The sequence below is a fragment of the Cyprinodon tularosa genome, unplaced genomic scaffold, assembly GCF_016077235.1.
Source record: "Cyprinodon tularosa strain WSP-4 unplaced genomic scaffold, ASM1607723v1 ctg1087, whole genome shotgun sequence".
NCBI classification, from domain to species: domain Eukaryota; kingdom Metazoa; phylum Chordata; class Actinopteri; order Cyprinodontiformes; family Cyprinodontidae; genus Cyprinodon; species Cyprinodon tularosa.
The window spans coordinates 6,961-79,049 of NW_024037879.1; the positions used below are offsets into that span (position 1 = coordinate 6,961).

Genomic DNA, 72,089 nt, shown 5'->3' on the forward strand with positions numbered 1-72,089 from the left:
TTTTGGCAAATGTCTTAAAGTTAAAACTGAAAACTGGATCAGAAGACTGGTGCTGCTTTGACATTAGTATTTGATAACAATGTTTCTCTGTATGTTCACACAATTCTTTTAATTTCCATCACATGTTGGGTATAAAAAACCCCTACCAAACAGAAAATAAAAAGTATATTTTATTGTATAAAGTGTTATTCCCTGAATAGATAACTCCTAAAATAGTTTTCCATCAAAATGAGGAATATTAACTAAAGAACTATTGTGTATTTTTCATGCACTTATCTTTGCCTAAACTTATAAAAAATTTACAACCAGTTAAGGTAGAACTGTAACAAATATGAAATACAAATAGCTTTTTTACTACTGGCTTGACGTTTATATGTTCCTCTCCTAGATAGCGCCACTGATAGAAGTACCGCTGCCATTAACTTTATGAACTCAGTACTGCTTATCCATGTGGGGGGGTTTCTGTTTGCTGAGAGGAGGTTTAAACACACCTCTCTGGCATTTCCTTTTGGTGAGATCATATGAAAAGGACTTATTTAAATTAAAAAAACTTATTGTAAAGATGACGAGTCCATAGGAAATCTATCGGAACTTTGTGAATTGCTTAATTTGCTGTCATCTTTCTTCCAATAAAAATACTTGACGATATGAAGATTAGCTAAGTATTAATTAAATATTTATGTAAAAAATTGGGTTTAAAGCATCTGAAAATCAAAAATAAATTCAGCTTTAAATATACTGAATTTAAACAAATCAATTACTGATTTAAATTTTCTGTGACATTGACAAATACCTCAAAATTCAACAAAAAACAAAACGTCTGCTTGTTTTGTCAGTTTCACTTTCTTGATTGGTCTCTTTCTGATATCTGGCCTCGTCTTCCCTCTCTTTTTGTGATTTCTGTGAGAAATAGCCACAAAAACAGTTTAGGAATATTTATGGTTAGTTGTTTTTAAACTGAATTAAATAATGTTTGTTTTATGCTCAGGGTTAAAGCAGGCCACAGCAGCCTGGGGTTTTACTCCGGGACCTGACCTTTAACGGTCTTTTCCTTCTCTGTTCCTCGGTAATTTTCCTAGTAAGGAACTAATAAGGTAATATTCTATTCTGTTCTTTGGCTGTTGTGGTGGAAACTTTAGGTTTAATAAGCTAAAGGTTCAAATTACATAATAAATTAGATAAAATTCCCAATATAGAGCAAGGGCTGTGGTGAATTTTCAATTGTCTTTGTGTTTAATACACTGCTGCTGCAGAGAAACAGGAAGTGGAAAGTGGCAAGAAAATAATTGTTTTTCTTGCACAATCATTAAACTTATTTGAAAGAGCAGAGAAAATATTCAGAAAATAAGTGTTTATCCTTCTTGTCGTTGCACACATGGAAAATTTGCCATGTCGTCTTCCAAAAAGAACGCATTTAGATTTCCTGCTAAGAAGATAATTTAGGAAACGTGGCTCTGTATTATATGAATACTGTTGAAATATATAGAAAACGAATTTTTAAGGGAATATGAATTAAGGTATATTTTAAAATTTGCTAAATTTTGAAAATAAAAAAAAGAAAGCAAAAGAAGTGTAGTATTTCTGATCATTTCTTGAGGATTTAAATTTTTCATGTGTCTGTCTGAGGTTTTCTCTGGTCTGTCGTGTAAAAAGAAGCATCCAAACCAATATGAAAAATAACTGAATTGTATAATATATGTAAAAAAAAAATAAAAAAAATAAAAAATATATATATATATTTCTCAATTTTGCTGTTATACACTATTAGTTATTGTGGCAATCAATGATTTTTCTGTCAAATCATACATCTGTTATGATTTTTTTCTTAGTATCATTTATATTTAAATAAATTATTATTTATTTAACACAAAATCAGTAGGACAGTATAAACAATAACATTATGAAACAATACATTATCAATATAATCCATTATTATAATCTGCTTATACATTACTAGGTTTGGAATTTTATGAAAAACATTGATGACTTTTTGAATATGTCGGTATTTTAGGACTCATTTTACAGATATCTATTTAATCTAGGGATTTGATTAAACGCTTACAATGTTCCTCTTGTAAATATTGTTATCTGTTGGGGTTTTTTGTATAGCTTTATGATACACCATGTGTTTTGTGTTGACCTAACTACTTTGGAATATGTGGTTAATAATTTATGGTTGAACTCAAACCAGAGACATAAATAATACGCTGATAGTATTACGTTAATATACATTCATACTGTTGAATTTACATTATGGAGTTTTTATTCATTTTTTCAAATTTGGGTATTATTTACTTAAAATAAAACAATTCTACGAGAACGATAAACAATCAATATTATAGATTAGATTAAGGCTGATTAGGGTATTTTCCTGATTTAATATAAAAAGATACATAAAAAATCTATAAAAAGACAAAGGCAACACCCTAGTATTATTCTCTCTATAGAAGTATTAATTTAAGAATATTTTTAAAACATTATGATCAAATACATATTACTTTTTATAAATTTTAAAATTTAGGTAATAATTGACTTACTACCCCATACTCACAAGTGTTTTGTTTTGTTTGCGATAAAGGCCTTTATTAAACGATACTCAAATAAGTTCATTTTTTTATATATATATATATTATTACTTTAAAGCAGAGTCATGAGAGAATATTTGAAACATCTGTTGAAGAAATGTTGACTTTTTTTGTCTTTAAATGTGTTACCATTCAAAGTAAACACCATCCTGTGAGTTTCCACCTTTGACACGTCTGAAGGCTGAAATTATTTAAAGATTACATTGAATGACTTAATCCTTTCAGTTAAACATATACTTATGAATTAATAGGACATCTGATTATTAAACTCCGCATTCTTACAATTTAATAGCATATTTATGAATTTTATAATGTATTAAACAATGTAAATACATTGGACGTTTTATTATTTAACGGTACATTTGTTAACTTCATGATATAGAGTAGTTATTCATTTTAGCTTTTTTCCTTTTTATCATCCATACTCTAAATATATGTTTATGATACATTTTGAGAATTTGTTTTCTGTTCATGTTTATTGCTGCCTTCCTAAATCTGATTTAGTTATTTTCTGCGGTTACAAAGATCTTTGGCTTCAGGGAAACCAAAGGGTGTTTTTACAAAGCGCCTGGAAGACCGCAAATGAAAGACTAGCTCATGTCATCACCTAGAGTTTTTAAATCAAACCTTTATTTTATTTATATATTTATGAGATATTTAGAGCTACTTAAGGGAGATTACTTTATGGCAGTTTTATGCAATTTCAAAAGACAACTTTAAATGAAGAGCTCAATAGTCTAAATTCTTCGTTTATTGTTAGTGCTAAAAAGACTGTTTTAATATCTAATAACAGTTAGACAATAGAAGAGAGATGTAAAAGATTATTGCTCTAATAAATTTCTCAAGAGTCGCAGAGTTATCTATGTGGATTGATACTGATTAAGACACCTATTGATATCAAGAGAAAAAAGTAATAAACAACGTGTTTCTTATCATATGAGATTGGATTGTACAATTCATCATCACAAATGTCACCTCAAACATAAAATGAAAGACAAAGTACATACATGTTGCATCATACAAAAGGCATAATAACACAAAATGCAGAGCAACAAACTGTAAGGGTTGCTGATTTTGCTGATGGGGTTGCTAGTTCTCTGCGTACTGCCTTAGATAGCTCCTTTGAAAATGAAAACCGTTAAAAATAGAAAGCTTGCTCCTTGGTTTAATGCAGAGCTGCGCACTTTGAAGCAAAATGCTAGGAAACTGGAGAGAAAATATCGCTCCACAGGCCTGCGGGAGTCCTTCCTAGTCTGGAAAAATAATTTACTGCTGTATAAGAGGACCCTTTGTAAAGCAAGTGGAGCATATTTCTCCTCATTAATAGAGGAGAATAAGAATAATCCTAGATTTCTTTTTGATACAGTTGCCAAACTCACCCAGAGCCATAGCTCTGTTGAACCGTCCATTCCACCTGCTCTTAGCAGTAATGATTTTATGGGATTCTTTATAAATAAGATTGATCTTATTAAAAATACGATTATTAGAACTCCTCTATCTGCGACTGGTTTGTCTCTTAAAGGTGGGGCAGCATCTGAGGTAGTCATGGAATCTGAACCGGGTTTAGACTGCTTTGATCCAATTGAACTTTCAAAGTTAGCAAAATTATTTTCTTCATCTGAGCCTTCAACTTGTATATTAGATCCTGTTCCAACCAGGTTATTAAAGGAGGTATTCCCTTTGATCTCCTTCTCATATGAGTCTTAGAGTTTGCTGAGGAATACCTTGAAGGAGTCCGGGTTTCTCTTTGAGAGAGGTAACTGTTGGATCCAGAGACTGTTTGTTCAGCAGAGTCCAATAACTGCTTCAGCGTCTTACTTCTGACTTTGAGGACAGACCTTGATTTGAGTTTCCAACTCTTAGCCAAGAGCTGCAGGGGAATCCAGAGAGCTCGGCAGGTTAAGCTCATCCAGAGCTTCAAGGAGAGACAGGATTCCTGTGAGGCAAAAACAAGGAAGAGTTAGAATCTTATCTCAACTAGAGATAGCAAAGATTCTCAGGTTTACTAGGCTCAGGTTGCTAACCAAACTAGATCAACACTGCGGCGTTGAGGCAAGGTCTGAAGGCAGGTTATATAGTGGAGGATCCTCTGATGATGAGATGCGCCACAGGTGTGTTGGAGGCTCAGCTCAGGAGGATCCACGGCGCGCTCTGCTGGAGAAAGGTGGTACAGCTCCAGATCCCAAGACTTTTAAGGCTAGGCTTAAAACTTTCCTTTTTGATAAAGCTTATAGTTAGAGTGGCTCAGGTTATCCTGAGCTATCTCTATAGTTATGCTGCTATAGGCTTAGACTGCTGGAGGACATAGGGATATGGAAGTAAATGTGTGTTGCTGGGATTTGAATTAAAAATGCCACTGAAATTTTAATGTTGTATGTTTGTACTTACTGTTTCAGTGTTAAAATATATTCAGAACACATTTTTGACATAAAACAAAATTAATTGTCATTATTTCTACACAGCTGAAATTTCATTTGTTATTTTCTCTTCAAGCTAAAAATTCACATTACTGTTTCAAAGTGATTACATTTTCAGTACTTATTTTTCAGTTACATTTTTCAGTGTTAAAAAAAATCTGCATATAAAAAAATTCAACCTTTTAAAATTCAAACTCAATATTTTCAGCCTCCTGAGATTCAACTGGCTCTATTTCACTGTCTTAAATTCGGCGTCTAAATTCAGTGTAAAAAGGGAAGGGTTACTTCAGGTCACAGACATTAGCAATGGATTGTGGTGTCCAACACCCAGCCAATCCCGTTACGTTTTCTTAGTCATGCTGGAGATCGGCCTGTTTTCCAGTGTAGTCCTGTTTCTCTGACAATGACTGGCTGGATGTGCTCTCTTCATCCTCTGACATGGAATCTGGCTCGGAGCTCATCTGCCTGGATGTGTGTTTCCTGGACCGGGCCGCCTTTAACAGTTGCTTTTTGTATCTCTGCTTCTGTCTCCTTAAACCCCAGTCGGCCTCGGCAGATGGCCGCTCACACTGAGCCTGGTTCTGCTGGAGGTTTCTTCCTGTTAAAAGGGAGTTTTTCCTCTCCACTGTCACTACAAGCATGCTTAGTGTGAGAAATTGTATTTGAGTCAATGAGTCGATGCAATCAACTGGTTTTCCTTAGATAGAAAACTTTTAATCAATGTGACTGTATGATCTGGTTGAACTGTAGAGTGCCCTGAGATGACGTGTTGTGAATTTGCGCTATATAAATAAACTGAATTGAATTGAAATTAAATTGAATTGAAAGGGTTAACAACATAGAAAGAAATTCGGAGCCTCATGGAAAAACATTTTAAACATAAAATATTTAGATGTTGCCTTAGTCGTTGTTTTTTTCTTTCTTTCTCTGATTCTTGGTGGGTCTTTGCCAAGTAGATCAACTAACAGTCAATCATTTTAAGTTGAAAAACATGATAGACTGGCTACAGATAGCATGAATGAAGTTAGTGGTGGTCAAAGTGTTTTTTTTTGTTTGGATATACTGTATATGAACCAGCAAGTCAAAGTTCCTCAGTAAGTGTGTCTGTTTCTGCTTGTCTCGCTTGTCATTAAACTTGTATTTTCGCCTGTGGCCATCTCATTGTTCATAGAGGTGGGCGGATCGATCCTAGGATCGATACTAAAGATACCAACACTGGTATTGATATTGAACAATATTTGTTTAACAAGATCGATACTTTTTATTCTCCTCCGCACGCACTAACTGCTGCAGATTCACCACGCTCCCCGTCTGTGTAATTACAGCGCTTTGCTGCTCCCCCCTCCCTTCTCGTCACCGGCTAAGCACACAGGCTCAGCCTGGCCCCGCCCACTCAGCTCTCTCTTCACTCCACACACAAACAACCGTGCTGCTCAGGCCCAGGAGATAGAGAAGAGACCATCGGAGCAGAAAATACCATAATTGAAAACAACTGCAGGCTGTATGGTTTGTAAAAACCTGTTTAACTGCAATTGGAAAACACTCGCTTATTGCCCTGACACACCCATGGTCAGACATGATTGAGAGAGGTGTTTCAGACCTACAAAAAATATCCAGGTAGATAAGAGTGATCACATTCAGAAGCAACTCATATTAAAGGGGTCATATAATGATTCTATAGGGTATTCCATGCTGGTGCTTAAGGTCTCTGAATAGGGTGTATAACATTGGTTGGGCTGAAAATGGGATATTTTCTGTTCTATGAGCCCTAATGCAAACCTGGTTAAAAGCCCTAGAATGAAATTACAGGTTTTCTTTAATTTATGATCATGAATATTTAGATGAGCTGTGCGCTGATTGGTTGGTTTACAACGAGTGAAGCTGCTGAGCAAAGACGCATCATAGCAACAAGCACTCACTCACTGAAACATCAAATTGTTGATATGGTAGGGTGACCAGACGTCCTCTTCAGAATTTCAAGATTGTCCGGGATTTTGGTCGCTCACAGTGCAGCAGAATCGAGCTGTGAACTCCGGAGCTGGTCGGGGCTGGGGACGGAGCGACCGAACCCGACCCGGTGACGGTAGCCTGAACACTGGTGGCCTTGTGCTGCCTTACCCAGGCAGGCCGGGGGAAGCATACTGTCACCGGGTCAGGTTTGTTTGCTCCATCCCCAGCCATCGGGCTTCCCGGACCAGCCCCGGAGCTCACAGCTCGGTTCTGAATGCCCGGTTCAGTCCAGTCAGCGGCCCAGCAGAAATTTCCTCTTTCTCTGTGCATTTTGGAACACTGCATTTACTGTGTGTTAATTTCAGGGTGTGATAAAAAGTACAGGCCAGAACCAAATAAGGCAACATCCCCGAGTTTACGCCAACTTTGAGCCTTTTGGATTTGCCGGTTTTAAGGTGGAAGTTTAGAATTGTGAGATTTGCAGAGAAAGGAGGGGTCAATGGAGTTTAAACTTCTCTGTACCTCCATTTCCCCCACTGAACTATTGTTATTCATCTATAACAATGTAAAAACTCGGTTTTGCATTCTATGACCCCTTTAAAGGTATAATAGAGGATTTTCATTAATTTTTTTAAAGAACCCACCCTCTCCACTTAAAAAGAAAACGCATGGGCCATGTATCTGCTCTTGAGAGGGAACGTCTATTAAACACATGCGAGAGCCCAATTGTCCTTCTGCACGCTCTGTTTAAAAGATTTTGTTTGCATTGCTCATACAAGCTTACTTTCCAAAAGAAGATTTACAATTTTTCCCCTGTCAGACTCACCACCAGTATTATTACCATTTATTTTGATGATCCACCCAGAAACAGAACATTCTCCACTATACCTCTAACTTTCAGATTAGATATTATATGTCATATGTTAATGTAGTCCTCTGAGAAAGTGTAATTAAGGCCTTGAAAGAACCCAGGACATTTATCTCATTAAAACTTGTTATCCAAGTGTCCTAGCATTGGCTAATCATTTATTTATCCCATGATGTGGAACTTTATAGAATTACAGCAACAGGCAAGTGCACACAATACAAACAAAATCACATAAGTATTGAAAGATATAATAAAAGTGGAGGATTACCAACTCTATTAAAGGGGGAACACCATTTTTTTTTTACATTGGCCCCTTGATTTTACGTTATTCCATCATGTTCTACTCACCTATATTAGTTTTGTGTCATTTGAAGCAGTTCTGAAGAACAGCTAGCCGGATGAATAGAAGGAGTAGAGCGTAGCCGCCTGTGGCCCGGGCTACCTGTCACAACTCCAGTCCGGCGCGCAGACGACGTCATACACACTCCGCTTTGTTTTAAAAAAATATGAATATAAAAAATATAACCATGGATTTCTGGGGGACAGTGATTGGCCTACATGTTATGAATGCTGGTATACCATAAAGAATAAATTATGAACAGTTTAGTTTGTGTCTTCAAGTCATTTGCCCATAGGAAGACGTTACTTGGATATAACCTAATGGAATATCTTCAGGACGGCTCCAAATGACCTAAAACTCATATGGGTGAGTAGAACATGATGTAATAATGTAAAATCAAGGGCCCAATGTAAAAAAAAACGGTGTTCCCCTTTAAGTATTTTCGCTTCAACACTCAGAAATTCAGAGAAATAATTCGTTAGAAGTCAGCAGATTCTCGGTTGGCTCTCTTTACAGACGTGATTTTTGCAACAATTGCAAATGCATGGAGAGGATTTGTATGTGTAGTATCTGGATTTTCTGCCCTGTGCGCAGGCTCGCAGGCTTATGGCGGCCATTTGTCATAAAATTTTCTGACCATCCTTAATTACTTCCAAGATATCAAATAAAATGTTTTAAAATGGAAAAACAAAATTTTAAATATTCTGAATAATACTTTAAGATATCTGAAATTATATAATGATAAATAAAAATAACAATTCAAGATGTCAATCAATCACATTTTGGAGATTCAAAATGCCTTTTTAAATATATCAAATGGTATCGCCTGATTTATCATTTAAAGTTTCACACATCTGGAATTATAATCAATATATCTCAAAGTTAATTTTGACTAGTCAAAACTATATATGTTGATATCTGAACTACGAAATATGTAATGGCGCTGGCCTTTCTTGAAAAAGAAATTGCAGAATTGCAGTTTTACAGGCAAGTTGAAATAATTGAATTCATGAGTTTCTGAAATCCATTAAAGAAGAGAAATTTTTACTTTTGATCAGAGGCAAAATGCCACAATATAGAAAGAACTCAGCATTGGATGCGCGGCAAACAAGTACTTTGTGAACACAAAGAAAGCTTCAAAAATATGCGGTGAACTGCTGCGGGGAAGAAAGTTTGAACCCAGATATTCAAGCATGTTTCTCACTCAGTCCGATTCAGGAGCTCAGATGTTGACCAGCTGCTCTCTGTTGTTCCCTCTTCTCATGGCTGCTGGTTCACTTAGGGACCGTCACCAAACTTCTGAACAATCTTGAGATTTTAAGATAAACTCCTTGTCTTGTGGCCAACTGAAACAAACCCAATGGTTAATCCTGCTACTAGATCCTATAAATGAGGCACATGTCTCCTCCACTGAGGGCTAATCCTAATCCCAGCATTGGTGGATGAGAGACTGAAACCGGAGGTTAGTGGATTTAACTCAATGTAATAAATTCATACTGGGACCAACTTCTGGTATCAATAGTAACAGGAGCAAACTGTTGTTGCAGTAAGATATTCAAAGAAAGATTTTCCTGAGGTTTAGAAGAATTTAAAACTTTCTCAAAGTTCCTAGAATTTGGAGCGATGCTGATAATATCAACCAGTACATCTTTGCTTCTTAGAAATGTATTTGCTTCAACGCCAGAGTCCAACAATCAGGTCACCAGCATTACTGGAAAACTGAACTGCAGAATGAGGAGCCACGGCCCTGGGTTTACACTGGTTTTTAGGCCAGTGGGAAAGGGGTATGAGTGAATATCCATGGTCACCTGTGGTCAAGCGCTGTGGTATGTATGAACATGAACATGTATACTGGGTTTATTAGGCTCCTTTGGGAGGAGAACAGGCTCAAAAGCAGGAAACAAGAACAGAACACATGCTGCACTGCAGCTGAAGGCCCTTCAGGTCAACTTTGTCTGATATCAACATTACTTTGAAAATCTGAAACATGAAAGAAAAAAAAAACAAGAAAGCTACGTGTCTGATTAGGTATGAAGAATGTGGTCATCTCAATGAAAAACACTGTAAGCATTATGTTAAAAGCTAGTAGCTCTGGTTTAACCAGGTGGAATATTAGCTGAAATCAGTGTTTACATAAAATAGCTGTAAATTCCCACCTGTTGCAGGCCCTTGAATGCATCAATACCCCGTTTCCTTACCTTCACTTCTATTTTACAACGTTGTCGGGCTCATTAGTGCATAAAGACACCGGGTGTACAAGGCAAGCTACAAGAGTCAGGTCCATCGTGGTGTGCAGTTGGATCTCTGTCGGATGAGCGCTGCTGCCGTGTTCGTCGCGCTGCTGCACCAGGATTTGGATCCTGGAACTGGTTTTTTTGACGTGATTTCTAATCGAGTGTCTGAATGTACCCAGTTGTGTGGCTGATTATGGTACCAGTTTTTTATTTGACCTTATATGACTTTATTGTTATTGGCAGACACTTATTGCCATTTTTGGGTATTACAGATGGCTGCTGATGCATATTATGCTCTCATCAAGGTGTATTATTTTTTAGATGCTCTTGGTTAATTGGCTAAGCACAAGCACTACAGAGCCAGAACAATGGTTTATATTTCATGAAGTAGCTGATTGGGCACAGCTCTATAGGACTGGTTAGGCGCAATGCCAGATTTGTTTTCTTTGGTTTAACTTTTTTTAATTGTAAAAGAATGTATAAATAAAATATATTTTGTATGCTATTTTTGTTTCATCAATTTAAGCCAAAACTACTAATGTAGTTTTAATTAGGAGACCCTAGGCCCCTTTATGTTATTTTAGAGGCCTACCAGTTGGCTTTAGGGCCATGTCCTCTGTCACAATCTGGGTTCCTCCCCCGCGTTACGCTGGCAAAGGACGACAAAGTTCGAAATCATGAACCAAAATAAAATAACTTGTTATTTGAATTAAAATGTCCAGATAAACAGAGCTTTCTGTGAAAAAAGATCCTCTGTCTGTTACCTGGAAAACCACAGGTTAGTTCAAGACTTTCTGGCCAATATTTGGAAAAAATTGGCAAGGCTAAATATTTTTAATTTTTTTCTTTATTTAATTACCTATAATTCAGACTTAGTGACATTTAAAATAGTGGTTCCACCTGAAAAATATTCCTCAATGCCTTTCTGTCATACAAATTCAAACAATTGTATTTCCAATTTTTAGTTTGGAAACTGTACATTCTTTAATTCACATATGTAATTTCAGGCTGAATTTGCTCCAAAGGGGTTAAGACTAAATTTTATACAAACTTATTAAACATTTAATATTTAGGATAAGTACATAGACACATGTTTATTTACTTATATTTCTTTTTTTTTCTTTCTACAGTAATTTAAAATGCACAAGAACATTATTTTTTTACATATTTTTTAAGAAACTTTGTTTACTTAGAAATTTTAATTTATTGAAAGTAGCAACCAACCTAAAATTTTTTCATTTTTGTATTAGAAAATAATCAAAGGAGCAGCCCTGTTACAGTTGCTGTTGTGATTATAGTGGTTATTTTTGTATTTGTTTATTTTTCTATTGTCAACAAAAATCCCATCACTGAATTCCAAACAGATGTATTCATTCCCACGAAAGAATAAAGACATACGAATAGAAACCATGTTTCTAGATGTTTAAAATACATTTAATCAACTTAAATTATGTAGCATAAAATCAACCAAAAATTCATCTTTACACACATCTGGGATTCAAACACACACAAAAACATTCTTATTTTCCAACAGATGACAAATGAGGTAAAGCTAAAGATTAGGCTTCCAGTAATAAACAAATAAAAACCTTAGAGCTCTGCACCTGGGCTTTCTGTACTACAAGCTGCATGCAGGTCAGTTTCAGCCATAGTAGCCACCAAGTCATTGCAGTACTTGGGCACCATGTGGAGGACTCGGTTGGATCTCTACTAGATCAGTGGTCAGGAAAACAGAAGCAACAGCCTGGTCTACATGTGGCACATGCTGCCACAGCCAGAGCTGCAAAACGTTCCCTGGAATTCAACATTAAACTGGATGCCTCTGTTACAAACCGGTATGACTGGGATTGAAATCCAACCACTGAGCTTTGCATGAAATAATAAATTCCGATTTAAGTTTTTATAGTTTTGGTTTAAAATAGATTTTTTGTTGATGATATTTTTCAATTTAATAAAAATAAAGGATTAAAATTCACCTCATGTTTACTTCTTATGGTCCAGCTGTACGTGGGCGGAACTTCAGTTGTTTATTTTGTTGCCAGGCAACAGGACCCTGATGACATCATCTTTGGAATTCTTTTCTCTTTGTGACATCATAGCTGAGGTCTTTGACTTTGGAGTTCTTATCTTCCACAGCCCTTGTCTTGAACACATCTTGTGAATCGCTTGTGCACGTGAAGAAAACCTTTCCGAAAAGAAAAGATGAATCCAATCAGTCATTTCTCAGAGGAACTTTATGTTCAACAACAACTAAAAACAATGTCTCGCCCAAAGGCTGAAGACAAAAGAAAACATCCAATTTTACAGCTTCTTCAAAGTAAGACAGCTGCTGAAGGACACACTGCTGATAAAACCAGCAGCACTATGATGGTGTCAGAGTTGGAGTTTAATGCCATCTTAGGCTCCAAAGATGAGAAGATCTCAGCACTTCAGCAGGAAAACGCCTCATTAAGAGAAGTAATGAAGCTGACTCAGAAAATAGAAATGCAGCAAACAGATCATGAAGATGAGGTCGCTGTTCTGTCTGATGAGCGGATTAAGACAAACAAAGACCGCCGAGATGCCATCAGAAAGGCCGACCAGCTGAAAGTATTTCTGATCGCTGAGAAGAACAAAGCGAAGGAGGCTGAGATCTGTTTGGCCAAGCAGATCGAAGAAACATCTAGGTTACAAGCTGCTCTGGCCAAGATGGAGACAGATTTAGAGGAACAAAGACAGCAGTGGGAGCAGGAAAAATGCTGTCTCCTGACCAGTAAGCCTGATCCCTCTGAGTTGGAACAGCTGAAATATCAACTGGAGTCACAGAAAGTTACCCATGAAGAACAGGTCGCTGCTCTGCACCATCAGCTGAGCAAGACAAACAAGGACCTGCAAGATGCCATCAAAAGGGCTGAACAGCTGGAAGAAGACCTGATTAAAGAGAAAAGCCAAGCAAAAGAGGCTGAGGATTGCTTTGCCCAGAAATATGAGGCAACAGCCAGACTACAAGCTGCTCTAATACAAATGGAGAGAGCTTTGGCGGAGCAGCGCCTGCAGTGGGAGAAGGAAAAATCTCAGGCTGCTTTGGTCAAATTTCAGCAAGACCTGGAGAACCAAAGACTGCTCTGGATCCAGGAAAAATCCAGGCTCCTGAGAGAGCAGCAGACAACTGTCGGAGACGCAGAAGCAGCTATGAAAGAAAAGAAACCCAAAAAGAAATCTTTCAGAAAAAGGATCCTAAATGTCTTTAGAGGCTCTAAAAAAGTAGCACCTCACTCAGAAAACTGACCACAGCTAAACCTGAAGAATCCCTCCTTCAACCAAACATCACACTGAAAAAATACTTCCTGAAGCCCAACCGTAACCTTTAACTCCTTCCATTAACCCCCCATCAGCATTATCAGCTTATAACCCTTCTCCAAAACCTTCATCTCTCCACCTTCAACCCTGAACTCCCCCAACCCAAATATGAACACGCTTCAACTATGAGAGCAAGAAGGTGATTTTCCTGCAATTCTTTCTCCAAGAACCTTCTAATGGACCCTGGCTTTCTTTTGAACATTTGGCTCTGCAGGTAAAGAGCCCGGTATGAACTATGTTTCTAAATGTTTACAGGCCTCCTAAGTCCACGTTAAACTTTTTTAATGATTTTAGTGACCTCCTGTCTGTGATATGCGTTGATTATGACTGTTTAATTATTGTGGGAGACTTTAATTTTCACGTTGACAACCCTGAAGACAGAAGTGCAAAAGAACTGTATGACACACTTAGAAACTTTGGTTTAACTCAACATGTTAAACAACCAACGCACAAACATGGACATATTTTAGACTTGATCATCACTAAAGGTCTGAAGATTTCTAAAGTCAGTGTTACTGATGTTGCCCTATCCGATCACTTTTCTGTTACCTTTGAGGGCATCATTTCCAGTGACTCATTTAGCCAAAGGGACATCATAAGAAAACGCACCTTTAAGGAAAATGCCACAGAAACTTTTATTCAAGCTTACTCTGCTACTTTAACCTTGGGGTGCAACTCAGTAGATGAGCTAGTAGATAACTTTCAGTCTAAAGTCTCAGACATCATTAGTTGCATTGCTCCAATTAAAATGAAAGTCTTTTCCGGAAAGAAAAAATCTCCTTGGAGAAGTGCTCCAGCAGTTAGAAGTGAAAAAAAGGAGTGTCGAAAAGTTGAACGCAGGTGGAGAAAGACGAAACTCCAGGTTCACTATGACATCTATAAAGAGAGACTTTACAGGTATAGCTTACAACTGAAAAATGCAAGAGAATCTTTCTTCTCTGAAATAATTAACAAGAACATTAATAATACTCGTGCTTTATTTGCCACAGTCGACAAGCTAACAAATCCTCCTGTGTCCGTGGCTCCTGAACTCCACTCCACCAGGGCCTGCAATGAATTTGCTAATTTCTTTACTGAGAAAATCCTAAAAATCAGAGGATCAGTTTATACATCCATATCAAGTTCAGTACCAAAGTTGTCTCCAACTGGAATTGATCTTGACCAAATTTCCCAATTCAGCCAAATAAACTATAAAAGCTTAGAGGAAATCATTCAGCAGCTAAGTTCCTCCTCCTGCTGCCTTGATGTTCTACCCACAGCTTTCTTTAAGAAAGTTTTGCCTGTCATAGCATCTGATTTGAGTCAGATAATAAACACGTCCCTTCTGTCAGGTGTTTTCCCGCAGTCCCTAAAAACAGCAAATATCAAACCACTGCTGAAAAAGAACAGTTTAGACAAACTACTACTCCAGAACTACAGGCCCATATCAAACCTCCCCTTTATCAGTAAGATCATTGAAAAAGCAGTGTTTCAACAGTTAAACACTTTCTTAGATATGACCAGCCGCTTTGACGTGTTCCAGTCAGGTTTCCGTGCTCACCACAGTACAGAGACCGCCCTTATCAAGGTGTTTAATGACATCCGTATAAATACAGACTGCGGAAGAACCACAGTGCTGGTACTATTGGACCTCGGTGCAGCATTCGATACAGTAGATCACCCCATTAAACTGGGTCGGCCTCTCTGGTACAGCTCTCAACTGGTTTAAATCATACCTAAAAGACAGGGACTTTTTTGTGTCAGTAGGCAACTTTACATCAGAGATGACAAAAATCACATGTGGGGTTCCCCAAGGGTCCATCCTGGATCCCCTCCTATTCAATATCTACATGCTCCATCTTGCTCAGTTAATAAAAAACAACAACATCAGCTACCATAACTATGCAGACGACACACAGCTTTACATCACCATGTCACCAGGTGACTATGAACCAATTCAAGCACTGAGGAAATGCTTAGAAGAAATCAATGCCTGGATGTGCCATAATTTTCTTCAACTGAATAAAAACAAAACTGACCAATAGAGGAGAGATCTAAAGTTAGCACACAGCTTCAGTCGCTTCAGCTAGTAACCACTGATCAGGCCCGAAGTCTAGGTGTAGTGCTGGATTCAGACTTGAACCTCCAAAAGCATTTAAAGACAATTACAAGGTCGGCTTTCTATCACCTGAAGAACATTTCCAAGATTAAAGGACTAATGTCTCAGCATGATCTGGAAAAACTAATCCATTCGTTTATTTTTAGTTGAATTGATTACTGTAACGGTGTTTTCACAGGTCTGCCTAAAAAGTGGATCAGACAGCTGCAGCTGATCCAGAACGCTGCTGCCCGTGTCCTCACTAAGACTAAGAAAGTAGAGCACATCCCCCCAGTTCTAAAGTCCTTACACTGGCTCCCTGTATCTCAGAGAATAGACTTTAAAATACTTCTGTTAGTTTATAAATCTCTGAATGGCTTAGCACCTAAATACATCACAGACTTGCTATCAGTTTATCAACCCTCCAGACCACTCAGGTCTTCTGGCTCCAGCCTGCTCTGCATACCTAGAACCAGAACTAAACATGGAGAAGCAGCATTTAGTTCCTATGCTCCACTTATCTGGAACAAACTTCCAGAAAACTGTAAAAGTGCAGAAAGCCTGAGTTCCTTTAAATCAAGACTAAAAACACATTTGTTTAGGATTGCCTTTGACTGTTCTAGTTAATCATTTCAACAAAAACATGTTTTCTTTAATCCAACTATTTTTAATATTCTTTTTTTTGTTTCTGCATTTTTTATTTTATTTATTTATTTATTTATTTTTCCTACTTGCTTTGATTCTGTTTTATCTTCCTGTATTTTAATCATGTAAATCACTTTGCATTGTCTTTGTACTGAATTGTGCTATACAAATAAATTTGTCTTGCCTTGCCTTGCCTTGGCTGTTCCCTGTGTTCGTTCCCAAGAGGTGAGATGGGACCTGACTGTTTGTTCACATCATTAAACTCACTTCAACGTCAGAGAAAGTTTAGGACATTCACAAGTGTTTGACTGAAAGGGAGAAGTCTCCAGAAACAGAAGGACTCACCTCCCTACAGCTACAGTAACATCTACTGATCCATAGGATGATTGTGTTTTTTATCTCTGCCTCAGAACACAAAGATAACTTTGAATGAAGAATGATCCCCCAGTTTCCAACTGAAGGCTGGATGCAGATGTCAACCATTCAATGAAGAATGTATAGAAATGTATAAATGTATCAATGTATATATAAATGTGTTTTATTCATTGTACCCTTCAAGTTAAGATGTATTAATAAAAAAATAAAAAAAACATAATAATCCTGCCTCCAGGGTCCACACCTCTGTGTGCTCCTGGTGCTGGTCCCAAGCCCAGATCAAAGGAGAGGGTTATGTCTAGAACAGAATGAGTATCCCTGGATCAAATGTGTTGATTATAAAAATAGAAAATCAAACTGATTAAAAATCTAAAATATTTATTGGGCCACTGCTGCTCTGGAGCAGACTGGTCAACATATTCTCATTATCAGTTTGTATGAAATCGTACGAAAAGTTATGCACAGTATTTCGTACGTTTTGGACGTTTTTCCTCGAAAAAACAGATCAGTGCGCATGGCAGAGAGACGAAAAAAGCAGATCCGTGGACGGACGTAAAACTGGGAAAAACAGTGCAATAATTACTTCTTCATGTCTCTAACTACGTTGCTTGCTCTTTTGTATCTTAGGGTTACGATTAGGGTTAATTGTATCTTAAATTCTATGTTATTCAATGGTACGTAAGATGCGCATGAGCAAGGATATCTTGTCTCGGGGCAAGGCGTAAAAATACGACGAAATACGACGAAAAATACGTCAAAAACGTACAAAATTATGGTGCATAACTTTTCGTACGATTTCATACGAACTCATAATTAGAATACACTGGACTGATAGAAACCAGCAGTGTTGTGTCTGAACGCGTTCATTGAACGAAAGTTCATGAACTCGTTCATATTTTGGGCGAACGTGAACTGAACGTACTGCATTACTGCCTGGTGAACGTTATTGTGAACTCGTTCATTCTGGTGTCTGTGAACGGCACGCTCTCTCAGTTCAACTCCGTTCAATAGGTTGCCAGGTTTCTATAGAGTCCTCCAGGCGAAACCCCAGCTATATCACACCATAAACAGGCCTTAATATGTAGCGGGAAAAACACCCAATCTGGCAACACCAGCTACCAGTGTTATAGCCTACAGCCGTGTGCATCATCAAAACAAAATGCAGCGTGGAAGCCATAGCAGCGTGGAGGCGACAAAGCAGCAGTATGATCACTTAAAACAGGTTTATGACCAGGTGGTCGGTGAGGATGATGGCAACAAGTTTGCCCGCCGGCTTTCAGTAAAAAAATCCGCACTTCAGTAACCTTAAATTCCTACCTCAGCCTGGTCCCTCAGTTTGTGTTAGTAAAATCTTCTTGAGCGGAGGTCTTCAACAGGGGATCCGCGATCCCTAGGGGGTCTACGGAGGTACTGCATGAGGGTCTGCATGGTTAGTTGATATTTTTATATTCCCCCCCTGCAATTTTTTCCCCCACTAATTGAAATGTCTTTAAATACTCATTAACATGAAATCAACACACTGTAGTAAACAGATAAATGGAGACAAAAGATGTCTTTCAGTCATCAATGCACACATTCAGCGACACACAGGAGCTCTTTCAAGCTGGGCACCGTTTCCTTCACAACAACCAGGAATCAGAATCAGAAAAACTTTAATAATCCCAGGGAGAAATTAATTTCTTTACATTACTCCATCTGTAATAGAGTGACTATAGGACACAATTTCATACAATATATATAGTTAGGGGGTCCCCGCTCCATCTCGCCATCAGTTTGGGGGTCCTTGGTCTGGAAAACATAGAAGACCCCTGTTCTTGAGGGTTTTACTATCCATGTAACTTGTTTGTTAAACCTGCCTGGTATAATTTTCCAGGATTCCAGTATTCCTTTTTAGTATGTATTGAAATGGAATTTCAAATGGAAAAAATTATTAAAATAAAAAAAAAAAACATTTGCACCTTAAAGACTACTTTCCTATTTTTCTTTTAATAATTACTCATAAAAAAGACCATTCAAGCAGCACGTTTTTCCTGATGTTTTTGAGAATATACTGTAGGGGTGAAAGCTGCAGCTGCTACTAGTGTGAAGTGAATGGACAGCAACAAAGCATTAAAGCAACAATGGGGAAATGCTGTCCCCTCAATGCTAATGTAAACCCTGGTTGGATAAGGATTCAAAACTGGATATGAAGATGAAATCTGACGCACAGTTTCAGAGTTACAACTGATAAAATAATTGCTGTCTGTGGTTCTACAGTAGGCTATGGTGTAATTGAGCAATATATGAGAAAAAAAAAGAAAAAAAGAACTATGAACTAGTTCGTTTTTTGGAATTATGAACTATGAACTGAACTAGTTCATTTTAAAATGTGTGAACTGAACTTTGAACTAGTTCACGTAGAAAGAGAACTTTCCCAACACGGGAAACCAGTGGGTGGCCAAGATCAGTGAACCAATGATAGAGCCAAATGGAGCAAGGGGCAGAGATGGTGGATCTGGAGTCAACAAGTCATCTCTATGTCATGTATTTGTTCTGCCCAGCCATTGAAGCAGGTGAGTCCAATCAGCAGCACTTAACCTAAGCTGGATGGACTTGCCTGCTTCAGTGGCTGGGCAGCACAAATACACTGCCTGGCCAAAAAAAAAAGTCGCCACCAAAAAAAACCATCAGCAACAGTGATGTGAGGAAGGCTTTGGTTAATTCTTCTCAAAAAATTTGTGCCCCATTATAAGCAAAACAAACTATATAAACTACATTTCCCTACCTACCGTCAGTCATTTGTGGATTTCCACAGACAGACTCCTACCGTCTCTCTGTCTTGGGGCGCTGATCAGACTGCCCCACATTTGCAGAGAATCTGCCAATCATGTACTATTGCTAGGTCAATTTAATAATTTAATGGCCAATCAGCGTCTCAGAATGCGCAGGTGCAGACAATTAGAGGGAGAATGGCGAATGTAACGAACGAGATGCAGCTTCCACCAAATTCGGTGAGATCCTTATTCCCGTTTGCCAGAAGAACATCCCTGTTGTAGGATATGAAAATTTCATGTCATGGTTATTGTGACTGTGACGAATCCACCTCGTCACTTAAAACAACCTCTCTAACTTTGCGTGCCACACACACATTCCTGTTATACTGTGCTTGTGAGGACCAATACGCTCGCACTGAGCCCTACAGTAGCGGTCCATTAACTTAAAACACACAAGCTGTTCCTGGTTCCTGCTGGCGTATTGAGGGTGCACACTTAATATTTCAGTGGGGTTAACTCTGTTTGTGTGTGTGTGTGTGTGTGTGTGGGTGGTGTGTGTACGTGCGTATGCTACGGGGACTTGTCATCTTCAGTCTGGCGGCGTCTTTGCTGGGTTCAAACCTGAGCCAACGCACCGTAAGCTCTTGTATGATCTGGTTGAACTGTTAAGTGCCTTGAGATGACATGTGTTGTAAATTTGGCGCTATATAAATAAACTGAATTGAATTGAATTAAGCGGTTAAAACGGCAGAGTTGTTGGAATGCGGAAGTGACATCACCAACACGTGACTCGCTAAATGTTTGTCAGATTTTTTTTTTTTTTTAATTTTATGTTTAAAAGCTTGGTGTAATTGAATAAGTCAATGAATCTGTGTAAAGTTGTAAAAATTATTTGTTTTTGTATATCAATTGTTTGTGGAGGTAATATATAGAAAAAACTGATTCATGAGAAGAAATCAGAAATAAGAGAGCTGGTAACCCGACTGAGCCTGGATTCTTGGAGGCCAAAGAACCCCGTCACAGTGACCAAAATCATCACTGTCACTGTTATTATATAGTAAATTAAATAATTACTGTTAAATTGTATTTATTGTCCAATTGTTTATTTGAATTCTTATTCTGGATTAGTTGCAGACATACACTAGGCTATATCAGCCCCACAAAAAATATTTTTCACCAGCCGCCACTGCTTTAAGTACTTGTTTGAGGAAGACTGGGATAATCTAGTTAATCCCAGATGATGCTACAGAAATAACAATACAAAAAGTTTGCAGACTCATAAAAAAAACATACATTTCATTACAATTTTATTGTAGTAACTGTTGTGTGGTTGTTCGTTTTAGTTTACAGATTAAGCCTGATTTAAGCCACAGTTCATTTTCTTTCAACAGGAACACTGCCTTCATCGCCCTCATGTTTGCGATGCATGGTGAGAACCTATGTGTCATCATTTTGAAGAAAATGTGTTCAAAAGTCTGAAAACCAGTGTTTGACATTATGAAAAAAAATGAAGGCTGTGCACTAGTTCAGAAAAGTATGCTGATTAGCCTCTTTAGCTAGGCTAAAGGTGATCTAAAATTGTAAACTCCTCCCTCAGGTGGTCGATACCCCTGTAAATTAACAATACCATGTTTTTGAGTGCAAACACTGAAGAGTCATTAAGGAATGTGAAGAAATGTTCGTTAAAATTGACTAAAAGTGTTTTGAATTACAAATGAAGTCCACACACACAGTCATTCCCACGTTCATGTTCTGTAGACTGCATCATTTTTAACCTGTGGAGCACATTAAATCACACGTTAATGACCTAGAAATTAAATTCAGCTGTCTTTACAGAACCAGATGAAATGAAGGCACTATTTCTCAGTGTTACATTGTTAAAAACAACAACCTTGGATTTGCAATATGTCAATCACTTTTAAAGATGTAATGTACCAAATCTAATAGTTGTTCTGCTTTACAAAGCTTTTCATGGTTTGCATTGTTGTTTAAAACCAAAAGTCTTTCTTAAACAATTTTTATTGTATATATATATATTTTTAGGTATAAAATAGAACATGTTATGGTTTCTCATTTGCAGTTATGTCCAGACTGAAACAATCCACTATCTTTACAGAGAGGTACAATCTGAAACCCAAGCACTCATGTAATTTTCAGCTATTTCATACGCTATGTGTGTCTGATATGCATGTGTTTATCATTTGACTTTATTTACATAGAAATAAAAGTCATTCAGACATAGCAAAAACAATAGCGTGGTCACTACTGAAACATCAGGTATTTGGTCAAAAATAAAGTAAATCAAATCAAAAAAGAATATACTGTAATGGAATTTGGTTTTATTTGTATAAAAACCAATGGATCTTTAAGATTGTGTCAACCCAAACAGCTTTATGTCAGGAATCCAGTTTTTGTGGGTTGTTTTTGTGTTTTCTTTTCTCCTTCACCAGGTGGTGAACTGAAGAGCTGAACAGAGTGTAGAGTCGCTGTAGCAGGCCAAAGAAGCTGATGGATGTCACAGATGACTTGGCAGCATCACCAACCACAAGGTTTAAAGTGTGACTTCCACAAGGAACACACAAAGCCTTGCTGTTCAGTTCCAACACTCTTTTTTGGACCCCCTGTTTTATACCCTGCATGTTACCGCCGTTGTCGTAAGACTGGCCATGACAGTTGGAGAGGTCTAAGCCTAGTGCTTGTAGGTGCCCTAAAAATGACTCACACAAGCCTCTTCCTGTTGTGTCAAGTGCCTGAAGAAAACCAACAAAGTGCTCATGAATGGAAATACCTTTTGAGGTTTCACAATTCACAATCCGTAGCACATGTATCCGTAGGATCCGTGCAGTCCATAATAGCGGCATAATATTTGGCTTTCTTTACTTTCTCCACAATTGAATCAATTGTCCACTTTCCCACGAGGGAGATGAGTTCATTTTGAATGCGTTTGCTTAAGTAATTGTCACTTAGCTCTTTGGCCTGACTTCTCCTCAGATGCTCTCTCATAATTGGGTCAAATTGAGCCATGAGTTCAACTTGCCCAAGGAAATTTCCATTTCCTGTCTCAAACAGTCTGTCAGAGTGACCACGAAATGCTAGATTGCGCTCTGCCAGATGGTTAACAATCGCAATTAGTCTGGTTAGAACTTCTTTCCAGCGATTTACTTCAAGAGAAAGAAGATTTTGCTTCACCTGATCAATAGCCGTGTGTGTCTAGAGTTTCTGTGATAGGGTGCGCCAAGCATCCATATTGGCAATGTGCTCAGCTGACTTTTCATGCTGTCTCAAAAGGGATAAAAGATTTTTCCAATCACTAAGCCCATTCTCACTTAACTGATTGCTCCTTCCTGGGTTTCCGAAAAGGCGACAGCAAAAGCAAAAAACACAGTCATTTCTTTCACTATAGACAAGCCAAGATCTGCTTATTTGTTCACCATTTTTCATTTGAATTAAATAATAGTTTGAAGTAAATCTCCGCCTGTCTCCATTTTTTGGAATGATCCTGTCCTTCACCTGGAGTGGTCCTCTACGAGCAGCATCCTCGATCAGACAGCTGCTTTGGCCAGAGTGCTGCGTCATCTTCGAGAAGTACAGTGCTTACTAGCTGAGTGGTTGATGCTGGACTCTCTGGTTGAACAACATAATCATGAAAGTCTGGCTGGATAATATTGGAATTCTCTCCATCACAGCCCATCCCCGTCTAATGCTGCAAACAAACACACACACACACATAAAACACAGCATAAGCCTTTTACCCAGTGGTTAAATATAAGTATATTTACTCAATTTCTAAAGTAGAAATTTGAGGATATCATGTATCTTCAAGTTTGTCTATGTCACTGTAACTCAGAGGAAAGAATCTCTCTCTCATATATCGTATTTTCACGACTATAAGGCACACTTAAACGTCTTTTTTTTCCCTCAAAATGTGAGGTGCGCCCTTTAGTGCGGTGCGCCTTATGTGTGTTGTAACTGCGACTTTTGAGACCACCTCATTGAGGAGATGATGAAAGAGTGGCTGAATGTAAGGAGACCAGGTGTTTTTTTTCCACTCATCATCATCGCTGTTAATATGTGACTCCATGCGTGCCCATCTCACAGCTGATGTGAAAAACATGGGGAAACAAATTAACCCTGTGCTCGCTGTTCAACCGCTCGACATCGGTGTGAACCAGACCCAGCAGGTGCAGCAGAAGCAGCGAGTTTACATGCAAAGTCAATGGTTGACGCGCGTATAGGTGCAGCAAAAGGTCCCGCAGCGCGTTTTGGTGCAGCACGTCGGGAGCGTTTAAGCATCTGAAGCGCCGCCAACGCGCTGCTGCTACTCGAGATGGAAAAATTGAAGTTTTGCTGCTGGACGCGCCACATCAACCAATCAGAGAAGCTGATCTGGGAGCTGACAGCGAGACAGACAGCGCTCTGATGATATATGAACGCAAATGAAAAAGGCTGGATGGATGAGGAGATGATGAAAGGCAGGTGTATGTGAGGAGACTAGGTGCTTTTTTCCACGCATCACCATCGCTGCGTGCCCATCTCACAGCCGATGTGAAAAAAAAAAAAGGTGAATCAAATGGATGCTGTGCTCACCGTTATCCCGGGGGTCTGACAAAGGAATTTCAACCGCTCGACATCGGTGTGAAGCGGCCGTTCAGAGTAAGGCTGCGAGCGGCGTGGGAGCGATGGATGACAGACCACAGTTTCAGGATAAGTGGAAGGCAGCGCCGGGCAAGTTACGCCACCGTTAGCGGATGGATTGTAGATGGACTAACGTGTCTGCTGGCTCTGTTGTTCAAGCTTTCGCAAAAGCCGGCATTATTTCTGAGGAGCTGCGCTGCACGGAAAGTGACTCTGACAGCGCAGAAGGGGAAATTGGCATGTCTGATTTAGCGCAGCTGTTTAATTCAGAAACAGAGGATGATGACTTTGATGGGTTTGATTAATACTTTGTAATAAATACATGAATAAAGCTCTCCCTGAAAACTTAATTCAACAGCAGCCTCTGGGCGGGTCTCCTCCTCTTCAGCGCGGTGGCTGGCAGGTGTTTTTTCATCTAAATAATCTAAATCTTGCAGCTATATTTGCTGTGATCAGTGGGAATAAAGTAGTTTTAATATGTTTTTAAGTGAGAAAGTCCACCTGAAAACTTAATTGCAGTCAGTTCATCCAGATTATCTATTTCTGTCGGAGGCGCTCAGACCCCCACATACCAGCGGTGCACCGACAGCAGAAATCCATTCAACAGCAGCCTCACCGCGGCGGCTGGCAGGTGTTTTTCATCTAAATAATTTAAACTGCAGGCACCAGGATACCGGCAATAAAAGCAAACATATTCCGTCGGCAGGTTTTAGGATTTTAAGTTAATTTAGGAGCGATCACAGTGCTGTGTCATCTGCGATGTGTCTGTCTCACTGCCAGCTCGCAGGTTTGATTAATACTTTGTAATAAATACATGAATAAAGCACAGTCATACTCAGTTTTGCCCCCGCTGTATTTTTAAACACGCAGTAGAGGTATTTAAAGGTAGTAGAGGACATGTACCTGTATATAAAAAATGCTCCCTATAGTCCGGTGCGCCTTATGTGTGTGTTAAATACAGAAATGGCACACATAACTGAGAGTGCGCCTTTTAGTACGGTGCACCTTATGGTCGTGAAAATACGGTATATATATATAATAAATAAATTATATATATATATATATATATATATATATATATATATATATATATATATATATATATATATATATATGTATATATATATATATATACATATATATATATATACATATATGTATATATATATATATATATGTGTGTGTGTGTGTGTGTGTATAAATAAATAAAATGTGCATGTCACAGGAAAGATAGTGTTGTTACAAATATGACAATTGCTTAAAGTACAGAACAGTAAATTATTGAATCTATAATTAACGTGACCCTTAACATCCCCAGCTGTACACAATAACACACATTAAAGCAATGTTAATACAAAGCTGTAAAGCAGAGTGAGATGTTGGTAATAACTTCCTTATGTTTTTTGAATGTTTAACTTAAATTATTAAGGACTAAAACACCTAAAACTTATGGGTGATTTTACATTTAAAAGCCTGAGATTTTCCTGAAATTCAACATAAAAAAACTGCTAAATAATTAAGTTTTCATCTTTTGTAGCAAATCCAAATGGAATTAGAAACTTACTTTAAAATGACCCATTTTCAATAAGGTAAATAAATACTTATCAATATAGGGGGAATGTCCCCTTCGACGGCTTAATACTCACTAGTTGTTCAACTCCACACGATGGATCCTCCTCAACAGGCGCCAGACCAGCCGCTGAGTTTTCAGCTGTTTGCGGCAGGTTACTGCTGTTGCTGCTCGCCGCTGCCGCAGTGATGAAGCCGAACTCAGTCATTTTTGTTAACTTTGAAAGCAGCTTCCTACCCTCATTCTTCTTTCTCCTCTTTTCAGCACCGCTACGGTAACTTCTTTTCATCTTTCTTTCCTTTCCTTTCTTTTCTCTTCTCCCCCGCTCTGCTCGTCTCGTCTCTTTGCGCCGTTTGTTTTCAAATAGTTTGCTGCCGTGTGTTTGGACCTTTCTGCCCATGCACAGCAAATGGACTGAACCAATGTAGTGGACACTGTAGGGGGGCCCCAAGACACACTTAATATTATAAGCATTCTAATGGCATTTTAGCGAAAGGATTTTTGTCAAAAACATAATTAATGTGCACAAATAAGTAATAGCTGAATTAACCACACATGTAAAAGGAGTTTTAGGGCCCCCCCCAGGAACTCTGGGCCCTAGGCAACTGCCTAGTTTTGCCTAATGGTAAATCCGCCCTGGTTCCAGGCTGCATGGAGAAAGGGGAACATTTTCACAGTCTTCCCAAGGATCCGAAGACTTGACAGGCATGGATTATGTTTGTCTATCAAAAGATCCCAACAGTCACTGGGTCAGGTTTGGTTGCTCCCTCCTCTGCTGGGTCCCCTCCCCCGTCTGACGGGTTCCTGGATCAGCCCCGGACTGACGGCTTGGTGCGAGTGCCTGGGGTGTTTCGACTACATGCTGTACTGTAGTCAACCAAAATCCTGGACGATTTTGAAATTGCCCCCAGAATTTTTTTTAGGTACGAAAAGTAGGACATGTCCGGGAAAAAGAGGACGTCTGGTCACCCTACCATATCAACAATTTGATTTTTCAGTGAGTGAGTGCCTGTTTCTATGATGCGTCTTTGCTCAGCAGCTTTGCTCGTTGTAAACCAACCAATCAGCGCACAGCTCATCTAAATATTAATGATCATACCATAAAAGGAAGGAAACTTGTCCTTTCAAAGCTTTTAACCAGGCTTGCATTAGGGCTCATAGAACAGCAAATATGCCATTTTCACCCCAACCAATGTTACACACCCTATTCAGATACCTTAAAGGAATAGTACACCCAAAACATGATTAGCCTTCATTTTCTACTCACCTCCATGCTGAACAACACTCTGGAGTACTTTTTTGATATCTCAAATGCATCTGGAGATCTGGGAGGCTTCTTGCTGTCTGCTGACATTCAAATAATGGAGGTCCATGGCGCCCGAGACAGAAAGGTCCATAAAAGTCCACAAAAACGTGTCAATATTCCTCCATACTGCTCGTCCAATGTAATCCAAGTGTCCTGAGTGGGTAGCATCCAGAATTTACTCGAAACGAAGTCATTTAGAATGTTTTTAGAGCATAAACAGTAGTGTATAGGATTTCCTAATAGCGCCCCCATGCGCGCTCACGATTCTACGGAAGCCGGCAGACCAAACCGGAAGAAAGTGCGCATTCAGCGTCTGGTCTGCCGATAATGCAAGCGTAGAAGAAGAAATGTGCTGTTTACCTGTGCAAAGAAAGAAACAACGAAAGAAAAATGTCTGAGGACTTCAGTGTTGAGGAAGAGCATGAGTTCTTTGCCGAGCTGAATGCGCTGGTTTGGTCTGCCGGCTTCCGTAGAATCGTGAGCGCGCATGGGGGCGCTATTAGGAAATCCTATACACTACTGTTTATGCTCTAAAAACATTCTAAATGACTTCGTTTCGAGTAAATTCTGGATGCTACCCACTCAGGACACTTGGATTACATTGGACGAGCAGTATGGAGGAATATTGACACGTTTTTGTGGACTTTTATGGACCTTTCTGTCTCGGGCGCCATGGACCTCCATTATTTGAATGTCAGCAGACAGCAAGAAGCCTCCCAGATTTCCAGATGCATTTGAGATATCAAAAAAGTACTCCAGAGTGTTGTTCAGCATGGAGGTGAGTAGAAAATGAAGGCTAATCATGTTTTGGGTGTACTATTCCTTTAAGGACCAGCATGGAATAGCCTATAGAATCACTCTATGACCCCTTTAACAAAATGAAACAGCAGATCTATGTCAAAGTAATGAATTTATCTTTGTTTTAAAAGTCTTAAGTTTCCCTGAATATGACAACATCATCTTTGTTCTATGCTGTAGCGCACATATTGTTTACATTGTGACCGGTCAAACTAGGGAGTACCAATATGGTGGCCGGCGGCTTCACTTCAACCTCTTACTACCAACGGGCAATCAGCGATCCAGTGAATAAATAGAGGTCAGTGGTTGTAGAGCTGAATTTTAAATGGTTGGAACTAATCTCTGTGCAAGGTTTTTACTTTCTAGACCGGGATTACCGACCTCTGGCTTCCTATAATGAAAGACTGCAATAATATACTAGTGGTCAGTGGCGGCCGGCCCATAGGGGGCGCTGGGGCACCGCCCTCCCTGATAAGAAGAGAGAAACGTAAAATATATTTTTAGAAATTAACTCATAAATGTCAGTTTTACTCTCTAGACTGTGTACCTATAAGCAAAACAAATTATATAAACTACATTTCCCTACCTACTGTCATTAATTTGTGGATTTCCACAGACAGACTCCTACCGTCTCTGTTCTGGGGGCGCTGATCAGACAGCCCCATATTTGCAGAGAATCTGTCAATCATGTACTATTGCTAGGTGAATTTAATGGCCAATCAGCGTCTCGGAACTTTATGGTCTTGGGGCGCTGAAAATACTGCACTTTAACAGGCTTCTGCACCCAAGCGCAGGTGCAGACAATTAGAGGGAAGATGGCGAATGTAATGAACGAGATGCAGCTTCCACCAAATTCGGTGAGATCCTTATTTATCTACCCATTTGCCAGAAGAACATCCCTGTTGTAGGATATGAACATTTCATGTCATGGTTATTGTGACTGTGACGAATCCACATCCTGTAACTTTGTGCGCCACACACACATTCCTGTTATACTGTGTTTGTGAGGACCAATACACTCGAGCTGAGCCCAGTAGCTCCATTAACTTAAAACACACAAGCTGTTCCTGGTTACCTGCTGGCATATTGAGGGTGCACACTTAATATTTCAGTGTGTGTGTGTGTGTGTGTGTGTGTGTGTGTGTGTGTGTGTGTGTGTGTGTGTGTGTGTGTGTGTGTGTGTGTGTGTGTGTGTGTGGCTGTGGGTGTGTACGTGTTTATGCTATGGGGACTTGTCATCTTCAGTCTGGCTGCGTCTTTGCTGGGTTCAAACCCAGTTTGGTGTAATTGAATAAGTCAATGAATCTGTGTAAAAGAATTAAGTTGTAAAAATTATTTGTTTTTGTACATCAATTGTTTGTGGAGGTAATATATGGACAAAACTGATTTATGAGAAGAAATCAGAAATAAGAGAGCCTGAGGTGAGGGGCTTAAACTATTTAATGAGGGCTGTGGGAAGAAAAGCGGCAATTTTTGTTTTCTGTTTCTTTGTTACATTGCTGGTAACTGGAGGGAGGCTGAGGCCCAGAGGATCTTGTACATGTTTAGTTTCTTTTGCACCCTGTTTTGAGTTTTTGAGCTCAATAAATCACCAACACCGGTAACCCGACTGTGCCTGGATTCTTGGAGGCCAAAGAACCCCGTCACAGTGACCCAAATCATCACTGTTACTGGTATTATATAGTAAATTAAATCATTACTGTCAAATTGTATGTATTGTCCAATTGTTTATTTGAATTCTTATTCCGGATTAGTTGGAGACATACACTAGGCTATATCAGCCCCACCAAAAATATTTTTCACCAGCCGCCACTGATGGACAAAACTGATTTATGAGAAGAAATCAGAAATAAGAGAGCCTGAGGGGAGGGGCTTAAACTATTTAATGAGGGCTGTGGGAAGAAAAGCGGCAATTTTTGTTTTCTGTTTCTTTGTTTCATTGCTGGTAACTGGAGGGAGGCTGAGGCCCAGAGTATCTTGTATATGTTTAGTTTCTTTTGCACCCTGTTTTGAGTTTTTGAGCTCAATAAATCACCAACACCGGTAACCCGACTGTGCCTGGATTCTTGGAGGCCAAAGAACCCCGTCACAGTGACCCAAATCATCACTGTTACTGTTATTATATAGTAAATTAAATCATTACTGTTAAATTGTATGTATTGTCCAATTGTTTATTTGAATTCTTATTCCGGATTAGTTGGAGACATACACTAGGCTATTTTAGCCCCACCAAAAACATTTTTCACCAGCCGCCACTGCTAGTGGTGTATGCTATATAACAGTTTTCTCTAGATTTGATTTAATTATATCTCTTCTGGCTTCTTAACTGTAATACATCATAGTAAAAATGATGAAGCTTTGGGAAATTCTAGCTAACACTCCTTTACTCTCTGGTTCTATGTTCCCTTCTTGTTTACCTCGAGCACCTTCCCCTTTCATGGTCTCTGCATGGCCCTGCATTGTTCGGATTTATATTCATAACACAGTAAAAATCATACAAAACAGAACACAATAGTAACAAAGATTAAATGTACAGTATCAAAATGTAAAAAAAGGAAGATTTACATAACATTATTGGTGATTGGGACTAAAACATATAAACCACTTTTCAGAATATAATTGATACTAGAATGGACTTCATATCAATAAATATCACTAAGATAATCAGTTTTTTACATTATAGAGATGAATATGAACCAAGAAGACTTTGTTGACAGAAACGTGATACTTTATTTCCATAGGCTCTCTCTCTCTCTCTCTCTCTCTCTCTCTCTCTCTCTCTCTCTCTCTCTCTCTCTCTCTCTCTCTCTCTCTCTCTCTCTCTCTCTCTCTCTCTATCTGCTGAGTTAACATATTGAACAAACCACACCTTTATATCTCCTCCTGCAAGAGTCATTCCACTTTTCATAACCATAAACCTCCTGATCTGTGAGTTTACAAGAATCCCTTTTTATGGAAGTCAAATAAACGGCTTCCAGAGAAAATTACGGAAGGTTTGTAAAAAAATGACAGGAGCCACAAAACATGTACTCTTTCATCAGGTAAGACATTTTTTGACCATTCTAAAATAAAATGCTATCTTTACCAATCATAATTAAAAGTACACACCTGGTGTTTAAAAAAAAACTGTTTAAAATGTGTTTTTTATATAACACTCTTTCCACACTGACATAATTTTCCATTACGACACTCACCTATCCAGGACATTCAAGCTGAAGCTGTTGATTTATCTACTGGCTCTGACTGCCCTCGCTGTGTTTCTAAAGTCAGACTTCACTGACTGGCTTCAGCTGCAGCTTCAAAGTCAAAGCTTGTGTGCTTGTGAAAAATGTTTGTCTGAGGATAACCTGTTGGCCCTTCATCGCCTAAGGGGACTTGAGGAACCATTTTTGTCTGTGAATACCACCCTCTCTGAGGATGCTTTCAATTGGTGGAAGGTAAACTGCAATATCAGAATGCATAGTGTTGTTATAGGGCCTTTTTTTTAAGTTGTGGGGAAATAATATTTAAATGTCAAATAATTCTGGATTAAACACATATATAAATGTATTCTTTATCAGATGATATTCTCCAAAATTTTTTAAAAAATATATTAAAAAACTTTTTTTCTTCGTTATCTTATGCAGGTCAGTTAGTTATACGTCAGCTTGAACACCTAAATTCGGCCAATCATATTTCAACAGTCATCTGTAAATCAAATTTTTTCGGTCATAGCATCTTGATTCATATGTCGCAGCTAATATACGCAACGGTTGAAATAAGAAATGAGAACCATTTGCTTTAACAGTTTGTTCCGTCCCAGTGTTCACAGGGATGGACGTCTGTGTCTTCAGCAGGCGTAGAGCTAACAGAACTGGCAGTGTTGCGAGGCAAGGGCTCAAACATGTATGGCTGTAAGCCTTCTATACCAAATCAAGCTTCTGCTGCGGTGGTGTCCTCTTCCACAACAACTTTGTCCCCGCTTTCCTCCTCTAAACATAAATGTTTGACGGAGGAGACTCATCCACGACCTCCGACACAAAACTCTTCTCCTCTTGCATGTTTCCGCTGTCCATAGCGTTCCTTGACAGTGTCGTTGCTAAGTCACCAATTTAGTGCAACATGGTCCTAATGGAATTTCCCATTGGGAACCTACTAGCACTAGGTTGCAATCTGGTTAGCAAGATGCTTCTGAGAAACCGGCCACAATCAAACTTGCTTGCGAACCTTCTGCCACAACAATCCCGCCTTCTCGATAAACAACCAATCACATTCACTTTATTCACTCAAGTAAAGTCGTGCACCACTCAGGAGAATTCGGAAATGCAGCAGTTGGAACAGCCGTTTCCCTACGACTTTAAAAATTCATATGCAAGTAGCTCAGTCTGGTTGCACTTAACTATTTTCTTACTGAACTGTATCAAAACCGTTTATAAATACTAACATTAAAGCTACAGTGTGTAATAATTACAGGGATATACAGTCAGAAATGTAATATATTATACATAACTATGTTATTAATCATCATCTACGAGCTCAGCCTCTTAACCTTAATATTTGCGTTGCCTTAGAATTCGTTATTTATAATTACATAGGAGCGGCTCTCGCAGCCATGGAGGCAGACATCTTTGCGCTACGGCAGCGCAGAGCCAACAAACTAGCGATTGCGAGATCGCCCATTACGCTCGAAAGTAACTATGGCAAGTTGAGAGAGATGAACTGAGATGGTACTGAACAATAGATGGCAGTATTATGCCTGAGAAGCGTTTAGTCTGCCTGAAACCAAAGAAGAAGAAGAAGCAGGTATACGGTGCATCAGTAACAAGACAGGTGAACAAGGCGGCAGGCGTGAGTGACTTTGCAAACTGTTTGGCACTGTGTGGCCAAACATCAGACGAATGGAGGATCATGCCTACTCTGTATCACAACGAAAAGCGGCGGACACCGAAACCCCGTCATTTAAGAAGCGGAAACACAACGAGAATAAATGCAAGCGTGACAAGAAACGGCAAAAAACACGGATCAACATTGGCACGGCATTTACACGATGGAAGTCACTGATGGAGGAAAAAGGTTTTCAAAGTGACGCTCAAGTTGCCAGTTTTCTGTTGGACAGGTAATTAATCCTATACACACGTCGTGGAAGACATTTTTTCCCGTAACGCTCGCCGTACTGTTGGGGGGGAGAAGCGGTGGGAGGGAGATGTTCATGTTGCTGCGGTCTGCAGTCTGGACGTTAGATGTCGCTGAAAATTACACACTTAAGCTTTAACTAAAAAGTGGAAATTATTTAATTTTACTTGCACATTTATGTTAACTTTCAGAAAACAGCTGGAACAAGAACGAAATATTTCAGTAGGATCATAAACAACTGAGAGCATAGATTATGTTTGGAGGTTTATTGTCATGTTAAAAATGTGCTAAAATGTGCATCCAAAACTCCTGACCCCAAAATGCCTCAGTTCAAATGCGTTTGGTGTGAACACACTACAACAGTGCTTGGAATAGAGTAAGAATATTGATGTTTGCTGAAGTTAAAGCTAAAGCTGACGAGGTGTTTAGATTTGGCCTCTTAAGTCGAGAGATGTGAGTAAATGTTCTTATTAATATCGATTGTAGTGATAGCAATGGTATTTTTTTTAACAGTGTCCTGCATGGCCATGTGGCAATAAAAATAATTGTTTTGATGCCAAAAAAGAGCCCAACAGATTTATCTTGCACAAGTGGAGCAGTACGGCTATCGCCATAGTGTTCCACTTGATTTATGCATATAAATAGCTTTATTAAAATTCATGCAGGGAGTATTACAGATTATATGGACACTGCAATGTAAGTAGAACAGGAAAGGAAAAACAGGAAAAAGGAGAAAAGATGAAAGAAAGATGAGATAAAAGGGAGACAATGATAGAACATCTTCTGTCTGCTTCGTCGATGTGCTACAGTCAGTGTGCGATGAATAAATTCTCTGCTCAGTGGGTGCCAATTCCCCATTTTGCTATCAATACCATTCTAGATCATTTTTGACATGTTGTTTGTTAAACTTAGAACCTGCCGAAGTTTGAAGACCTTATAAATAGCTCAAGTGATTGGTTCTTACCTTGATGATGTCTCCCTGTTTACATTTGTCAGAAAAATTATTTTTCTATATTGTCATTATGCTTTGATAGGAGGAGTTGCTGTAGATCTGTTTATTTAATGAATATAGGTTGGTCTTAGAACACCCCAGCTGTCACTTTTGAGGGACTAGCTTTCACCTGAGTGAAGTTGCCCCCCCCCCCCACCTTATTCAAATCAGACAAAATTAGTGTCAAACATTTGTGCTACGTTTGTGCTGGTTTGTGCAGCAAAAATTTTCATTTGTGCCGCTTTCATTTTAAAGATATAAAGAGATGTTTCTAGAGGTCATCAAAGGTCAACCAGCCCCCCCACTTTCTTCAAATCTTCAAATCCAAAGCAGCACAAACGACAATTTTTGCTGCACAAACCAGCACAAACAGAGCTGAGTTAATTGACACTAGAGACTGACATTTTTTCGGGAATCCCGCGGGTCACGGGATTCCTGTGGGATTCCCGTGGGATGGGAGTCAGTATTAGTAACGATCACGGGATTGGGACGGTACAGGATTAAACATTAACGGGAGCAGACGGGAGCGGGAGCAAACCAATAGTAACTTCCGCTCTGAGTTTTTCACCCACGCTCAAAGACAACAAGAATGGGAGTGGTTCAGGAGCGGGAGTCATTCTGAATGGGAGCGGGATGGGAGTGGGAGTAATTTCACCAGGAGTGGGACGGGACAGGATTTAGATTTCTACTCTGGCCCGGGATCGGGACGGGACACCATTTTTTTCTGTGGGAGTGGGACAGGACAGGAGTGAAAATCCACTCCAGTGTCAGTCTCTAATTGACACCTATTTTGTCTGATTTGAATAAGGTGGGGGGGCTGGTTGACCTTTGATGACCTCTAGAAATATTTCTTTATATCTTTAAAACGATAGCAGCACAAGCGAAAATTTTTGCTGCACAAACCAGCACAAACGTAGCACAAACGTTTGACACCAATTGATCTACTTTGAATGAGGTGGGGGGGCTGGTTGACCTTTTGACCTTTACATATTCATTATATCTTCAAATCCAAAGCAGCACAAACGAAAATTTTTGCTGCACAAACCAGCACAAACAGAGCTGAGTTAATTGACACCTATTTCGTCTGATTTGAATAAGGTGGGGGGGCTGGTTGACCTTTGATGACCTCTAGAAATATTTCTTTATATCTTTAAAACGATAGCAGCACAAGCGAAATTTTATGCTGCACAAACCAGCACAAACGTTTGACACCAATTGATCTACTTTGAATGAGGTTGTTGGGAGCTGGAGAAATTCCACCTTTCTCCAGCAGAGTCCGCCGTGGATCCTCTGAGGGAGCCTCCTGCACAGCTGCAGCTCATCAAGACCATCAGAGGATCCACTACTTAAGCTGTCTTCAGACCTTGCCTCAACGCCGCAGTGTTGTTCCAGTTGGTCAGCGCTTAAGCCTAGATCCTCAGTGAAACTTTATGACTTTGAATCCAGCCTGGATTCTAACTATTGTCTCTGTCTTCCAGGAAACCTGTGCCTCCTCTGTGTAAGCTCAGGAAGAGCTAACCTGCCGAGCCGACCCTCAGAGCCAAACCTGAAGAATCTCAGAGAACCTCCAAGCAGCTCTGGACTAGAGCTGAAAAACCCAAAACCAAGGTCTGTTCATTATAGACGTGAGACGCTGAAGCAGCAAACGGACTCTGCTGTTGAACTCCTCTCCAGATCCAACAGTGACTCTCCCAATGCTAACCTCAAGAACCCTCAAGGTACAATCAGTGATCCTCTGGAAATCAAACCTCTGTTGGCAACGCTAACTGAACTGTCTGTCACGCAGACTCCGGTGAACCAGTATCCAGGCCCCGAACCAGAACCTGTATATTCTGTGTGCTTGTGCATAATAAACTTGTTAAACTTTCATCCCTGTGTCCGTCAGTGGTGTTCTGCATTCTTGGGTCGCTTTTAGTGAACCCATCATGACAGAGGTGGGGGGGCTGGTTGACCTTTTGACCTTTACATATTCATTATATCTTCAAATCCAAAGCAGCACAAACGAAAATTTTTGCTGCACAAACTAGCGCAAACGGAGCTGAGTTAATTGACACCTATTTCGTGTGATTTGAATAAGGTGGGGGGGCTGGTTGACCTTTGATGACCTTTAGAACGATAGCAGCACAAACGAAAATGTTTGCTGCACAAACGTAGCACAAACGTTTGACACTAATGTTGTCTGATTTGAAGAAGGTGGGGGAGCCAACTTCACTAAGGTCTAGCTTTCTGGTAGTTCTATGGCACTGGTGGAAGATGACACATTCCTGTTTATGTCACCTCATTGCTTAATCCTATTTAGGCTCAAGAAGGAACACCTAAACACTATCAAGACAAACACTTGATGTATATAACCTGATGCTTTTGTGATTGATGGACTTTTAACATGTAACGTGTTTATGCAACTTTTAAAATATGTATGCAAAGGGAAATGTATGCAAATTGTTGGCCACCACTTCTCCTTTAAGGTCATGAAAAGAAAAAAGCTAACAACGAATTGTGTTTTCCAGCTCATACAGGGGGAACAAAGAGACTTCTTTTACTACAGAGCAACAGTACAAAAGCTGTTTGAGCTTTTCCCACCCGTAGCTGATTTAAAAAAACCCAGTTCTGACAGCTGCAGGACTTGTGCTGTTGTGGGAAATTCAGTTAATTTAAAAGGAACACATTATGGACCGCTGATAGATTTCCAAGATGTTGTTATGAGGTAAATATTCAGCAAAAGGAATTTGCTCGTAATTTGTCTCTCTTAAAGAGTAAAACTAGTAACAACTGTTCCCTCCATGTCATTCAGAATGAACGCCGCTCCTATCAAAGGCTATGAAAGTGATGTTGGGACCAAAACAACTCATCGTGTCATGTACCCAGAAAGTGCTGTGGATTTAGATCATTCTACACATCTAGTGCTGTTTCCATTCAAGATACAAGATCTTGAGTGGCTCATCAAGGCCTTTACAACGGGATTTTTTGGAAGGTTAGTTATGGATACAGTATTTTATGATACCTTATGTTTTGTTGCTGTGTAATTATTTACACAGATGTTATCAAAAGGGTCATGGAAACAAACAGAAACAAATCCTTATACTTGGCCTTTGTCAGTGCTATACAATATATTTCCTTATCCTACCTTCTTCACAATGAAAAAAACAAACAAACAGTTAAAACATAATAATTAGTTAAAAAAATATAAAGAGGTAACACAAAAGCCACATAAAGACCCTTTAAAAGTAGTGACTGCTTTTCCTTCTTATATGGCTAAATTTATTATAACATCTTGAAATATAAATCTTGAGTTTTGGCACATCTCTGCTAAAGTTGAATTAGTTCAAGACAAAAATATGGAAAACAATCTGTTTTAAAATTGAATCTTTCTATGTCTAATGCCATCAATCTCCTGTATTAAGAGATTGTGACCCAGATTGTGATTCTTGACCCAATGCATTAGATATAAAGCATATCCATAGAGTTCTGGGTTTGTCATAGATCTTTGGATTGAGAAACCATAATTAATATGAACTCCCCTGGGTGACCAAGCTCCAGCCATTCAGAGGGAAGGCTTATTTCAACTGCTTGATTTGTTTCTGCTCACACAGGGTCAGATCTTAGATGAGCCTGTAAACCTCTTCATCTATGGTGGTAATTTGTCCTAAACTTCCAATTCATTCCTGCGTCATTTTCTACATCTCAATATCAATACAAGATATTCTGTAAAAATTCAAAAAAATATTCACTGGACTTGGTTTCCAAGATTTGAAGACGTTTCTCCACCTCTCCAGGAAGCTTTCTCAATTCAAATGTCTGGATCTGCAGTGAGTTTGAGTCTTATATTGAGTCTATATAAGGACCAAGTCTGGACCAAGTCCAGTGGATATTTTTTTGAATTTTTACAGAATGACTAGGACCTCGATGACTGAGAACCGTCATCAGCATCAATACAAGATACCTTTTAAAGAAATCATAAACTAAAGAAAATAAATACATTAAGTAGGTGTCTGTATTTTGCTATAACTTTTATAACAGTAGCCAATGACTTTTCAGGGTTAACTACTACAGTTGCAAAAAGTACCTAATAACTAAAGATAATTCCAAAAAAAGTAAAAAAAAAAAATCCACTGGACTTTGTTTCCAGGTTTGAGGACCTTTCGCTTTCATTCCAGGAAGCTTTTTCAATTCAAAGTGTCAGATATAGCGTTGAGTTTGAGGCTTTATAGAGTGGGGCAAAACAAAGCCTTGTTTCCATGGCTCTTTATAGTTCAGCATTTGACGACTTTCACTTTTATCAGCAGTTGGATGAAATGTGAACCTTGGAAGAATAACACCATGTCAGCTAAATCAACAAACGAGCTAATTTTCATTACAGTGGTAGGTGCTTATCATAAAGGATCTTTGTTTGCAAAACGTCACTCACCATCTCCTTTAGTAGCATAATATGGTGTACAGTTAGAGCCAAATAGCTCTCTGTTGCTCACAAAGTCTATCCATCTGTTTTGCCCAACACAGCGGCCACACTCTGTAGTTCCTTGAAGACATCAGTTCCAGGCTTTTCATAAAGTGCTGGTAAAACTTTTTGGTGTTCATGTGAATGGACGTCATAGCATGGCTCAAAATTTTAATTGCATGTTCAAAGCCAATGCATAAACAACAAAATACAGACATGGATCTGTAGCTATACAAAAAAAAAAAAAAAAAAGTTGGATGAACTCGAAATTTCAAGGCAACAAACTTCCATAAAATTTTAAGTTGGCCAATTAAACTAAATATCTTTAATTTTGCTTTTGAGTTTGCTCAACTCTGAATTAAATTTTTTGTGAACTCAACTGTAAGTTGAGGTAACTTCTAATTTTACATTGTAATAACTTAAAATTCTTTATTCTACTAACTCTCTAGTTGTACTAAAGTTGTACTAAATTTGAATTTGACATTGTAATAACTTCAAATTCCTTAATCTACTATCTATCCCATAAGTTGTACTAACATATGATTTGTATAAATTATAACAGGTGCAACACATACACTGACATTTTTTCGGGAATCCCACGGGTCACGGGATTCCCGTGGGATTCCCGTGGAATGGGAGTCAGTATTAGTAACGATCATGTGATTGGGACGGTACAGGATTAAACATTAACAGCAGCAGACGGGAGCGGGAGCAAACCAATGGTAACTAAAAGAAATATAGGATCGATGCCAAAAAATAAAATGAAATAGAAAGAAAAAAAATCCAGAACTGTAGTTTTTTTCCTTGAAGCCTACACTATAATGCGAGTCAAAAAAACTACACGACCCAAAAACCAACAGTGCTTCCACTCTGAGTTTTTCACCCGTGCTCAAAAACAACAATGGAGGGACCAACAGTTACTACAGTTAGAAACAGGGACTTGATTGACCCTTCATAGAAATTCAGATTCAATGTATTGGTAGAAATCTTATTGAAGACAACAAGAATGGGAGTGATGCAGGAGCGGGAGTCATTCTAAATGGGAGTGGGATGGGAGTGGGAGTAATTTCACCAGGAGTGGGACGGAACAGGATTTAGATTTCTACTCTGGCCCGGGATCGGAACGGGACACAATTTTTTTCTGTGGGAATGGGACGGGACAGGAGTGAAAATCCACTCCCGTGTCAGTCACTAATATACAGTCAAAACTTTTGTTTTATTTAACCTGTACCAGGATCAAAGCCCTTCCAACAGGGCTAGGTAAATGCAAACTAATGAGACCCAACTGTCCCAGTCAACATGTGCTACATTGTTTAGCACATCCTTTTGTAACACTGCTCAATACTATGTGCCATTTTACAAACACTAAACCGTAACACGTAACATATTTAAGGAAAACCCAAAAAAGAGTAACAAGAAGAGAAAATTAACATGGATTGGCTGAGCAGAAGGAACCTTTCAGAGGTCAAACATTCCAGACCCAAAAGTATCAGTTAACTTATGGATTAACTGAAGGAGCACTAAAAGTTTTAAAGGTGCAACAGCAGTCCCTGTGGATGCAAGGCCAGGTTGAACCTTGATAATGTTTCAGCAGAACAGCTTTCAACGGTGTGGCTGAACTTGCAGGACTTGCACTGCATTGATTTAATCTGGAAAACAAAGATGACAATTTGCTAGGGATTTGTGAAGCAAAAATGTTAAATGTACAGTCATTAAAACATAGCAGTCAATAAACCAGTGACACATACAGGTGAATTGGTCTTTAACCCTGTACCAACCACACGATGAAATGCCTATCCTGTTTTATGGGATTTGCACAGACAAGCTATAGCTTATGTTATTACTTTGGCTCAGTTTTAAATGACTGCTAAAATTTGTTTAAATGCAGCAGTTATCAGTCTTTGCACCAAGCTGTTTTTTTCCTTATACAGGAGATGTTGACATTGGGATGATGATGATTTTAGGTGCGCTGACAAATTAGGTTGGTTACATTTTGCATATCTTTGTGAAACAACCTCAACACACAGCTTTGGATTTGTCCCATTGTCTTTCCCCATCTTAAATTGTAAAAAACAAAAAAAATGCTCTATATTTTCTTCCAAACAAAGGAGATGGGAAGGTCTTTAGCTCTGGTTTGTTTCTATGCCATGAATGTGCCATTTATCACACTCACTACTCATGCTGCAAGACACAGTTAATAGCTGTTGTGCCATATGCCATGGTCATACTTTTTGGACATTGGGAACCAGTATCCATATTTCATCTTGTAATGATGATGTGGAATCAGCTGAGGAATCTCTGCAACCCCCAACTTTTCAGCCGAGGCCTACACAGGCCAGTCACAAGGCCACCCACAGAGGTGTGACTTCCCACTCCCCTCTGTGTGAGGACAGAACAAAACCACAGAGAAAACCAGATTCTCTCTCTTTGTCTCCTGCGTTCTTTGCCTCCTCTCCCTCGCCCATGAAGCTTGGCTTCGGCCCAGACTGTGGTGGAGAACCAAGGCTCAAGGGGACCCAAATCTCCAGAATCATTAAGGATGGGTCATTGAGAGAACCTTTCAGAACCAAACTACTGCAGGACAGACCTTTTGCAAAACATTTCTTTGGAGTTTCAGAACTTATAGAGCCAGACAGGAGAGAAGACCTACCCTGTCTTGATGAATGACTGAGACAAAGAACCCCTGCCCTGACTGCTGAGATGCAGCTGGATGAAACTCAAGTTTTCCAACTGGACACAGAAAAAAGGTTTTCAGATCTGGCATTATTAGGGAAAGAACAAACAACATGTGTTTACTGATGAATAAAGACAGCGCTAACAGAATGGACTGCATGCTACGCTATGCTACAGGAATATCTGTTGAGCTGTTGCTGAAGTTTGGACAAGCTTTATTTCACAAAAGGGTTTAAACACTGATGTAACATTAGTGTTCATGTGTTCCTCAAATGCTCATGACATTTCCATTACAAAGTATGATAGGGTGACCAAACGTCCGTATTTCCCGGGACATATCCGTATTTCACGTCCTGTCCCGGGCGTCCCGGGTTTTTTTTAGAAAGTGAGGAAATGTCCTGATTTCACTGCGCACGACGCTCCGTGTGACGTAATCCCTGAGCCGCGTCAGTGCGGGCAGCCCTGTTCTTAATCAGAGGCTCTGTTCGAAAACCTAGGACGGGTCCTCCAAGGACGCGGTCTACCTAGACTGGATCCTTCGAAGTCCTTGAAAATAAGGAGGCCAGAAGAGTTTTGGCTGTAAATTCGAACAGGTCCACCCTTCGGCGGGTTTTACCGCCGTATGCTCTGTTGCTTAGCAACCGTATAAGTTGACACACAAAGCAGGAGAAGAATGAATGCCGAGGTTTTCAAAAGTTTTTGTTTATTTATTTATTTATTTTCTTAAAAGTTAAAGTGAACAAAGACTACACTCACAAGAATCCAGAGTGGAATAAAGATTCCAACCACCGGGAGCAGGAACAAATAAAATCAAATGTAATGATAGAAACCTTAGTCAGTTAAATAACATGCTGCTGTCATTCTGCACATCTCTGATGTTGCTGCTATTTTCAAATATCCATTACTGTAAAAATGTCCATAGCTGCATATTGGTTATTAATTCTCCAGTTTTATATTGTTAAAGCACTTTACAGAATTTTATTGTTTATATCTTAACTCTTCCCTATTATGTTATTCTTATACATTTTTCTAAGGTCCTCATTTGTGTGACCATTTTCAATAATCTTTCTGCTGCTGTAAATTTGCCCATTGTGGGACAATAAAGGAATTTTCTATTCTATTCTATAAAAGGGTTACAAATATATAAGTAAATCTAAACAATGTATGTACAAAATATATCTGCAAAATCTCTAATATTCAACAACAAAAAATACATAGTTAAGCATATTGTGCAAAACAACAATAAAAAAATTAAACTCCTATCAGATTTATAGTTCCCACCCTGCAGATCTATTAGAATCCCCCCCCTCCCCTGCTCCAAGGTGTCCTGGTTTTCCCAAATGAAAATATGGTCACCCTAAAGTATGACCAAGAGTCATTTTTGCTCTGTAGACTATAGTTTACTGGTTCTTGATTAAGCAAGTAACTTAATAAAACATTATTTGGCCAAATAATGTTTTATTCACCTCATGGATTTGCAGTGTGAATCAGTCTGAAAACTTTCCAATTTCTCTATATTAGTGAAAGCTAATTTGATCATATCCCAAATTCCTCCAGATAAACTTTGGTTTCAAACACAAAAATCCATCTTAAACTGTAATATGGCTTTCAACCATGTTACCCTTCTTCTTTCTACATTGTGGTTTAGTTTAGTTTAGTTTTTTCTAGTCTTAGATGAGAGTATTAAACTGAAATATGTTTGACTTGGTTCTGAATGATTTTTCTTAATAAACTCATATTTTGAACAGAAGTTGTGGTGTATTTGTTCCATGTATGTGCAGAATTACCTGTGTGACCATGATTAGTGCTTGAATCACTCTTTCATCTATTGTTCTAACACACAGCTAATAGGGCTGTGTGACAGCCGAAATAATATCTGATTAAATAAGATATTTTACCACCCCTACCGGGCAGGGCAATAGACATCTTGAAGTATCAGAAATATAAACTCCCAGCTGGCTGGGAATTGAATTGAACATAAAATCACAACATAGCCTCTGTGCTAAACATGCTCGGGAACTTAAGTTCCACAATGTTTCTTTTGCTATTAAAATTATTTAAGTTGTGTCATCTTGTCTTAACAGATCATATGCACCGTTAAAAACCAAAATAAAAGCAAACAGAGACTTGGTGAGTAAATTGTCTAACACGCTTTTATTTTTGCTTGTGAAAAGAACTCGTTAAATTTAAACCTTTCAAATTAATTAAAGGTGATGGTGATCAATCCAGCCTTTATGAAATATGTCCATCAGATTTGGCTGGAAAATAAAGGAGACTATCCCTCCACCGGCTTCATGGCTTTGATCCTTGCACTTCAAATTTGTGATGAGGTAAGAACATTTTGGCTCGTTTCCTTGAAGATGTACAGTTTAATCTAATTATTGGTGAAACTCCCCAATGTAACTTCAGAGGTTAGCATTAGTCGTTTAAAGCTCCTCTTTAACGCATTCTCATCTAAAGACTAAAAACAAGAGCTAACTAAACTAAAATATGTTGTTAGGCAAGAAAACTCACATGACACTTCACTAACCAGACATACTGTGGTTATTTGATATAGGATGTAATCTAGAGGGGTGAATGTGACCTTGAATTTAAAGGAAACTCCATGGCTTCTCAATCTGCTGCTCAAAAGTGGTCTGATGTAAGTTTTAAGAATGCAGAGGGAGATTGTTTAATATCGTTACAGTGCAGTGTGTTAGGTGAAGAGACTGACGCTATGTGTGAATCAAATACATAGAAAGGGTACAAGTTTAAAAAAACAAAAAATAAACCCACCCAAATATGGTATTTGAATTAGTTTAAAATTATCCATCCATCCATTTTCCGTCACACTTATTCCGAGAGGGTTCATGAGGGGTGCTGGTGCCCCCCAGCTGGCTACGGGCAAGAGGCGGGGTACACCCTGGACAGATTGCCAGTCTATCGCAGAGACAAATAGGAAAACAACCATTCATGCACACACTCACACATCAGGTGAATTTAGCGTAGCCAATTAACCAAACAATTATGTTTTTGGACTGTGGGAGGAAGCCGGAGTACCCGGAGAGAACCCACGCATGCTCTGGGAGAACATGCAAACTCTATGCACAAAGACCCCAGGCACGGAATTAAACCTGGAACCTTCTCGCTGCAAGGCAACAGTACTACCCACTGCTCCACTGAGCAGCCTAGTTCAAAATTATATATTTATCATAGCGTCATCCTGCATTTCAGATGTAGAATAGACGATCAGTGGAATCTTGGAGCATGCATCTTGTTTTTAACAGGGTAACAGAGTGGAGTATCTCCTTTATACTCTAACAGCACAGTTTACTGCTACACAATGAAGCTACTAAGACTGTCCAAATGTCACTGCTTTGGAGGTGGGAGGGGCTTAAAGCAGCACTTGCTGCTTGCTGAAGGCAGTAAGCTCAGAGAAATCAGTGTTTTCACGTTTTCTCCAAATAGTCACAGGAAACAGAACAGTCGCTAGATTTGTCACTAGTCACTTTGTTGAAAACAAAGAGTGCTAGAGGGGTCTGAAATGTAATATATAACTAAGTATAGAAAATGTTCTACAGGAGTACAGGAGTGCCAAACCTGTGGCTAAAAGTTACACAGTGCTGCTTCGAAATTATTGTTTCTTATCTTCTCCAGCGTAACCAGCATTTTAGCATTGGTAGGGCAAGTCAATGATTAAATTAGAGGAATGATTTTTTTTAGCCTCTGCTGATTTAGCAAGATTGAAGAGATTTAAAGAATATTAATAATTTAAATCCTAAATAATTTTATTTTAGAAGGACATACTAACTGAAAAAAAAAAACACAGGCTTGAAAATAAAGCAAAAAATTACAAGTCAGGTAGTACCTAGAGCCACTATAACTTGGGCTTGTAATAGGGTTGCCAGCTCCCTGAAAAAAAAAAAAAAAGGGACACCTCATGTGCGTGCCAGATGACCCAATTGCCTTGACCCCTCTTGTCGTGGTGATTTTTTTAAGCCCCCCTTTGTGTGTAAAATTATATTTTTTTAACTATTTGACTCAAATCTGCATTGAATTAGAGCAGTAAGTATCTTAAACATAAGGCTGTCCTACTAAACTTCAAACTGTAAAAATGTAAATAAAACAATAAATAAATAGTGCACTTTTTTGGTGCAACAACAAACTTGTGCAAACTTGTGAACACATCTGTGCCTTAAATGCAATGACTGTAGGCTACAGTTGTAAACAAGAAAAAAATCATTAGCTCAATGCCACATAATATTGTGAAAGTCTACTTTTTCCACTTCTATTTCCTCTGAGCCCTTGCTGCAGTGAGGAGTACTTCAATTTCTAAATACTGAATGATTCAGTTTTTCAAGGGACGGTTGGCAAACCTTGCTTGTATAGATTAACTATGTGCCCTTGTGATACAGCCATATCAATCACTCAAGAAAGAATGCAATGATTCATTAAATATCATTATTTAACAGCTTACGTAATACATTTATGTAATTTTAACTTAAAAAGTGTGCAAAAAAAAAATGAATAGGCAGTAAAACGAAGTCAGACAATGGGATTTGAAGTTCCTAAACAGTGGCTGTTCCCAAAACTCTTTCCTGTAAAGTGTAACTGCAATGCACAACATCAGTACAGCAAACAATCGATATGGACATCCCAGGTAGTAACTCAGAACTTTGTGGTAGCTCAAAAATAATAGATATATTAACTTCAATTACAGCAAAAGCTTTTATTGAATGGTGATAGACATTGCAATTCCTACAACAAAAGTAGAGCTCTTTAATATAAACTTGAAGCACTATGCCATATGTTTTAGAGTCGTCTGTTTCTACATGATTATTTCTATGTATTTAGGGGCCCAGGTGTCTGCACTGCAAAGTCTTGATTATCATAATTTTCCTTTAGGCAGAACAATAGACCTGAATTATGTGAACAAATCATACCACCAAGCAAAGAAAGCTATGAAAGGAAATTAAGGAAATCGGGGGTGACCTAGCCGTTTTTTTTAGACCTTAGTTCAACAGTAAATTTGTGGCAATGACTGAAATGTTAAGCTGCCAAGCATCATCCAAGAAGAATTTAAAAAGTTTCTCTAACCCTATAATGCCAAATGTATCGTATTTGATACGTACGGTTTCTGAAATGTTTTCCATCTGACACCTTTTGCATAATTTAATGGTAAAAACTTAAAAAAATCCTATTGTACACAATCAGATATACCTGATAACAGCCAGTAGAAGACTACACAAAAAATAATCTTGACTTATCGCATAGTAATAAATTATTAATATCAAAAATGTATTTCTGTTTTTTCTTTTTACATATTTTGTTAAAAGGGCAAATAAGGACTTCAAACCAAAAAAAAAGTAATTTTCTGTTTTGTTTTATTCTTGAATCTGGCTTTAAAGGGTTAAAGTTTGTAAGGAACAATGCCAGTATTCATCCTTAAGTCCATTATAGAATATTTTGATGTCACTGACAGGCTAAGACAATATTTGTATTTCTCTATAATCGTTGTGGGTGAATTATTAAACTTTTCTCAGAACCCTTTTCCAACAGGAAGAGTAGCAAAACGATTGAATTGTTTTTATATCATTGGCATTTTGGCAGTTTAAAAAAAAATTAGAAGTAGATTTGTGGCAGCAGGTTTTCCTTACTAAACTAACCCCAAAAACGTCCTTTTTTGTTTCTCTAGGTCCATGTATTTGGTTATGGAGCAGATGACGATGGAAACTGGAGCCATTACTTTGAAATATTGCCCATCAAACAGTTTAAAACTGGACCACATCCTGGTCAACATGAGTATGCAGTCATACAACAACTAGCTAAAAATGGTACGGTTACATTTTATAAAGGACGATAAGATCTATATTTAAATTAGGCACACCTAAAACATTAGATCTCACGTGATTTACCTGCATAAATAAAGATGCAATTGAAAAATACAAAATTTGCATACAGTATTGAAAATGCTCAAACCCCTTAGAATGTATTGGTACTGGCCTTGTTCACTTAAAGTTTAAGAACCTCTATTTCTATTTCTATGTACAACCAAAGATTTTAGAAGTCTGGATAATGGAAAACATTTCACCTTCAAAGGAGTTGTCCTAAATAATGAATGCGTTGGGCTTCTTTGAGAAGTTTACATGTTCAATATGGGCATGGGCCTTTCAAAGTAATTCAATTTAATTTGTATACGCTTCATTTCATTTATATAAACTTTTATATACACCATTTATATACACTTTGTTTTTTAACTGCGGTGGTGGGCTAACCCTGGAAGGGTTATCCATATATGAAACAAAACTATAATGCTTAAATAAATCACTTTCGTTAAATTGTTGTTGCAATGCAATATATCTCAACCTCGTTTTATGAAATAATGTATGAATTTTTATATGTAAATTGCCTGAATCCACTCTGCATGTTTTCTCTTTTATCAAAAAGTTGGATGAAAACGCATTAATTCAATCCAGTTTCAGTTTATTTCTCAAGGCACTTTATAGGGACAATTCAACCAGATCATCCAGTCAGATTAGTTAATTGCATCGACTCATTGACTCGAAAGCAATCCCTCACACCGAGCATGCTTGTAGCGAAAGTGGAGACAAAAAACTCCCTTTTAACAGGAAGACACCAGACAGATAAACTCCGAGCCAGCTGCCATGTCAGAGGATGAAAGAAACAGGACTAGGCTGTAAAAACAAAGAAACAAAAAAAAACAAAAACAAAAAAAAAAACAGGCAAAGCTCCAACATCTATAAACAAAGGAGTTGAAGGCAGCTGCACAAGCTTATATTTCTCTCAGGGGTGGAGTCACAGCCAAACAGGAACAGACTAGTTGAAGCTACTATGATGAGAAAAGGTAGAGAGAGCATAGAATGCTCTGAATGGTAGAACAGTAGAGTGAAGCAGAATGATGAAAATGGGTCCCTATGTTCTCAATTACTGTGTCAATAAGTGATGTAAAAAGTTTCAGTAAAAAAAGGACTTGATTAAAAACTGCTCTATATATTTTTTTATATTTATATCCTGCTTTTTAATCCATTGTGTAATATTGCCAGTTTTGCACATGCACTTATGGAAGCAGCAAAAGAGTGAGTAATAGCAGAACGGTTGTTGCTTTCATGTGAAGTCGCTGCACTCTAGAAAAACAGAGAAGTCACTAGATTTCTCTTTAGTAAATATATATATATATATATATATATATATATATATATATATATATATATATATATATATATATATATATATAATTTTTTTTTTTTTTTTTTTTGGAGGGAATGCAAATGCTTACTTGGTAATACAAAGGGTTTGTTACATATTTGCAAAAATGGGTGTCAGGGAGTTAATATCACCACTTTCACAGTTTAATAAATGAAACCACCGATAGTATTCAAATGTGAAATGTTTTAATCTTTTAAAGAAAAAGTGCGGTCTGCAAAGAATAACCAATGGGTTATAATATATGTTTGTGCTTATTATTTAGCGTTAATCAGTTAACAAATAAAGACAATATTTTTTTGCCTTGATCATCGAGTCCAGGAGCGGCCATTTTTGCCCAAATATAGTAACACCTCACTCCTCACATTTTCCGGCAGTGGCGTCACGGTGCGGTAAGCCTAGCGTCATTCTCTCCACTTTACAAGCAAAATCAATGGGAACTACTAGACACATCTGCAATCAACAACAATTATTAAAGATTTCCAGAGGACTTCACCATTGAAATTCACCAGAGCTATAGTTAAACTGACAATGCCCACGTGCATAACAGTTGGATGTTGGAATACTTCGGGTAAAAGTGAAAAAAAAAAGTTATTTCTTCTTTTAGATTCATGATCCTGACGGACGGGTTCGTCGTTGGATTGCCAACTTGAACAGGGAGGATTTGCCATCAAACTTCTGGTCAGAGAAAAAAACGTACTTAAACAATTACTCTCTGCTTCTCATGGTGCACCATTATGGATAATAGCGCGTTGTGACAAACACCAGATACAGCACTGGGACTTGATCAACAGCTGATACCGCACCGTGACGTCACAAACCAGTAGGTGGCAGTAGTGTTCATTGACAAACATGGATGCCTCCGGTATAGAACATTGAACTGAAATTACTCTTAAATAAAAACACTTATGATTTATTGAAAAGTATGTAATAATTTCATACTTAAAATACTTTAAGAAGTTTCTATTCTGAATGTGACCAGATTTTTCCTTTAGTAAAACTGGATCTAAAAGGCAGATTGTCGCTAATTTAACTTAGCTGTAGACATTTTGTTTTAACTGACAAATCAGAGGATAGAAAATGCTGCTGTCCTGGTAGGCCCGCTAGCTGGCCTGTGGGGCAAATCTTTAATCTGGTTAGTTGAAAAAATTGTTCCTCACTAATATAGTTGAGGTAACACCAGCCAGCTCTGCTCATTCTGAAGGCCCTGGGCAGATTTGATTGGCAGATTTAATGAACTAAGGCTGAAATCTGATTGGACAAAAAAAATATTGCAACCACATTAATGTAATGGAAGCAGCGCAACCAACAGCAATGCTACAAACTTAAGGGAACTGATTGGTTGGAATAAATTAATAGAGTGGGATAGAACAAAATTAAAGCTTTGGTTATGAATGTAGGTTAGGGTTTCTGATTAATTTTAGGCCAGAATTGAAGGCTTTCACAGCCCACCACTATTTAACAGACTTTAACACAAGCACAGTTCTTCAGTTATCCTGGAAAACAGAGTTTATAATATTCAAGTATCTTAAAAAACGATGCCTTTCTTGTAAAGTGAGAGGTTTATAAATCAATGGTATCGTTTGTCCAGGTCTGTACTAATGGTAAAGTGCCAGTAAAAAATTTCTAACTGGCTGACTTGTGAATTATTAATTGCATGACCAGAACTGGGTCCATTGTCTTTTTCTTGTCAAGTGCTCCACAGAATTCTCTTTAAAGTTAAAGATTTACTCTATAACCAGCAAGGTAGATAACATGATAGATCAAGAATCTTTCTAGTCATAATAAAAAAAAAAAACATAATTTCTGTGCAGATTTGGCTCAGAATATACACAGAAGTAAAAAATAAAACGTTATAAAACTTTTCATTTCTTTAAGATTAATGGTTTTTAATTGATTATTATGATTTGAACAGTAATATGATTTATGTAGGTTTACTTTGTTGCTTTGCAACTAGCTCAGTAGAGTTAAGACGACTACCAGACAACTTCAGATGCTTTCACTTTTGCCTGACAAGGATACCTAAGGTCAACTCCTGTCCGGCGGACTGCTGCTTTAGAGTCTTGAAGTTTATATTTGCATATCCTGTCATTGTAGCAATGGTTTCCCACACAAATTTATATGCAAATTACATGTTAATACTGGCATGACAACAAAGTAAACCAGGTTACATACAAAGCAATGGTTGAAACTTTGCCATTTCAAACTAATTTGGCAAACAAATCTCTCTGATACTCAGTTTGAGTGGATCTTGTTTTCATGTATGTATTTCTGTCCATTACGTTTGATGTCCTAATTTAGGAACTCTGTCTCTGCTCGGTCCTATGAAGATCCATTTCATTCAAAATTAAATACATTAATACTGCTATTGATACTGCTACTGATAATATTGCTACTTTTAGTTTTTTTACTAAATTTTTTATTTCAAGCTCCTTTTATTTCATGTTCTTATATTAAAATAAGGAGTTTTATCTGTTGGGAGTCGCTGGTTAGGATTGGTGGAGTGCATCTAATTTTGCAGAAACTGAAGTACTCCATTCATGGTGACCAATCAAATCAGAGTATTCCCTCTTGCTGAGCTCTCTTTGGTCCTGTAACTAACCGATCTGTACCATCAGCTGATTTACGCATGTGCTGTCAGATATCATCCAGGTCACCATAAATATTCTCATTACAGTACTTAAGTACTTATTTCTATCCTTAAATGACCAAACAATACTTAACTACAATGACAATTCAGAGCCAATTCGATTCTTTTTTCATTCTCTCTGTTAAAACTGCTTGTCTGACGTCATCATCTGGAAAACTCAGAGCAGTCAACAAGGATTACACCTTTCTTATCTGCTATTTAGTTGTTTCTCTCTGTAGACTATGCACCATATACAATATTTTGAAAATTAAAGTAAAAATTTGAACTTTAAAATTATATTTCTGTAGAAATCTAAAGCAGAAAAAGTTAGCTCCCGGAAGCAGCATAGGATCCCACCTTCCAGACAGATCGAGCAAAGTTGAGTGACATTAGTATCTCAGTAAGATGATGATGAATCTAGAATCTAGAAAGATCAGAAGCATTCTGCAAAATGCTGCCACATAATTGGCATCAATTCTTTACTTCTTCTGCCGTTCAATATCTTGCAAGCTAGTTCCTGTTTCACTTCTCTCGAAGGACATGAAATAAGATGGAGCTTAAAATGAAAAATGGAGATACAAAATAAAATCCACTGAATAGGTAAAGTAGCTTTACAAAATAAAAGTGTTACAAAATAAAAGTCCATTTTGAAATAAATAAATTCATAAATATTTGAATCAATAAAAATGTTTGAATATAATAAAATCAAATCAAAAATTATTTTAACATATTTATTTATTTTTTGGGGGAGATTTATTTATTTGATGAAATATTTAATTAAAATTTATAGCAGTGTTTTTATTTAATTTTGAATGAAATGGCTCTCCATACAAATTGAATTGTTAACTTTCATGTGAAAAAAAATGTAGATAGAGATAAATTATTTATTAATTATTAAAATTTATAAATACACTAGGTGTTGTAATTCATAAATATAGAATGTTTAATATCAATTGATATATTATATCATAATTCAATGAAAAGTATATTATAATATAATTTATTAAATAACTATTTCAAAATGGTGTTGTCGGTGGGACAAGAGAGCCAAGACAAAGTGGTAATATACTTATGAAGATGTAATTCTTATGTTTAACAAGTTACGTAAATAAAGGACAGTCAGGTTTTATAAATGAGCACAATGACATTGGGAAGTTTTTACGAAAAATATCCTTACAATAGCCTTTTTATTTGACCCTTCGTGAGCAAACTATCATTTTATGAGCAAACTGACAGTCCAGTGGTTCAGTGATAATGCATCAATAAACCTGTAGCATAGCCGCCCATGATGTGATTTTTGACAGCCATTTTATATTTAGTCTGAGTTTTAGACTTCAGGATGAAAACTATTATTAGTTTTAGTTGCATTTTAGTCATTACAATATGTTATAGTTTTAATCGGTTTTAGTCGACTAAAATTCAAAAAGTCTTTTGTCTAGTAACAGTTTATAATTTCCAGATTTTTTACCAGACAGACAGCTCTTGCCTAGATATTACAATAGCTGGGTATAGAAGTTCATTATTGCTGTTGGTCAGAAAACTTTGATTTATAGAATTAGAATGAAATATATATATATAAATTCTCTACTTTATACAAATGTGTCTCACAAAAGTTGCAAAAATTGCAGGTCTAGTTCAACACATCCTATTGGTTAAAACAGCAGACAGACAAGCTGACAAAATGTACAATAAAGGAATGGTTGTAGACATACAAGTTTCCATTGTAAAGCAAACACTTCCTGATCTACTATCAATCTTCATTGCTCCAAAAAAAGCAAAGAACAAAGACTTTCTTCTTTCTACTTTGGCAACTATGGTTTTATTTCTTCAATCTACCTTTTCTTTTCTTTTTAAATCTAATTTGAAAAAAACATCGTAAATTATCATAAAAAAATAATATTTATTATGTATTTATTTCATTATTTTTAATTGTTCCACATTCTTCAGAGAACACACTTGTTTTTGTTGGCACATTACACACCCTGTGTATGCTTGGCACTCCATTGTAGTTGTGTGACAGCCTTTAAATCCTTTTTCATATAAACATGCCTCATGTGAATCAGTGCAGGAAAAGAAAAACAGGAGTGGCAAGTGGGGATTTTGTTTTTTTTTTAATTTTCAGCTAGCAGGCTAACAATGAAAGAAGCAGAGAAACACAACTGCAAAAGTTTTTAAGTTTTCACAAACAAAGAAGTTCTTCTTCAGATAGTGGCTTTCCAGCTGCTCTCTTGGTTTGGGTCCCTTAGTTCCCATGGATGGTTCACATTCCAAAAGATCGTTCATGTAAAACTACCGCCTCAGACGTAATATCCTCTCATTCCTTGAAACTTCTTTCATAATCAAAACTGCAAACAGGTTTTAATCCAGAGGAAATAAAAACACTTTAACTTTAAATTTGAATTTGCAGTTTATCTTGGATTATTTTAAAGCTTTCTGAATCTCCAAATTGGCAAAATGAGATAATCAAAACAAAGAACTCTAGGTGGCATGGGGACTCTGTTTATGAACATAACATAGCAAAGTCAAAATCTGATGTGGAAATTCAATTCAGTTCAAACTTTTTAGATGTGTGAGGCGCGCCTTCCCTAGGGGGCGCCAGAGCACTTTAGGGGAGGCGCGGTGCGAGGGAAAAAATAAATATGGATTTAGGACAAAGTTGGACCTGTGGGGTGCGCGTGTGGAGCGGGGATCAGTGGAAATGTTTCCCACCTTAGAGGATGTTTTGGCCAGAGCGGGGCTGAAGGTGGAGTTTTTACAGCAGGCTGTCTGCGCCCACTTGGAGTGGATGCGCGAGCAGTTTGGAGAGTATTTTGGAGAGGAGACAATGGCAAACCAGTGGGAGAGAAACCCATTTTCCTTCCCCGTTACACTCAAAGATGGACTTTGAGCAGGAGAGGAAGAGGCTCTGAGCTGAGCTGAGCTGAGCTGTGACATGGACTTGAAACAGAGGATGAGTGACGTGTCACTTGCGCACTTTTGGCTGTCAGTAGGGACTGAATTTCCGCAGCTCTCAATGAAGGCAGTGAACGTGGTCATCCCCTTCATTTTAACCTTTCTTTGCGAATGTGGGTTTTCCGCACTCGCAATGATAAAAAGCTAATACCGCTCAGGAGTGCTGGTTGAAGATGATCTGCGGTTTTACCTCTCCACAGTGCAACCCCGCATTAACCGGATTTGCGCATCAAAAGCACACGCACATTGTTCCCACTAAAAATAAGGTGAGCTGAACAGTAATGTAGTCAATGTGTTGCCATTTTGCCAATTTGGTTAAAATCATAAATAAAATGAGTTACACATGATTCAGGACCGTGATAGAAAAGCAAAGGGTGCGCATAGCGTGCGTAATTGTCTTTTCCTTTGGATGCCTCCGCTCTTTCATACAGCACGCTTTTTTAGCTCAAGATAAATGGTTTAGATGAGCCACAAAAAGAGCTCCACGATTTTGCAACTGTTAAGGTTTTGGATTTATTTATTTTTTTATTTAATTTCAAGGAAATTTACAGATGTATTTCAAAGATCTGATCAAAATGTTTTTGTTAAGATGTGAAAACACTGTTGGTATCTCAAACATTAAACTCAGAATCTCAGATGTAACGTTTGTTTGAGAAAACAGTTGAAAAGTGAGTTTGGGGTTCTTCTTATTATTAGAAAAAATGAAAAAGGGTGTATTTGCCATACAAAGGCCCCGATAAAATAATTAAAATGGGAGGAAATGTTTTAAAATGTTCATGTGTTAAATTTCATTCAGATAAAGTGTCATTTTAAAAGAAAAAATGGTTCTAAAATAAAAGCAATTACAAGGTGTTTTGTAGTGGCATTTGTTTGTGTGTGGGTTGATTATTGATTATTTATTATTGAGCATAGTGCTCCCTGGAGGGGGGCTCACCCTTTCATACTTTGAAAACCCCCGATTTAGAGAATGGGATGATAATAGCATTCTGCCATCTGCAAAACTGCTTACAAAGGCTAAACAGTAGCTTGAGCGACCCGAATAAAAGGTTTAAGGTCAACACGATTTTACCGGTATTTACAATTTCATTATTATTTCTGGAAGAAGTTATAGAAGAAAGATTAATATAGCAGAACCCTCGGGAATTATTCACATATTTATGGTTTCATACAACTCAGCAAAAATAATAAGGGACTCATAAGGAAATTATACCCCAGTATAAAAATATTTTTAAAGGTCCTGTGTTTCAGTGTCAGTAAACCATTCACGTGTCTTTACCTCAGAGTTATGCCTAATTGAGGAAAACTGATATGTAACTCTTTAGGTTATTTTTAGTCGCAAAACCAAAAGGCCAGGGAGCAAACGTGACAACATAATGTCCTGACGGAAGACACTTTTCTTAACATTGTAAATCAGATGCATGTACTAGAGCAACTTACTTTTTCAGTCCGACACCAAACAGATTTGGTGGAAAACTAAAGTATGGCTAAAACCGACATAATAATGGAAGACTGTACAAAACAATCTGTGTAGCATCTTGATATATATATATATATATATATATATATATATATATATATATATATATATATATATATATATATATATATATATATATATATATATATATATACAGTATATATATATATATATATATATATATATATACATATATATATATTTTTTTTTTTTTTGTAGATCCTTCTGGCCAGTACCCCCATTTGTCCTTGTTCTGAGTTATTAAGTACTCTGCACTGTTTTCGTTCTGTATAAAAATTTGAAAACAATGGTAACACTATCGATTTATCTTCACTAACCACAAATTCCAATCCTTGTGGCGTGCTGGTGGTGCAGTGGTTAATGCGTATGACCCATTTTATGGAGGCCTTAGTCCTCGACGCGGCCGACCAGGGTTTGCCTCTCCCCCTCTCTCATACCCCCATTACTGTCAGCCTATTGTCGAAAAAACAAGCCACTAGTGCCGCAAAAACAAAAAATAAATCAAAACAAATTGCCAATCCTTCAAATTCATTCTGAACGTCAGCTGTATCTCTGCTTCTGTCTCCTTGAACCCCAGTCGGCCTCGGCAGATGGCCGCTCACACTGAGCCTGGTTCTGCTAGAGGTTCCTTCCTGTTAAAAGGGAGTTTTTCCTCCCTACTGTCGCTACAAGCATGCTTAGTGTGAGGGATTGCCTTCGAGTCAATGACTCAATGCAATCAACTGGTTTTCCTTAGATAGAAAACTTTGAATCAATTTGACTGTATGATCTGGTTGAACTGTAAAGTGCCTTGAGATGACATGTGTTGTGAATTGGTTCTATAGAAATAAACTGAATTGAATTGTTGCCCACGTTTCACACAACCAACATTAGTAGTTTTAAAGGAAAAGCAATCTATCTTTAGTTTTACTTTGATGTTGACGAGAATACCATAATGTGCTTTACTGGTTGTTACAGAATAAATAACTTTGCTGAGCCCTACCTGATTGTCAATTTTAATGAATCAAAGTTTTTGGGGTTTTTTTAATCTATAAAGAACTATAAAAATAAAAATACACTGAGTGAGTTGACATCTTATGAGCCGCTGACATATTCTGATATAGGACTCATGAAATCTTCAACTGACCTCATTACAAAAATGAGGAAAACAGTCTTTTCCTATGTTTTCCAGTTAGAATCACACAGTGACCACTAGATGCCAGTCTTTTATCAGTTGGGTTACTGAACAGTTCCAGATCATACATTAACATTAGTTTTTAACATCGAAAAAGAAAAAAGCTGAACCCAAAAAACACAAAATCATATTTCTCATGTGTCCAGTGTCTTGGCAATAAAACGACTGATTGAATATTACTCAGAGAAAGGTTTCTAAAGTTTGGATGAATTATAAATATTTTTTTTATTTTCTCCCTGCCCTGCCTCCTGTTTTCCTGGTTTTCACAATGCTGTCTGTTAACTATATTTTCTAACAAACTGCTGTGGCCATAACAGAGCAGTTGGAATTATATTTAGATTAAAATACACAAAAAGTCTTTTGATAAGATGAAATTAGGAGACAGTAGAAAGGTGCCAGAATGCACTCCCTAAAGTTTTAGATTTTTATGTGCATAAAAAAAATAAATAAATAAACAAAACTGAATCTGAATTTTTTATTTCATATATATTCCATCTACATCAGCATTTCTTGTAATTTGACTAACAGGGGAAGTTAAAGACTGGGCATAACATATCTACATTTAGCTCTTTTAAAGGCAAAGTTTTTATAATTAAAGCAAATTCTGGTATATTTATCTCATTATCCCATTTGGAACCATAAAAATGGAAAAAATAAAACCCATTTCAGATCCTTTTGTTTCATGATCTACATATGTTCTTAATGCTATGCAATTAGAACAATCATGGCAGTATTGCCACTAATTATTAATGAGTGCATTGTTCAGGGTTCAAAGACTAACAAGGAAAAATCAAACATATGTACTGTAGGAACGGAGGGGCGATATTATTTTATTCTTGCATGTTGAATTTCAATGTTCAATAATTTTTTTAAATAGTAGTGTTGAATGGAGTAACCCTTTTTACAGAGGTCACCAAATGTTTCAGCCTACGTAAATAACAGCTGAACACAGTTGGTACATGTTGATTTTTGTTTTTTACTGTATAATGTATCCGAAATACATAGTGAAGTTGTCAGACTTATTTTAAAATAAATATATTTTTGTAACATTTAATTACAGATTTGTGCATTTTTAAATTTAACTGCATAAGAATAATAAATTAATGCCACACCTGCTTATTTCATGTTATGCTATATTTCATGATGCGTTTTAACTTCCATATATACCTGATGGTTCACTTGATAATTCTGAAAACCATCTCATGATCCCCTGCATGAGTCTCCCGCTTTGTGAAACCCTGCCTTTTTTTTTTATTTGGTACTTTTATTGTTTTAATTTCAGTAGTAAATATTTGTTTTTTTTACTTTATTCATGGCGACTGGTACATCAGGTCCAAGGGAAATCTGCCATTAGTGAGACTGATAAAGACACTTTGACCTTGAATATTGTCCCCTTGGTCCACCTCAGGAAGTACATAAACTCGAACAGCGATTGTCGAATATGTGATGCAAAAAAAATAAATAAAAATGAAAGGATGCAGCAACAGAAAATATATTTTTTTAAATACAGAAAAATGTATTTCTTTGTTTGTTGTTGCAATTTCTGCTGAGTTAAAAACGTGATTATTTATAAATACAATCCGTGTTCTTAATAGTATTCATAGATTTGCTATAACTTTTATAGAATATATTTGTCAATATCACAAGTGATTTAAAAGAAATCTAGACTAATCAAGTCAAGACAAATACACGATAAATATATTTTTAGTTATTAGTCTTTCACATTATTTTTTAATAATCTTAAATAACTAAATGTGCTTCAACATATACAAACCGTAGTGTTGAGAATTCCTTCTCTACTATCTTGATGCTGAATTAATTAGTAGAGACACTACTTGACTAAACATTTCTCCACTCCTTGAATCGGACCGTAAACGTTGGCTTTTGCTCTTTGTTTTCATTGCCAAGGTAATTAAAAGAAACTATTTTCCTCTTCAAACCCATTTGAGGTCATTGAACCATATACAGTAGTACATTCATATATCCTTACCTTGAACCACCCATAAGCCCCACCCTTTATTGTCCCTGTAATTTACGCATAAAGTTTTATGTATGGCAAATGTGTATTCAAATAAACTGTGTTTGTACTGTAAGTGGTAATTACACATCTTAGAAAAGTGATCTGTGAAGGGGCTGGGTGGTCATAGGGAGGTTCTGGAGGATCCTCAAATGGCCAGGCTAAACCGACCGGTGTTTGCAGTTCTTTTTTCTTTCTTTTTTTTCCTATCCCATAAAAAGCAGCCTTGCTTCATGGGTGGAGCAGCTTAGGGCAAGAGGGTGGAGATGTAAACAGCACTGGCAATTTGAAAAGAAGGACAAAAACACGAGTGGGACGATTTAGCAATGGTTCCCCCTAAAAAGGAGAAAGAGATGGACAGACTGGAAAAAGTTTGTTCAGAATGCAGCCAGAGTGCCTTTTATGGAAGTGGCCAAGGTAAGTGTAAGTCAGTAATACCCTGGACCAAATAGAAAGGTTGAAGGTTAGCAAACGTTTCCTAGATGACCCTATTACATCATTCTAGACTTGGTACAGAACATTAAAGGCAATGTTACAACTGATATGTATAACTAATCTGCTGTATCAATCCAAATTAAAGTAACATGATACTTACTGGCTAGGAAATTATAATATTACAATTTAGAAGAGTCTATGTTTAAAGCAAATAATATATATATATATATATATATATATATATATATATATATATATATGTATATATATATATATATATATATATATATATATATATATATATACACTTATTACAGTTTTTTTTCTCATTAAATTAAATTTAATTACTTCAACTAGCTAAAAATACAAATAAGTTAAGAAGTTTACCTACAGCACACACACACGTAGTGAGGACTATATGTTGACTCCCATTGATTTTCAGTAATTTTCAATCCTTTCTATGCCCTAACCCTAAAACTAACCCTAATCCTAACTATTAACAAGATAGCATGTGAGCACCGCCAAATATCCTCACTTTGCAACAACTGGTCCTCAATTTGATGGTGAAATTGGAAAAATGGTCCTCACTCTGATGGCTAGACAGGTATTACACACACACACACACACACACATATGAAAGATACCTCTATATTTAAAAAAAACCCTGAATTTTTCCCTCTTTTTTATAATAATCTATCAAGGAGATGAGTACTTTCAATCTTGACCATATTTATCTTTATAATTAACCTTTTACAGACTTTATATTTTAAATCTTAGATTAAAGCAAAATATATGTTTATTTATATTTATTTAGCACTACAATGTGGTTCAATATGTATTCTGTTTCAAGATTTTGTCCATTATTCATTTGAATATTAAAAATGCTTTATATATTACATAAAACCTTTTCAAAAGGACTTCTCTAAATAAGCCACACCCCTTCCTTTGAAATGATAGCAAGCCTACTGTCAGAACCGTCAGTGCTTGAATTGTTCCGTTTCTACTCCAAAGTCCAACAGTTTGTCTGATAGTTTTCATTATTTTCCAAGCTTTCCTAAATAGAAATGTATCTAAAAGGGATTGACTCTCATCTGAGGTAAGCCAAACTGAATCAATGTATTCTAACTGTAAAGGGATTTTATTTTTATTTTATAAAATATTGTTTTTTTTAAAGAGGCGCTTAATATATACATTATGTAGTCCTGTTTTTCATAAATTAAAAGCTTGTTTGATGAAGGTACAAAATGTGTATTAAAATAACTTTTTTGAATTCATATCAAACATTTTTTTGTATTCCTCACCTCATGTAATACTGACCCAGGGTTTTGCTCCGGCTCAAAATGTGTATTTTCCTGCTGGCTGTGACAACTGCTGGAATATTTCTGGCTCTGCTTAAATCTTCTGAATTGACTGAGTGGATTCAAAATAATTTGCAAAACACATGTCAGTGTGTGAAATGTTTTTCCAAAGAGGATGAGTTTCTGAATCGATATCTGAACCGTTCTATTGAACCATTTCTGTCAGCAAATGCTGACCTGTCTGAGGAGGAATTCAAATGGTGGTCGGTAAGAAATATTTTAATTATATAAAAACACCACACAATTTGTGCTGACTTTCATAAAGAGATAAAACTGGTCTAACAGCTTGTATTTCTTTTTTTTTTTTTTTGGCAGCACTTACAGAGCAACAGTCATAACTTCAGCTATTTCAAAGCAACAATTAAAACACTGTTTAAGATAATCCCACCAACTCCTGTGTTTGAAAAACCCCAAACTGAGGGTTGCAGAACTTGTGCTGTTGTGGGAAATTCTATAAATCTGAAAGGATCACATTATGGACCTCTGATAGATTTCCAGGATGTCATTATAAGGTATGAAATAAAAGGTAACTTCTTCTTTACACTTTAGCTGAACACACACACCAATAGTGTAAAGTTTTGTCCAGTTTGTTGGTGAAGATTCTCAGTCATCCAGGTCATAGTCATAAAAAAAAAAAAGAAAATTAAAAACAATCCACCGGATTTTGTTTCCAAGTTTGAAGAGGTTTTGCTTTCCATCCAGGAAGCTTTTTGAATTCAAAATATCAGGAAGAGTTTTGAGTTTGAGCTTTTATACAGTCCTGTTTGTCCTGTTTAGAATAAACTATGGTCGAGTAAAAGGCTACGAACAAGATGTCGGGGCAAGAACAACACATCGAGTCATGTATCCAGAGAGTGGCTCAACCTTAGATAACACTACGCACCTTGTATTATTTGCATTCAAGATACGAGATCTTGAATGGCTGATCAAGTCGCTGCAAACAGGAATTTCTGGAAAGTGAGTAATATTTTCCTGTTCATTCTAATCATGTGGATTTTTAATCCTGTTTTACGACTTCATGCACTCAAATAACAAGGATGTTGTCTTCAGCAGTAATTCCCTACTAAAACTAAGATAATGCTCAGACTGTTGAAACGATCTTTCTTATACTTTGCAAAAAATAGTAGTTTAAACTTGTAAAATAGTTCAGTGAATAGTAAATCCTTGCTGAATGCTTCAACAACTTTGACGTTTTATTAAATTTCTTCGGCTGATATTTATTGAGCCGCTTGGGTTCAATCATAAAACTTCAGTCCACTAAAAACATTACATAATCTAACATCTATTAAGGGATTAGATGTCTTAATCTATTAATTATTAGGACTTCCTGACTAATGGAGAATTTTTATGACTGTAAATCTTTCCATGACTACAAATCCAATGTGTATCCAGGTAATTAGTTGCTGTGTTGTTATTTTATTTGTTTACGTTTAGCTTAGTGTGATCTCTCAAATTTCATGTTGTCGTGTTCAGTTTTTGATGGACATCTTTATTGTTTTATAGGAGATATTGCTCTTATAAACCGGGCGTGTGCTGTGAGCTTGTTGATCATTTATTTGTATGGTGGATTGGTAACATTTTTGGTTTTAATTTGATTCCTTTATGTCGCAAATTGCCCGCTTGTTTAAGGCATGGAAATCCGTAGAAGTCTGTAATAGTTTGAGGATGGTGGCAGAGGCACTGAAAGAATATAAACGTGTATGATACGTCCTTTTAGGTATATGGAGTATCCCTCTCCTCCTTATCAATCCATAAAGTGCCTCCTAAGACATTTTGTTGCTGATGTGTTTTTTCTTTTGGAGTGTGAAGTAAGCTTCTGATTGGTTTTCTTTAAAAGTTCAGCTGCTGAGTTTCCTACCATATATAAAAGATGTGCTTTTTACACCTACAGTTCAAGAACAACTTCCTTTCTCAATGGGCTTCTAACCAATCAAGCCATTTAAAAAAAAAAAAACTGTACATTAATAGCCATTCAAAATGTCCCCACTTTCCTTCATGGGCCCTTGGCTGGACCCCTTCAATTCCTTTTTAAACATCAATATTTGTACTGAAATATTCTGTCATGATTTGAGGCCATTGAGATCTAAAGAGAAGCGTCATCTTCTGGTCAGACCCTGTATTTCAGTGAAAGGGTGGAGTCAGAGTAGAAAAATATGCACCTCCCAGGAGAAGGGGGGGGGGGGTCACTCCAGTGGCTGGGAGTTGGAGGGAAGAGGGCTGCCATTCGGCTGGCATTTCACTGAAATTGACTTTACTGTGTACCTTATTGGCTTATAGCGCTGTCTAAATGTGTCGACCATTTTTGTGTAAAACCATCTGTGTAGGGCTCCCCTAATGTTTAACTATTGTACTGCATTTGAATTTTGAATCAGTATTCATATTGGCCCAAAACTATTGTGACATCACCTAGAAAAACTGACATCATCAACATTGAGATCCTTCAATTGATTTCCAGTTAGAGATTTATTAGCTTAGTATTCTGTTAGTTTATTAATATATATATTAGTGCTGTCAATCGATTAAATTTTTTTAATCGCATCAATGCCTAAGTTAACTCGCGATTAATCGCATTTTAATCGCACATTTTTTTCCTGATTGAAAATCATTTAAATACTCTCGATGACATACAAAAAAATACATACAGGCTAGGTTTGTGCTAATGTTCTTTTTTTTAAATGAGAACAGGTCACAGATACTGATTTATGCCATAGAAACATATGGCAAGAAGATGGGGAGGCATGTAGCAAAACAAATATGTAGCCAAAAAAAAGGCCCTGAAAACAGGCTGATGTAAAAGACAGTCTTTACAGTTAATACACTCTTTTGAACAAAGACAAGCATTTTACCCTACTGCTATAAAATGCAGTAGAGTTAACATTAGATGTCAATTAACCAAGATAATAATGAACAATTTTCAATCAATACATCAAAATCAATAGACCGACATCACTAGATGGAGGTAGTCTATGCTCTAGAAAGTTACTTTTCAGCCTCTTAACAAAAATGAGAACACACACACAAGCACCCACCCACACACACACACGCGATACTGACCTGTGGCGTACACAGACGGCAAGAGTGCTGTAGCAGATTCCATTTCACCTCAGTAATCTGTTTTCTCAGCGTATTTCAGGTTGCTACTAGTTACCAGACACTCAAATTGTTTGTTGATGGTGGGGCTTAAAGAAAAGGCACTAGCGTCACCCAGTGTATGAGCGTCTTTTTCCCTTGAGGAGCTCCGCCTATGAGAAATGCATACACTGGGGGAAAATAGCCCCGCCTTCTCGCAGGCTGCAGCGGGATGTACTTGGAAAATTGTAGCATAAAACCACATAGCGTTAATCTCACGTTAAAAAAATTATCGCCGTTAAAATGGCCTCGCGTTAACGCGTTAATAACGCGATAATTTTGACAGCACTAATATATATATATTAGGGCTGAAACAATTAATCGGATTAATCTATTATTGAAACAATCCTCAACTAATTTGGTAATCGATTAATCGTTAACTGGAGTACGGAGACACTAAAACATGCCTTTAGCTGACACAACAACTCGCTTAGAGCAGTAATTATATAGAAATTGTAAAAAAAAAAAAAAATAAGTATTATGCATTTAAGATTTAGCATTTAACATTTCCATCTGTCATCGCTATCCAGAATTCCTCAAATGGAAAAGTTTTAGTTTCACCTGGTCTAATTAAGTATGAAGTCTTCTATAATGAACATTTTGCTATCTGATAATTCATTGATTATCGCTAATATATACATACATACACATATATATTAGCATCTTATTTTCTTTTAAATGTATAAATGTATTCATACTTCTTTTATAAGAAGTATGAATACATTTATGTCAAAAGGGCTCGAAACCTTGGACCCAATATTCAACAGACAGAGCTGGATGAGTTCCAACAGTTTTTATTAAAAACAGCGTGCGACAGGGCGTCAGCTGGACCAGATAAACCTGAGTTACTGTTTCTGTGGAAACAGAAACTAAGGTCAGTGACTAAGAATAAATGGCAAGTATCAGCTAAGAGCTATAGTCACAGACCTGGTTCAGAGTTCGATCCCAGAGGGATGAGAGGAATCTGTGAAGGTGATTATCATCTGATGCCAAGCGACTCCGAGGAGCAGCTGTGTCCAGAAGGGGAGATCCAAGCCGAAGTTGTAGCAGAACCAAGTTCTTTAACCAGATGATCAGAGAGCAGATGAGGTACCGATGAGGGAATCCAAGTGGTGGTCAGGAAAACAGTCCAGGTTCGGTAAGCCAATTGAATCCAAGAAACAGTCCAGAACTGATCAGACTAATAGAGCAGACAGGGGAAAAGAAAAACTTGGGATCCACAAGACAGAAACAGGTCACAAACAGAATAATCAGAATTATAGTAAAACGCTAGAGTTACTCTCACCAAACAGCTAGAATAATCTGGCACTGGTAGCTTGAAACCAAACAGTATGTATAGCAGCTGGAACCAGGTGGATGGGATAAGCAATGATGGCAGAGTTAAACAGGTGGGTGGAATAAGCAATCAAGCCAGCCACCAGTAACCATGACAATTTAAGAGTTGTAAATGGATGAATTTGTTTCATTAAACTTTATGTCCTTTAAAAAAAAAGAAGATCGACAAATGTCCTTAATCAGTGCACCAAAGTGCTGCAGTACAGATGGATAAATGAATAAACCAACAGGAAAAAAGAGTATATGGTGGCTTAAATCATAACCAGTCTAGGCTTCCAGAACGATGAAACATCACCGCTTTGCAACAGGCCAGCTATCGAACATGCACACAGCTTAATGTCTTAAAAGTAAAAAATAGTTGAACTATATTGATGCACTACTTCAATATATTTTATGTTTGCATACATTAAACTGTAATATACTGTATACTTGTATAAATTCAGCATATTGTAAAATATTTAGCCCTTAATGATATGGAAATACAGTATCCTCTTGATAGATGAGAAAACTTGCTTATCAATTAATCGTTAGTTGAGCAATAAGATCAATTAACTTCATGTAATTAATTAATAAACAACTCCCATTTCTTTTTTTTTTCTTCTCTTTTTTAACATTCCAATTTTATTTCCTGGAAAAAGATTCATTGAAGGATAGACGAGATATAAATCTTCTTTTTCCTCTGTTTTATAATGTTACAAGAATTGAGCACCCCCAAAGCGCAGTGAGGTGCTACATTGCAAGGTTTTAATACATTTCAGATCTTCCTTGTTTTTTGGTCATATTTTGCCAAGTTATCTAAGAAAGAGGGCAAGCAGATCTAACCAGGTTGATCTATATAGAAATATAACATAGATTCAATATTTTCATTGAGTCTTCTTAATTTCAATCCAGAGCTGTTTTTTTTGGAGAGATTCTAGATGTTGTTGGCTGAATGATAGAAAACATGTGCTCCAAAAACTGCCCCCGAAAGACCAATATGTAGAAAATATTGAAATAGGTACAGACTGTATACTTTGAATGTTTTTAATCCCATTACCCAATATGTTGTATTTTGGGGAAAGATAATTTTCTAAGATTTTTAAAGCATGGGATCATTTTGTTCCCTGTTCTGAGCACTCATCAATGTGTTGAGACTTGGCACTTCCTTCACCATCCCTGGACGGTCGTCTGCAGGCAGGGAGGTTTTCATGAATCGCTGAGGAAAGTATCAATAATGTTAAAAAATCCCTCTTGCCTCTAACAACATACAATAAAAATCACCAACTTCTTTTTTTTTTCCTACTTTGTACCCACATAGGAAAGTTGGTACAAGTTTAGATGCACCAACATATGTTGCACGTTAATGAACAAGGAGCCTGCAGCATTTAATTTTCTCCTCACAGCAGTCCTCCCTGTCTATGTATCAGTATGGAATTTTGTGATGTAGAATTTCATTTCCTATATCACCCAATTAACATACCTTCTGTTTTAAAACCTGAAACAGCAGTGTCCTAAGGTTCTGTGTTGAAATTGGTTAATATTAGTAGGCTACTTGCACTAAATGTGTCTGTTTTTATGTTATAAAGGCAAGTGAAACCTAGAGCTAACAAGAATCTGGTGAGTAAAGTATTTTGTGTCATGGCATTTTGTCTAACGTCTTGCAACAATTTACTAAGTTTGATGACGTCTTTTAAGGTGATGGTGCTAAATCCAGCTTTTATGAAGTACGTTCATCAGAGCTGGCTGGAATCAAAAGGAAAATATCCGTCAACTGGTTTTATGACCTTGATGGCCGCAATTCACTTTTGTGATGAGGTACGCTTTTTTTGTTGTTTTTTCACTTGGCTGAACAATAGGGTTTTTTGTTTTGCAAAGTATCAGGCTGATGTGGACACATTGCTCTGATCTACCTGCAGCCATGGTGCTGCGTTTTATTGGGTAGGAAAAACTTTGTGCATCACTCCATTTTGCTTGACAGACCAGCGATTTGGGAATCCATGATAACCTGGTCACCTCACCCCGACTTTGAAAGCTTACTTTCTGTCTGCTGGTGTTCAGGATGAGATGACGACAGTCTGAAGGAAGAAATTCATGTTTTCTAAACACTTTTCTTATTTGTATGTGCAAATAAGCAGGGAAAATGTGTTTAAACACACTTTCTGCAGGTGTTCCACCCATTAGAAGCCAGTGTATGAGCCTAATTTCAGTGTAACTTATAATAATTCAGTGTAACCAGCATTTGTGGTGAAGTTATATCAGCTGTGCTGCTGGCATCAACAATTTTGTTTATAGATGTTGGAGCTGTTTTTCAGTGAAGCCCTGTTTCTCTAAAATGTGAATGTGACATTTTTAATTGAAAAAAGCTTCCTCGATGGGGAGCAAAACGTCCTCAAGCTTGAAAACAACGTCCCATGTATTGTTTGTTTTTATTTTTTTGGAATGGCTATGGCCTGGACAATTGAAGATCGTCACCAGCAGATTGAATTGTTATATTAAATAAAACCAGCTGATTGCATTCATTTATTGACTTTCAACACATGCCATTCCTGGATTAGCCTCTGCCCACAACCCTCGCTTGCATTTTGTCATAGACTCTTCAGCAGTCCCTCCAAGCATTGCTACATGCTTATGTACAGTAGTGACAGTGGAAAGAAAAACTTCCATTTAACAGAAAGAAACCTCCAGCAGAACCAGGCTCAGTGTGAGCAACCATCTGCGGAGGCCGATGGGAGTTCAAGGAGACAGAAGGAGACATAGAAAAAGGAGCATAGATACAAAAGGTAACGGTTAACTAGCTCCACAGGTAGACGAGCTCCAAGCCACGTCTGCTAGTCACAGTAAAAGAAAAAGGCCAATCTTCAATATATATAAACAGAGATGGTAATGGCAGCAGCACAGCTGATATTTCAATCCAGGATGGAGTCACAGCCGAACAGAAGCAGACCAGATTAAGTTACTATCATGAGAAAAAGCAGAGAGGAACTTGTTAAGAGTGGAACTTGACAAATACTGCAGAGTGGGAGAACAGAGCTAGATGAAGAAAAAGTGGTCCCTATGTGATCCAGCAGCTGAAATATATAGCAGCACAAATACAGAAAATAGCAAATGTGGTCATTCTATAATTTTTGATGTCCCTATAGGTCCATGTGTTCGGTTTTGGAGCAGACAGCAGTGGAAGCTGGAGCCACTACTGGGAAAAAATGAAGGGTAAAAACTTTAAAACAGGACCTCATCCTGGAAAACAGGAGTACACAATCATACACAAACTGGCTGCTGAAAAAACAATCTACTTTTATAACGGTGTTTGATTATTTTCTAAGTATAAAATTTAGTTTGCAAAATTTAAAATTTCCTAAAAACATATTAAAAAAAAACATATAAATATGCATAATTATAACCAGCACATTTTGCCTGAACAGATTTTTGCAACAGAGTCATAAACTCTTTAACAAACTGAAACATACTCTTTTTGAAACTTGATTGTATTCTATTTAAAGAAGGTTTATTTGAAGAAGAGGTCTCTTATCCTGTGTATGAATGTATTTCACCAGCTGTCAGTCATTTGTATTTTGAATTTCTTTATTTTATAACTCTGCATTAAACAAAAACCAAAAACTTGTCATTAGGAATGTGTAAAAAAAACATTTAAAAAACTCTTACGTAATTTACCAGCTGAAACATCTTCAGATGTCTTTTCTACCATTAACTCTGAAATTAGTTAAAATAATAATCAGATAAATAAGAAAAATAAAAAATAATCAGACTATTTTAATATTTAACAGTGCAATAAGTGAACATATAAATGAACCTACCAGTGTTAGCCCCGAATGTTCTTTACTTGATTGGATTTTAGTTTCCTGTCCCGACAGAATCAAAACAACTGGGATATTACCTGACTGTTTAAGAGTTCCTCATCCTCTCTTTAAACCTGTCAAAGTTAGGAAAACTCAAAACCTCAACATAAAACATATTGTTAAAGATAGGGAGGCACCAATACCGACACTGCTATCAATACCAGGCTTGATACCAGTGTAAAGTACTCATACTTTTACTTGTAAAATCAACCCGATACTCTAAACCAGTACCAGGGCTTTAACGAGTTGTCGAGTCGATGTGTTGTTCTATAACAATATTGCATTAAATACGGATGTATGGAGGGAGAAAGTTACTTATAATAGTTCTTGCTGCAGAGATGGACCTGGTTATGTCAGTTAGGTCCAATCCAAGCTAACTCTAGCATGTGCTCTACTAAGCACGCAGAATAAGCTAATAAGAGTTTTGTCGAAAAATCAATTCTCTGGAGAATGCTCTATCCAGAACAAATTCTGTATTTAACCAAAATCACAGAACCAAGATCTGCTGTTAGAGGTATAGAGGAAGATCTTTTATTTCCGGGAGGATCATCTAAGTAAGACATCCTCCTAATTGTCAATCTTTCTGCTGATATGTTTACCTAAGGCCGTCCTACGTGCTCGTCCCGTGTATCTGTTGTGAGCTACGGTTTCAGACCATCATGAAGATCACCTTTCTCTCAGCGGTTCTTTGAAAATGGCAGAGGGTCTTAAGAAAAAAGTGAGTATGAAGTGTAGGAGAAAAGAAGAAAGCCTAAGAAGAGGCAGATATATCCCAGAATCCTTTGTGTGGAGAGCTCTCCTCAGAAAGCATTATGGGATTTACTGTCACAGCGGCCCGCTGTCGCCATAGGCTGTCGCTATCCGACAGTGGCGACTAATAACAAAGATGGCGCAGGCACCGCGTAGTGGAGGAGGAGTCACGTGACCAACAGGGTCCGTAAAGCTGTGATTATATGACCTAGGGGTTGATTAATTGAATTTGCTATGACGTCCACTATATGCAGTAGTCCCCAGTCTATATAGTGATTGAGAGATTTAGGAGTTAAGGCGGAGGTTCAGGCACAGTAAGCTTGTATTAGCTATGTGAACAGCAACTTTTAAACAGAGCGTGCACAAGGAAAAAGGGGCTCATAAATGCTTTCGCACGAGCATTTTTTTTTAAGTGGAGAGGTTGGGTCTTTTAAAAATACCCGAAAATCCTCCACAATACTTTTAAGAGGCCCTTCCCTGTTGGAAAACACGCCCCGTCACTGCAATCGGATCCAAGGTCAAAGACTAACTTTGTCAGTTCAGCATGATGGAAAGCACAATGGGATGTCGCTTTGTTTTTAAAACATATAAATATAAAAAATATAACCGCGGATGTCTGGGGGGCAGTGATTCACCTACATGTTATGAATGCTGGCGCATTATAACGAATAAATTATAAACAGATTAGTTTGTGCCTTCAAGTCGTTGCCCATAAAAAGACGTTACTTGGATTTAACCTAACCAAATATCATAAAAACGGCTCCAAATGACTCATGTGGGTGAGTAGAACATGATGCAATAATGTAAAATCAAGGGCCCAATGTAAAAAAAACGGCATTCCCCTTTAACTTCCCAGATGGAAAATGTTGAAGTATTTAAATATTTAGACATGACCCCCAGTAGGAACCTAATACTGATTCATATTGTGAAAAAATATATGAATACCCCAAAATGACTTAATTGTTTCACTTCATAAGAGAGTTTTCACACAGGTTGGTGCTGATAACTATTGGTTTTGTATTATTTATGGCACGACAACAGGAACTAATATGAACAGTCACTTAATTCTTAAAGTGAAAAAGAAATACATTTCCTCCGTATTTAAAACATTACTTAATACAGTTTAGTTCATACTTACTTTAACACAATTGTTTAATGTTAGCAAGTTAGGACATAAAACAATTGTTTTAAATTAACTAAATATGATTAGGGAGATGCCAAAAGCGGTTGCCTTATTTTTTTTTTATGTATCAGTTTGGATTCATTTTCTTCTCTCACTAAATTGTATCACATCTTTGCAAATTTGAGTTGTTTTTACTTATAATCAAACATGTTACTTACTTACTTTCAATAAGAACTCCTTGCAAGGATTTGCACATGTATATATATGTATGTATTGTCTTATTTTGTTTATTAATGTGAAGTGTGAAATGTCATGCATTTGCTGTGAACATCTCTGTACTTTTACGTTTTGGCAACTTGGCTCGGTTTCGGGAAGCGCTGAGTTTACATGGTTGTGAGAGTGTGGGGAACTGTTATTGTATTATAATTGTACTTGAGCCTGATGTGGGTGTTTTCATTGTTGAAATGTTTTGTATGATAATTTGAAATGAGGTGTTATGATCTGTATCACTGTTGTTTATATTTTATTAGGAAATTAGTAATGTTGATGACACGGTGCATCTGAAGGGAATATACAAAAGGCATACAAAAAGGAAAAACAAAAAGCATCTATAAGTGGTCCACTTTTTATTAGAATTTTTTTGCCAGGGATGTGCTATTATTTTTGTTCTGCAATAAAACTCCTAATTATACCCCTGGACGACCCTCTGAGTTTATCCCTAACCCTTCATTTTACCTGTTTTACGCTTTGCTTTGGATTAATGTCCCAATTTATAACCTACCTACCTACCTTCCGACCGACCGACCCCTACCCTACCCTACCTATATATATTTCTAATTAAATCTAACACTAGTGATAGACACATTGTGGCAATAATAATAATTTTCTTGATGCAAAAAAGAGTCCAACAGATTTTGCTTTCACAAGTGGAGCAGTACGCCTATCGCCATTGTTTTCTGCTTGATTTATGCATAAAAATATCTTTATTATAACTCATGCAGGGAGTATTGCAGATTATATGGACACTGCAATGGGAAAGTACAACAGGAAGGGAAAAACAGGAAAAAGGAGAAAAGATTAAGGAGATAAAAGGGAGACAATGATAAAACTTCTTCAGTCTGCTTCATCACCTGCAGAGAGAACAGCACAACCAACGGATAGAGTGTCAGAGATACAATAAACTATGATAACGATAAATGATAACATTTTTTACTGCCATTAATTGCTTCACTATGCCCATTGTTTAATAATAAATGTCAAAGTGTATGTATCACATTTAAAGTAAGATTTGATTAATAAGGTCCAATAACATAATGATTCTTTTATTTCATTATTTTTATTTCTTTTTACTCAAGTCTTTATCGAATGTTTTTAAATAATAAAACTCACATAAACTCAAATGTAACCTGAGGGTGCAATATTTGTTGTTGAATGTGTTAAAAACTTTTAATCTTTAACAGAATGAGTGTCTTTGTTAGTTTGAAAACGTGAAAAGTGACACTTGGCATTTATGTCAAGTGTCATAAATGGCTTAACATTTATGACGCAGC

General features: G+C 37.4%; 2 protein-coding genes across 2 annotated transcripts; both read left to right on the plus strand.

Annotated features, from left to right (window-relative positions):
* The first annotated feature begins 30,788 nt into the window (after nucleotides 1–30,788).
* Nucleotides 30,789–47,278, plus strand: LOC119788063 (CMP-N-acetylneuraminate-beta-galactosamide-alpha-2,3-sialyltransferase 1-like). The gene is made up of 7 exons (XM_038292197.1): nucleotides 30,789–30,933; nucleotides 31,095–31,329; nucleotides 36,503–36,699; nucleotides 36,787–36,966; nucleotides 43,188–43,233; nucleotides 43,314–43,433; nucleotides 46,778–47,278. The coding sequence occupies exons 1-7, from the start codon at nucleotides 30,917–30,919 to the stop codon at nucleotides 46,943–46,945; spliced, it is 963 nt and encodes a 320-aa protein (XP_038148125.1). The 5' UTR covers nucleotides 30,789–30,916; the 3' UTR covers nucleotides 46,946–47,278.
* A 12,720-nt stretch (nucleotides 47,279–59,998) lies between these two features.
* On the plus strand, nucleotides 59,999–71,439 carry LOC119788071 (CMP-N-acetylneuraminate-beta-galactosamide-alpha-2,3-sialyltransferase 1-like). The gene is made up of 7 exons (XM_038292210.1): nucleotides 59,999–60,107; nucleotides 60,333–60,576; nucleotides 60,685–60,881; nucleotides 61,147–61,326; nucleotides 66,399–66,429; nucleotides 66,508–66,627; nucleotides 67,953–71,439. The coding sequence occupies exons 1-7, from the start codon at nucleotides 60,076–60,078 to the stop codon at nucleotides 68,118–68,120; spliced, it is 972 nt and encodes a 323-aa protein (XP_038148138.1). The 5' UTR covers nucleotides 59,999–60,075; the 3' UTR covers nucleotides 68,121–71,439.
* The last annotated feature ends 650 nt before the right edge of the window (nucleotides 71,440–72,089 follow it).

What these genes read in the sequence shown, in the direction of transcription:
- LOC119788063 (XM_038292197.1), top strand. An exon ending in TTCCAAGATGTTGTTATGAG is followed by an intron (nt 36,700 to 36,786) that starts GTAAATATTCAG and finishes CATGTCATTCAG; the next exon opens with AATGAACGCCGCTCCTATCA. An exon ending in ACAACGGGATTTTTTGGAAG is followed by an intron (nt 36,967 to 43,187) that starts GTTAGTTATGGA and finishes TTGTCTTAACAG; the next exon opens with ATCATATGCACCGTTAAAAA.
- LOC119788071 (XM_038292210.1), top strand. Translation starts at nt 60,076, where the DNA reads ATGTATCTAAAAGGGATTGACTCTCATCTGAG. An exon ending in AGGAATTCAAATGGTGGTCG is followed by an intron (nt 60,577 to 60,684) that starts GTAAGAAATATT and finishes TTTTTTTGGCAG; the next exon opens with CACTTACAGAGCAACAGTCA. An exon ending in CAATTCACTTTTGTGATGAG is followed by an intron (nt 66,628 to 67,952) that starts GTACGCTTTTTT and finishes ATGTCCCTATAG; the next exon opens with GTCCATGTGTTCGGTTTTGG.